Source organism: Theobroma cacao, chromosome 2 (assembly GCF_000208745.1).
Source record: "Theobroma cacao cultivar B97-61/B2 chromosome 2, Criollo_cocoa_genome_V2, whole genome shotgun sequence".
NCBI classification, from domain to species: domain Eukaryota; kingdom Viridiplantae; phylum Streptophyta; class Magnoliopsida; order Malvales; family Malvaceae; genus Theobroma; species Theobroma cacao.
The window spans coordinates 37,481,944-37,554,032 of NC_030851.1; the positions used below are offsets into that span (position 1 = coordinate 37,481,944).

Genomic DNA, 72,089 nt, shown 5'->3' on the forward strand with positions numbered 1-72,089 from the left:
CTTTCATTATTAAAAAATTAAAAAAATATATAATTTTTATTTATAAACAAATTCAAAAACTTTTTATATATTATCTCACTCACTTACTGTGTAATTTTAAAAATATTGTTAAACTCACTCTCTCTCCACTTAAAATAAAAATAGATTTATAAGTTGTTTTCTCTCTCAAGAACACTATTAAACTTCTAAAGTTTAAAGAATCATATTTATAACGAAAAATATAAACTTTAAAATAAAACAAAAGTAGAGGCTGGATATTGACTAAGAAATTTAAACTTGTTCAACTACACAATATTATACATAAATTATAATTTTAGTCAATTTTAGTCAAATATATTAGATCATGAATTGTGATCTAATCAGTACTTAACAAATTATGACCAAAATAGTTTATGTACGATCATTAATTCCATATTCTTTGCTTTGAATACATTTTCTTTTAAAATATGTTTGGGCTCCATAAATGTACGAAGGAAGAAACTGAGCAAGTTTGCAGTCATGCCTTGGGGGACAGAATGCTTTGATATGATTGTTTACAATAGGTCGGGTTTTCAGAGGCCAGCAAAGTGTTAGCCCTAGTTAAGTTCTCGATTGGATCAATAATTCTTTAAACGCAGTGGGTACGTTACACTATGAATGGTTTGTTATTCCACCAAGTTATAAAAGAAAAAATCAATGTAAATTTAATGCTGCGGCAAAAACTAACCAATTTGAACTGATTTGACCGTAGGCCAACGAGAAGATTTATATGTGCATAATCTAACTGTTTAAAGGTGTGTTTGGTTTGTAAGAAAGAATATAGTGAGAATGGAATAATCATTTCATAAGAATAGAATAAGAGATGAATAATTATTATATAGTTTAGTTCATGAGAATGAAAGATGATAGAAATTACTATTATAAATTATTCTAATGTTTAGTTAGTAGGAATAGTTTTAGGAATAATTAAAAAATAAGTGATAAATGACAAAAACATCATTTATTATAATAATAAATTTTTAAATTAAATATTTATAATTAAAATATTGATTTTATTACTTTATTATTTATTTTTAAAATATTAAAATACAAAAAAAATTATAATTTAAATTTATTTTAAGTTTAAAATATTAACTTTTATAATACATAATTAAAACTTAAACCTTTTTATTTTAAAATTTATTTTAATATTTTAAAATTTTAAATTTTAAATTCATTTTAATTTAGTGAAAGTAGGAGAGGTAGTTGGGTAGAGAGAGAAAGAAATTGCAAAAAATGAATAAAATGTATTTTATATAGTATAGTAATTTTTCACATTACTTAAGGATATTTTTGTCCATTAATGTTTTTACTCTATTCCTTACCTCTTGGAATAGCCAATATGAAGGGGTATTGGTATTTGTTATTCCCTCATCTCCCTTAATGGTTATTCTTCCAAATAGATAAAGTGCCAAAAAGAATGATTAGGAACAAGGGGAATGAATAATCCATTCCCTCAACTAATTGTAAATTTTAATATCGATAATTAAAAAAATTAAATAACTAAAAATATCTTAAATTATGAACAAAAATAAAGAAGAACCTTTTGATGTTAGGAAAATCTGGTATCATTAGTATGTGTTTTGGCTTATTGTTGCATATATAGGTAAAAGATTTACACCAAACCAATGTTGGTGTTAGCAAAATCTGATATCAATTTATATTAATTAAATTAACAAATCTTTATAGTTAGTAATTTTATATCTAGACATTATCTAATTTTGCAATGCACGACAGGTGCAAAAATTCCACTCAAAAGAATTAGTGAGAGTAAAGTGGATTGATGAGAACAATAGATTGAATGGGTTATGATATTGTTATGTTTAGATTGTTTTAAGTTAATTAAAAATAAACATATAAATATATTTTGTTTTTATGTTTTCTTAGTTTGTGGGCAATGCCCACGCTTGACCCTACTTTGTTGCCAACATGATTCAAGGCTTACAAGAAACCCCATTGGACCTTTGCCATATCACCACAAGAAATCCTCGGCTACTTGCTGCCTGTCGTTTTTATTTTTCAGCATCTTTGGTGGGGGAAATGATTATTTTATTTTTTTATGTTTATTTTTTCCCAGTTTGATTTGTACAAAGATTATTCTGAATAATGGTCAAGTTGAGAGAAACTGGGATAATTATTGTGGACCTTTCTCGATAATATAACTATTTGTGTGAGTGGGAATGGGATAAAAAAATTTGGAATAAAAATGTCTGTAATTATTTTTTAAAATTATTATCTTATAAATAATAAAATTTAATCCTAATATATAACAACTTTTTTATTTTCCTCTCTTCCTCATCCACCCCACTCTCTCTCTTTCTAAACTTTCACCACTATTGCTGTCCTTCGACTGTGTTGGTTGAGAGTGCGTCGTGGCTAGCGGCAGAAGAAAAAAAGAAGAGAATAAAATGAAATTAAAATTACAAATTATATTTTAAATAAATTATAAAATTTTTATTATAGAAAATGAAAAAAAAATTAAAGTTTTGTTAAAAAAATTATTATATTTTATTATAAATTATAAAAAAAATAATAATTCAAATTAAAAATCACAAATTATAATAAATAATATTTTTATCTTTTTTTCATATATTTTTTGTTATTGTAAAAATATTTTTATCTATCAAATATTAAAATAATATTAAAAAATAAAAAATTTTATTTCATAATCTAAATTATATAATAATTTTTTTTAATTTTATTTTTACAAAATAATTATTTTATTTCATGATCCAAACATTATCTTTTTCATGTTAGTACACGAAGATAGGAACACTATCACGCGTTACAATGTTAAAGCTGATTAATCGAATGAATGGGCTATGTGCACATGATGGATTCACGGGCTAAGTGGGGAAGAGTTGATGATAATTAAGATTAATGGATGTAGATAGATGCATAACCATCAAGACTTTGAACTCCTTCATGACCCTGCAAAACAACTCTTTTTCCATGCTTTTGACATTGAATAAACAACTTCTCTTGGGTTATTACAAGTAAAATATTAAAAATTAATCACACAAATCAGCATTATAAACCCCGCAATTAAAAAAAGAAATAACAAAGATTATTATAACCATGATGAACTTATAACAAAAACCCCATCATAGCTTAAGTTCTATAGAAAGAATGAATGCTTCCCATCTAGCCACTAGAGCCTCTTAAGTAAAACACACCCTTGCTGGCTCTTTGAGTGAGTATCAATTTAGATGCTCAAAGGCAATGGGATAGCATCTTAGAATTCTTACTATTGGTCAAATTTGACAAAACTCTTGTCCTTTTTTGGCTAATGAAATAATAGTAATAATAATAACCCAGCGGACGAGCAGAACAACATATGGGAGAACAAATTAGGACTAGTACCTTAAAACAGGGAACAGAGTATATTCTGCTGGAAACTTTATCCAGCAGTAGCAACTCTTGAGTCTGGCCTGAGAAATGATGACTGTATAGTGAAACCTCAAAAAAGTTATCCAAGTTCCTGGGGCAACTTATCAGGCTTTCAGAACTTGGAAAGGTAACCTGTTGGTATTAACAGATGGATTTTTATGCAACATGAATTGTCTCCAGACTGGAATCTATTCCATAATATTGTTAGACATGTTACTTGTTTGGACTTGAGTACAATATCTCCTGGAGTGAAATTTTGGCTACTCTCCTTTTGCAACTAGTATGTTCAACCCAGTGATTCCCATCTATAAGCTCTCAAATTTGCATAAGCCAGAAAGAAGGAAAGAGTTGCAAAATTAGATACATCAAAATTCTTAAAAAACTGAGCAATAAATATTACACAAACCTTATCTTCTTACATTAACCATAATCAAATAGACATTACCTTATTTTCAAGCACTGTTGCTGCTTCCAGTGCCAGATCCAGGCATCAACTCTCTTAGCAAGGCCACCACCTGCAACATATTAGGCCTTTTGGAAGGGAAGTCATCCACGCACTGCAATGTTATCTCCAAGTACCTCATCATCTCTTTAACTTCTTCTGCTTCTGCTTCATCAGTTCCTTTAGTCACCAACAGTATTTCTTGGTCTATCACTTCCTTATGTTTCTGTTCTCTGACCTTCATTTTTACCCACCCCACCAAGTTGGTGTCCCCAAAATCCTCTTTATCGGTTGGACGCTTTCCAGTCAAGAGTTCCAGGAGGACAACTCCAAACGAATAGACATCACCCTTTGCAGTGCATCGAAAACTTTGGTAGTATTCTGGTGGGACATAACCGGGTGTGCCTGCAAGAGTGCTTACACTTAAATGAGTATCAAGGGCACTTATGAGCCTTGCCATCCCAAAATCTGAAACCCTGGCTTCCAATTCATGGTCCAATAACACATTGCTTGACTTCATATCTCTATGTATAATATGTGGAATGCAATTGTGGTGGAGGAAACAGAGTCCTTTGGCTGCACCCCTGGCAATCTTTTTCCTCTCCTCCCATGTTAGAATCTGTCGATCTCTTGCCTTTGCTCTTCCATGGAGCATTTCTTCAAGACTGCCGTACTCCATGTACTCGTACACAAGCAGCCTTTCCTCCCCGACCATGCAATAGCCCAGTAGAGGTACAAGATTCCTGTGCTTTATCTTCCCTAAAGTTTCCATTTCTGCCATGAATTCTCGATCACCCTGGCAGCTCAATCGAATAAGCTTCTTGATTGCAACACTTGAACCGTCCTTTAATGTGGCTTTGAAAACCTCTCCAAACCCACCACAACCTATGAGGCTTGCTGCTGAGAAACCATTTGTGGCTTCAATGAGTGTGGAAAACTTGAGTTTCCTTAGCTGCCTCTGAAATGTTGCGACATTGATGCTCAACGGTTCTTTCTCTTTGTCAATCTTCCATGTGGTAGCTGCATGGGATGCTTGCAACCTATTAAGCATCTTGACTTCCTCTGCTTCCTTACGCCTTGCACGCATAGCAATTGCCCATACAATCAAAATGCATATAGATGCAATGGAAATAAGAATTCCAAGGATAATGCTATTAGCCCATGAGACAGCTGCAGGCTTCCGGCCTCCTTTGCCACCATTCAAATCTGAATTGGCAGCAGCTTGATTGTTTCCATTCCTGCATTCTTGCAATGGAACTCCACAAAGTCCTGGATTATTTGCATACTGGCTTGCTGGAAGTGTACTGAGCTGACCCCTTTGTGGAATTGGCCCCGTTAATTCATTATTCGACAAGTCAATCTGTACCAGGAAAGATAGGTTTGAGAATGACTCTGGTATTTGGCCCTGCAACCTGTTATGTGATGCATCAAACACACCTAAATTCCTGAGCTGGCCAAGTGACGGGGGAATCTCTCCAGAGAGCTGGTTATGTGCTAATTCAAGAACTTGCAAAGCCACCATTTCCCCTATTTCGTCTGGGATTTTTCCACGAAGCTCATTGTAAGAAATATCCAGATACTCCAATGTCTGGTATTGTGTAAAAAGACTCAACACCGCTCCAGAATACATTCTCGTAAAATCACAACTTTTCAAATTCGGGATCTGCAACAATCTTTCAGGCCTGATTCCAGCAAACTCTAACAGTCCTCCAACTCCTTTACAGGAATTTCCAACATTCCTTACAAACACCAGAGTGTTGCCCGCAAGAATTCCACTCAACGATTTTGCCCCAAGCTGCCGCCCAAGTCTCGGTGGGATTTCTCCTGTGAGCTTATTGCTGTTCAGATCTAACCACACCAAGCTGGTGCAATTTCCTAGTTCTCCCGGTATCTCACCACTCAAACTATTGTTAGCAAGCTGCAGAACAGCTAATCTTGATAAAAGGCCAAATTCCCGTGGGATTGAACCGGTGAGTTCATTGCTTGTGAGAGATATCCATTCGAGATTACTGCAGTTGAATAACTCCACAGGAATGTCGCCAGTAAGACGATTGTTATTAAGGATAAGATCTTTTAGGTTCCTGCATTTTCCCAAATCTTTTGGGATTTTTCCTTCCAAGTCATTAAACCATGCTATCAGCTGCTCAAGATTCTCAAGCTCCCCAAACTCTGTTGGAATTGAGCCATTGAGATAGTTCAAACTAAAATCAACTGTCCTCAGATGGGAACATTGTGACAGTTGAGGTGGGATTTGTCCTGAAATGAGATTGTCTGGTATCCTCAGCTCTTCAAGTGCAGCAGCTCCTGGGCATATATCAGGTGGGATGATTCCAGAGAATTTATTGGAACTCAAATCCACAATCCTCAAGCGCTTACAATATGAAATGGAAGAGGGAAATGATCCGGAGATGATGTTACTACTCAACTGCAAGGTATCTAATGCGCTAAGATTCTGAAGGATGGAATCCGGAAAGGGCCCGGTTAGGTTGTTATTCGATAAATCAAGAAGTTGCAGATAAGAACAGGAAGAGAATGAAATGGGAACTGGGCCTGAAAAGTTGTTGTAAGAGAGCTTAAGTTCTAAAAGTGAGTCGCATGCATTTCCCAACTCAGAAGGAATCCAACCGGTGAGATGATTATGAGAAAGATCCAATCTTTGTAAGCTAAGAAGCTCTCCAAAAGAGCTTGGGATCTCACCGGTGAGAGAATTGAATGAAAAATTCAATGTTGTGAGTTTTGTGCAATTGGAAAGATAAACAGGAATGGAATCCATAATATGGTTTCCTGACAAGTCAAGGAGCAACAAGGAATTGCAAGAATTCTCAATTTTCAAGCCTGAAATAGATCCTGTTATGTTGTTATAGGAGAGATCAAGACCCTGCAACTTATCAGGATTTGATAAAAGATTATCAGGTAAAGGCCCTGTAAAATTGTTATGGGATAAATTCACGTATTCCAAATTTGGAAGCTTGGAGAAAATATTGTCAGGGACTAGACCAACAAGTCCAGAGTTAGACAATTCAAGGCGCTTCAATCCATATGGGAGTAGAAGCAAAGTTGTCGAATTTACAGTAAACATATTTGAAGACAAACTCAAAACAGATAGCATGTCTAGAGAAGCCAAAGGATTAAAAAAGAGAGTCCCTGAAAGGCTACACTGACTAAGATCAAGTTGAATGACTCTTCCTGAAGAGCATGAAACTCCATACCAGGCGCATGGATTCCTTTCGGGCTTCCACCCTGACAAAACTCCATTTGGGTCCTTTTCAATCATCTTCTTGAACGCAAGAAGGGCTACTGCATCGGTTTTGATCGGTGGAACAACTACTTGTTCCGTTGCAGAGACTGAAAAACAAACTGTGAAGACTAGTGCTAGAGCCAGATGACATAAAAGCTGAACTGGGTTGCTCTCCATTGAAGAAACAGGCTTTCAGGAACACAGTTGAGAGAGAGAGAGATGAAGGTTACAAAGAGTGCAAAGCAAGAGATAGGGAAAGGGATAGTGCAATGTTTGGAGAGAGAGAGAGAAAGGGGTGGGGGGGGGGGGGGGGCGGAGTGGTGAAAATGATGAGAATTTGTTGTTGATGCAAAGCAGAAGAGAAGCTTTAGAAAAAGAAGTCGCTTTTAAAATGTGTTATTTTTTTATAAAATGGGAAAAAAGGAGGGAACATGGGAAAGTAATAAGAAAAGAAAGGGAATTCAGATGGACGTTGGTGGTGGACTGTGGATGTGCTGATGTGCATGGTACTAACACGGTTCATTTAGTCATAGTTATTGAGTACTAGAAATCGTAGAGCGAAGCAGTATATGGTATATAGAAAGACAGAATTTGCTGAAAGCATATCGATTTGACTTGTGGTCAAAAGGTAGAGGACCCACAGACAAGCTCTAACTAAGATCGGCTTCTTTAGAGAAAAAATCTTTAATTTGGACTCTGGGTTGTTGATCCAAGAGTCACTGTCTTCTGTCAGAGAGGCGTGAGAGAATGTTTCCTTCTTTCATATTTGAGAACATCAGATGCAGATACGGTGTAGGTGTGACTTTAACATTACACATCTCAGTCTCCCGTCTGGACCATTGTCTTTGTCTCTCATGTAAATGCAACCCACCTGACTATTGTTGCTTGTTTAGTCCAATACCATTGCCATTGCCTGGAAAAATTTCATTTCCGTCAACAGATTTTCAACTTTGATATATTTAACCTTGACACCAATAAGTATTGAAGATGGATATGAATATGAAAGTTAGACTTGTTAGATGTCAAATGGGTCAAACACATACGGATGTTGGATACAAACCCCCAGGTCTAAGTAAATTACCATACTTGTTGTTTTTGTGAAACTCAAATCAGAATATTTGACAGAAATGACATAACTGCAGCTTTTGCCTAGCTACTTTTATGTTATCCTAGTGTCACTTTCAGTGTAATTACAATCCCACCATACTATTTATGGATTTACTACAGTAAAAGTTTTTCACTTCTTTAATTCAATTGGAAATTTTAATTAATTCACCGACTTATGCCATGTAAAGTTTCCAACTATACAAGACACTCCAACAGCTGTTGAAGCTTTACGTTCTCGGATCTAATGCTCCACTGGGTTCTATTTGGTGTGTGTTGACAAAAATCGAGTGACAACCAGCATATTAATTTGCTGATATCTCAAAGGATAAGCATGGATCTCCATTTGCCATGATTGTATAGTAATCAAAAAATTATTATTATTGATAATTTTTGTTATTATATATAACCACCATCAATCCATTTGACTCATTGGTATTTGTCCCATTAGAAATTGATGTACTGGGATAACTAGAACCGAATAGCAGTAAACTAACCAAAAGTAAACTTTTACATAGAATAAAAAATAATATATATATATATATATATATATATATATATATTCTGAGATACTGCATTATCATAAATCAAACACTTAAGATTGATAATGCTTTTGATGTCCATCACATTAACCCATTTTATAGCATCTTATTGGTATTCCCCATTTGTTAACGAGTGGTCTATGCGATAATGGAATCAAATCCAGTAAAAGGATTTCTAAAACCAGATGGAATCAAATACAGTAAAATGGTTGAAAAGTTTATACCTCTGATGAACTTCATCAATAGTCAAGAACTTTTTAATCAAATAATCTTTCATCTCACTTCAAAATTTTATTGGAATTTATTCTAGAATACTTTTTAGAGATAATTTTTCTTCAACAATATAAATTATTTAAAATACCTGTTTATTACATCAATTTTGTCTTATTTATTACTCCAATATTAAGGTTGTTAACTTAAACATGTAAAAAACGAACATGCAATCTAATCTTTAATATGCTACAACACCATAAACATGAAAATTTTGTGCTTGAAAAAAATAATGAAAATTTTTTATCTTATGATTTTTCTTTAATTTATGCTTATTGTATTACATTACTGGATAAATGGTATATGGGCTCATTATTTAGCATAAAAAATATTAACCCTCAGTATTAAATACCCTTAAACTGAAAATCCTTGTTCTGTCTTCATAGATTGTTTTTTTTTTTTTATATTGTATTAAAAGATATTAATGAAGGAAATCATATCTGGTATGGGTCCCCATTCGATAAAAATTGAATGGAATCGATGATATTATATGTATATGGTCCAATTGGGAAGAGCATCAATTTGGAAAGTTTATTACCCACTGGCAAAAATTATTAAAACATTAATTAATTGTGGGGAGAATAGAAATGAGGCCCCACAAACACAACAACAATCAATTAGCTCTTGTGGTTAATGGCATATTGGCATGGGAAGTGATGATGCCCCCATTCGGTCCCTTTCTTACCAAGCGGTGCTAACTGGCTTAGCCCCTTTGTTTGATTCAAAATCCTGCTATTTCTCAACATTAAAGTTGAACCTTTTTAGCTGGTCAAGGGTCCACCTTTTTCTTTTGTTTTATCTTGTACAATCCTCTTACATATATAGAAATCCTTTTGCAATTCTTCATCTTATTAGTATTGAGTTACATGCTCAAATGCACTCTTCATTTTAACAAATATAAAACATTATTATTGTTGGAAAAATTATTACGAATTCCATTATCTAGCTTTCTTTTTTTCAACAAGTAAAATTACAACATCAGTCCATTATTTTGATATAAGTTCCGCTAAATTACTAAATTAACTTTTTAAGGAGAGTATATATAATGACTGAAATCCTTTTTTTTTTTGGTAGGAATGGCTAGAATAGTAAAATAGTTCTTATATTTTCTCAAATTTTTTAGATAATTTTTTATTTTTTATTGTATTCAAATGAATACATTAAAATATTATTTTTTAATTAAGTTCTGGATGAAAACTTATTAAAGTCACTGACTTTTATCATATGAATGTCTATGTGATCGTTATCTTTTCTATATTGTTCACATGGCAAAATATAAAATTTCTATGTTGAGTTGTACTTACATAGCATTTTAATGTCATATTAGCATCTACATACAGTAAAACCTCTATAAATTAATATTTGATAAATTAATAATCTCGATTAAATAATATTTTTGATCGGTCATGCTTAGGACTAATGTAGTAAATTAATAATTCGTTAAATTTATAAGATAATACATTTAAAAAAAAACATATAGATCCTACTTGATATATAAATTAATAATCTTCATATGCATCAAAATTATATTTATACATGACTCAATTAAGATATTTTTATAAAATATGATTTCAATGTTACTTGTTTCTTCTTGAAATTGATGTCACATTAGACTTCATCTCTAACTTTTCTTAATGTATTAAGAAGCTCTAGTATAGTATTCTCGTATTGTAAGAGCAAATTATACAATGTGATTGTTGCTTTGAGTGTATCTTGATAGTATTTGATATTATTGTTTGGCTCACTTACAAGTTAAACTTTTCTAACACTCACTGTTTCAATTGTTTTGGGTACAATTTAGGTTTTCTATATTATACTCACATAATACTTTACACATTTTATCTGTTATTGTTGATTATTTACAGTTCAAAAAATCACTATTTAGTTTTACTTTTTGTAATACTATATTTTTTTTATAGATGTTTTTGCTTCACATAATGTTCATAAAGTATATTAATTAAGTATATATTGAATGTAACTTTAGTTTGTTGTAAAAATGGATAGATTCATGACTTCTATTTAATAAAACTAATTACATTCATGAACTTGTATTGGTTAAACAAATATATAAAATAATGATAATTCATAATTCGGTAATTAGGTAATATTTGTATAATTATAATATATATTATATGTATTAAGTACAATATTTTAAAAAAATAAAAAAAAATACTCAATAAATTAATTTTTATTAATTAATGTATAAATTAATAAATTATTAATTTATCGATTAAATAATATCTCTATTAATTAATAAATTTTTATGATTTCAAGGGAATTAATTTATAAAGATTTTATTGTATATAGAGATTTTATTTTTCCACGAATGTGCCATGTAGGTACTTACGCGGCAAAGATAAACCCCAATCACCTTTGCTGAATTTCAAATTTGAAAAGCTTCATATGAAAAGACAAAAGCACGTAAAACAAAATGGTTGCTTTGAAGGGACTCAAACAGGGGTCACCAAAGTTGAGCTGATCTATAGAATCATGCGGTAAAATGTAAATGGTAGAAAGTATACATAGGAGAACAGTGTAAACCTAGGACGTACAAAAAGGTAACAAATAACACTGTACTTTGACTGCGACAACAATTATAATTCAATAGCATATATAGCTTCTCGATGTTAGCATCGTTAATGAAGAAACGATAGATAGTGTTTCACGTCAATCAATCATCGCATGCTTAATCATCGAATCTTAAATTTAGGGTACTATGCTGCCGGCAGCCGATTTGGGAGACAAGATTGATAGTCTCTCGCTACATATCCCGCATGCATAGTCATGGGTACACCATAGTCACTCGCGCAGACGCATATAAGCATACATATTAATGCATTTTCGCTTTTTTCTTCTTCTTCAGCCCTTACTTTCCTTGGCACGCCAATGGTAGTGGTATTTGAAATAAAGAAGGATTCCAGTCAATCCGAAGTATGGAGAGTAGAGACCTCTTCTTATGATAGTGGTAGATTGCATATTTTGACCGCTGAAAGAAGTTTGTGTAAGGTTTATTATTAGTGTTGAGTATATAGCCCTTTGCGTAATTATACTCCTTGGGGCCTTTTGGGAGAAAGTGTAGACTACTTAATTTGTTCTTCCAAAGTTTTTCTAATTCTTGCCATATATCCAAACTATTGCCCAAGCAGGTTGAGGATACAGTAGTGGTTTGACCAAAAAGGCTCTGGCCGCGAATTGCCATTATTTAATCCTCTTTTCGCCGTCCTTTTAGAAGCTTTTTCTCCAGGAAAGACAGCAGATTTCATCGCAGCCACTAAGAACAATATGATAAACAAAGATCGCCCTTGAGCAGCCAAATAGCTAGCTAGTCTACCCCCCGAAATTAAGGACAATTAATCAGCATATGGCACTGCTGCCACAAGCCCTATAAACAATTTAAAAGAAACAAGTGGAGATGTTGTTGTTATTATATTGGTACACTAAGAATATTCCAAATTTTGGTGATGGTATAGTTAGGGACAAGGAAACGAACTGGATACAATGGGCTATCACCTGTACTCTACTAATTTCCACTTGGAATAAGATTGAGCAATTGCAAAAGTTGGAAATAAGACAAGTCGATTGCTAAAATACCATATAATGATCCATCACTCTTTTTCTTTTCTTTCCAATTATTTCACAAATGTTTTATTTAATTATGTATTTTTGACAGGATAAAGTTTTGTGTGTTTCAATCACAATGTGAGCTTATTGCATTTAAATGTGGTTGTCCATGGCATGCAACTTTATTAATTATTTGTGGATGATTAAAAATATTTAATTAATTAATGTTGAATATTATTTTGATATTAATAATTTAAAAAAACGTTTCAGATAAGATATAAATTTAAATTTAATTTATTTAAATTTAAATAAAGATTACTTACATTTAAATTTAATTTGTTTAAATTTAAAAGTAATATCTTATCTATATATGTCTAATAAGTCTATAAATGGTGAACGATTTTTTCACACAACCAAAAGTGAACATGAGTTGTTATGTAACTTAGAAAAACTAAAAACTTTTTTCTTTTTTTCATTCTTGAGACATCATCAAATGTCAAAGGGTTTTGAAATGTGTAATTTCTTGTGGAGGAACAACGAGAGTGAAGAGATTATTATGTGTGCAAAGAAAGATTTGTAAGGTAAACTTCTTTGATCAGAAAAGAAATGAAATATTTAGAGAAAATTGTGGAAAATGACTTTTCTTGATAAAAATATTTTAAAAGATAACTATCAAAATAAATTTCACTGTTTTTAACCATATTTAGTCATGACTTGACGGAAATACTCTTTAAACTATTTCAAATAAATTAAACAATTTATCACAATTTCTCCTCATTTCTCCCCATTTGTGCTTCAGATTTCTCTCTCACTATCCCAGTCTCTCAAATTTATCGATTTCTCTGTTCGACATTGGTCTGCTATGCTTCCGATTTCTCTCTCTCACATTTTCAGATTTATCTTTTTTACGCTTTTAAAACACCAAGCAATGGTTTTGATATGCTTGGATGGGTGGCTGTTTGGAAAATTCGATTTTTAAGTATTTTGAATAAAACTAAAACGGTAGAAATAATCACAAATGTATGAAATAGCTTTTAATTGAATCAATTCAGGATCTAAATATCAATAAACTCAAAATTTTGAAATTTATAAATCTAGGTTTTCAAAGAATTTTTTTTTATTTTTAATCAAAATAGGTGTTTTAGATAAAAAAATATTTATATTTTGATTTATGAAAATATGTTAGAAATACTTTAATCTATACCAAATTGTCAAAAAAAAAAAAGTAAAAAGTTGAGAGGATTTGAAGTTTCACAGGTTTTTGTACATGGCTTGTCACAGGTTTTTGTATATGGCGTGTCACACGCTAACCATGGCTTGTCATAGGCTTTTGTACATGGCGTGCCACAAGCTAATCATGACTTGTCACAGATTTTTGTACATGATGTGTCACATGTTTTTGTACATAACATGTTACACGCTAACCATGGCTTGTCACAGATTTTTATACATGACGTGTCACATGTTTTTGTACATGACGTGTCACACGCTAATCATGGCTTATCAGAGATTTTTGTAAATGACGTGTGATAGATTTTTGTACATGACGTGTCATAGATTTTTATACATGACGTGTAACATGCTAACTATAGTTTGTTATATATTTTTGTACATAGTGTGTAACATCATAGTGTGTAGTTTTATTAAAAGTAATTTTGTCCAACTTGATTAAAAATAGTTAAAATTATAAAAATAATCATTTTTAAAAATATCTTATCTTTAAAGATTACTTTTTAAAATATCTTAAATATTTATTAGAAAAGGTAAACCTACCTCCCTACAGCTCCTAAAAACTTTGGATGAAAATCATCAGCCGCAACCTAGCTCGGGGATGGAGGCTAGTGATCCTTGTGGCTTGTGCCCTGTTAGTATATGTTTTTTTCCGCTACCCTTTCTTCTAGTTTCGAGTATGAATCTTAACTGACTTACCTTTTCTTTCTTACCCAACCACTTCATCAGAATTAAGAACGAAAGCAAGTCATGGCATTAATTTCCCGCAGTGCAGATTGATCATTGTTCTTTTCCTTCGCTTTTGATAATTGATCGCACACGCATGGATTATATGTCTAGGTTGGCATTCAAATTTCAAAGTATATATAGTTTGACCGGCTTAATCCTTCAATTAACTATTAACTCTCACAAGTAATATGATTTTATAATAATTAAGCAACTATTAAGCCTTGTATCTATCTTGTTCGAAGTGTCGAGTTTGATTTTTTCTTTTAAAAAAATTAATTGATAAGAAGAATTATTTTTTGTTTCATTCCAATTGAACAATGTCTGATAATTAATAACTTTTTTTAAAAATAAAAAAAGTGATTAGCTGAAAATTTAAATTTTAAACCTTTGCAACCTTCTCATGCATATTTTACTTAAAAGTCATAAACATTGTCTAATTTTATCGTTTAAAATGTTTAAAGTTTCAACTCATGAATGTGCTCAAAATTTATCATTGAATTGGTCCTACCTAGATATTATTGGGAAGGCAATCCCAATTAAAACTTTTTTATTTTTGGCCCAGCTATCTCCTAAGCTTACCCTCGACGGTTCTTCACATTTTAAACTACCAGTCAAAAAGTCAATAAAAATGGGCAAAATCAGACGGTCATAATAATAAAAAAGCAAATTCAACTATTAGCCAAATGATAAAATGTGCTTTTCAATAATTCAGAGGAAAAAGACTTTGGATCATTTACTTTAGACTTTATAGATTTTATTCTATTTTTTCCCATAATTTTGGGGGGAGATATAAATAAAAGGTGTGTGTGACATGTGGGTTGTGACTTTTTATGCGAATGAAGGTTAGAAAATAGAAGGGGAGTAAGACCAGATTGTCGTCGATAGCACGCCAAAGGGACCAAAAAAGCCTTTATATCACTTCCCACTTATCTGATTTTTATCGCAGAATCCAAATGATGGCGATGACCCAAAAAACCACATTCCTTTTAATATTTATTTTCCTTTTTCTAAGGTGTGAATCTTTTTGAGAAGAAAATTTGAGCATCATGGGTCTTTTCAAATGATGAAAGATGATTCTCTTGGCGTGCCAATCCTTCTTGGACTAGGGTTACGATTTTACCATTGCTTTTAAGTTCATTTTTTTGAGTAAAAAATGTTAATACAAATATTATTATTCTACAACATTGCAAATGTTTATTATGGGATTATCACATATTTGTTTAATAATTAAATATTTTATATGACATTACTTTTATTTGTGGTTTATGTATTATTCAAAATTTAGTTGCAACTTACTGATTATCAAAATTATTGGAAAAATATATTATTAGTTGTAAAAATATTTATAGGGTTAATTTAATTTCTCTTATTCTCTCTCAAAAATTATATATATAAATATATATATTTGTTTATTTGAAAAAAAAAATTCAAACTCTACTCATTTTGAAAAAAAAATTATATACTAATTAATAAATTAAATATTCAAATACATATTCTTTTTCAAAAATTAACCCAATAAAAGTAAAAATTATCCTCCTCACTGCAAAAGAAACATTCAGCATCTTCGTGTAAAGCTAAGAAACTATTGCCTTTATACAGTTACAAAAGGTGGGGACAACTGAGTGGGGGTGAACCCATATGATGGCATGTCCACATGCCACACTCCCACTGCTTAAAGTAAAGTAGAAAAAAGCATCATTAACTTGATTTAATTGCAGTAAATTAAATTTTAAGAATACCCCGCGGGCCACCTTGGGAAAAAGGTAGATGGCCATTTTTCCTTTGGGGGGGGGGGGGGGGGTTTAAAGATAAATGGCTGATATTTACCACTGACCATCCACTGCAAGGAAAATCTTTCAGGCACTGGTATTTGTTTTGCAGGGAAAACCAATGTTGATTCAAATTTTGTTCTGTTTTTTGTTTTGGTGGAAAAGCCTAATTAAAGATTTGATTCAATTCTAATTATTTAATTTTTCCCAGTTTGATGAGCCTCCAATTCAAAATGGTTAACTTGATCTGAGAGGTTTCAGATCAATAAGACAATAACAAGAGTTGCCAACAATTAAGAAGGCGATATGTCTTTTAGCGATTCACGGATTGGGGTAGGGATCCAGATCCAGTGACCATATTTATCAATAATCTGCCTCCAAGTGGGGTGGAAGTGGCTTCAAAAGATTAGAGAGAATTTCGGTGTGGAGGGGGATGCATTTATTCCTAGGAAAAGATCGAACAGGGGGAGAAAATTTGGCTTCTTGTGGAAGAAGCAGCAAAGGCTATTTGGGAGCTTAATGGAGTGTGGCTAATTGATTATACAATCGGGCAAATATTGCCCGATTCAAACCAAAGACATCGTGGGAAAATTTACTTTCCATCAAGAGCAACACTGGTGGAAATCGATGCTGTGTGGGTGATTTCAACATAGTCCATAGTATTAAAGAGGAAAAATGATGTCAAGGAGAGGGAGTGGACATCGTGGATTTCAATGAATTTATCGACAACTGTGAGCTGATTGAGCTCCCTTTAATAGGGAAAAAATTCACTTGGTTTGGGTCAAGGACAAAAAGGAGCAGACAGGATTGCTTCTTAGTTTCGACTGAGTGGCTTTCGGCTTTTAATAATTTGAGCCAAATAGGCTTGAAATGCTCGGTATGGGACCATTGCCCGCTGATTCTTCTTTCCGAACTCCGAAGATACGGATTTGGGTCATGGCCCTTTTAAGTTCCTTGACTGTTGGCTAAGTGACAGCTCTTTCGTTAATGCTGTTACGGAGAAGTAGAACTCAGTGAATGTCCAAGGCATACCGGGGTTTCGTCTCAAAGTTAAGTTGAACCAGTTGAAAATTTGTTTGAAGTAGTTGAATGAGGAGACTTTTGGCAACATTGATAACAATATAACCAAATTGGAAGAGAAGATTGAAGAGTTGAATAGAATTGGAGATTCTAGAGATATCTCCAATGAGGAAATCTCCTTAAGACTTGACATGGTGAATGAACTTTGGAAAGCAGCTAGACACAGGGAGTCAATCTGAAGATAAAAATCATGGATCCAGTGGGTAAAGGAAGGCAATAAAAACACTCATTTTTTCCAATCCAAAGCCAAATCTTTGTGCCCGCATTAATCATGTGGACGGTATTTTTAGAAACAAGTCATGAATCTCCAATCTGAAGGAGGTAAGGGAGGCCACTATTGCATATTTTTGAGAGCTTTTTCATAGTGAGAATGGGTGAGGCTAATTTTTCAAGGTCTCAATTTCACAAAGTGCGTCCAGGCATGACCTTGAATTTGGAGGCTGCGGTCACACTTGAAGAATTATAGGGTGCAATATGAGATTGCGATGGGTCCAAAACCTTGGGTTCATATGAATTTAATTTTAATTTCTTCAAAAAATCATGATCCTGGGTAGGCAATGAAATCTTGGAACTTGTTGTGATTTTATGGCATCAGGCAGATTGGAAAAAGGTATCAACTCCCATTGATTCCAAAAACTTCAAACCCCAACTCTTTTGAAAGAATTCTGGCCAATCAATCTTACCAACACTCTTTCTATAAGATCCTTGCCAAAATCTTAGCCAACTGGTTGAAAAAGATGGTGAATCAAGTTGTGAGCCACAAACAAATGCCTTCATCAGTTGTTTCCAAATCATGGATGACATCTTTCTTGCTAATGAGGCGATTCACAGTATGAACAAAAATCACTACAACAATGGTGGGGTGGTTCTCAAACTAAACTTCGAGAAGGCATTGCTTTTTCCTTTGAAAAGCGGTATTTATTGAGATCTCACAAGCTAGTATGTCATCATAAGTCTTCAACCATTAGAAGACTTCTAATGACATAAGAAGACTAGCTTTGAGTCTGAGAGTCCTCTACAATTACAAAGGTTTTCAGTAATTCAATAAGTTGTATTAGAAATTATGCCTTGTATAGTCTAAAAATTCCTTTGTTTTTTTTGCCAATTTTTAAGTTATAAAATAACTTTCTTCCTTTTTCGATCATTTAAACACCTACTTATTCATATCTAGCAGTTTATTAAAAAACTGAAAAGCTAAACATACATTTACATGAATCCATGTAGTTATTTGTCACTGAAATGTTTTTCTCAAATACATATATATATATATATATATATATTTCAATGAATAGGGCATCAAAATCAATTGTTTAGTACAAATAGTATTACCTTTATTTTCAATTAATTATCTATATATGACTCTTTCTTGTCTAATTAAACTATGTATCTTTTTGACCATTATTTTTAACAACCCAAGAGTTTATCTAAAAATATTTTACAATATTTTTAATTTAATTTTAAAAATGGATAAAGAATGCTAATAATCATATGCAAATGCCATGAATGAATAATAATAACTTATAAAAGACTTCACTCAAGTCTTTCTCTTCTGTCCGCATTTACTTTTCTAAATATAATTATTTAATTGTTTCAATATTTTAATAATTTAGAGATTTTCATTTTAAAGAAAGGTTCTAGACCTTAATTGTTTAAAATTTTGTAATACTGGCGATGATGCAATGTGATAGATATATTATTATGTGAAAGATGAACAACATGTTGCACTAATCATAATTTCTGAGTTATGGGCATGAGGAATTCAGCTACGTAACAAGGGCTATAGTAGGGCCTCAGTATGGAGAGATAAGCCTTTGGGTTGGACACATATGGAGGAATTCTCAATGGACAAATATAGCATTAATTCTATGCATTTCCTGTCCAGGCTCATTTCTTAGCCATTTGATCTTTTGCAAGTTGAGAGTCTACCAAGTTTAATGTCTGCAATAGCATCAGCAAGTGCCTTGCTTGTTGTAACCTCTTTAATATTTGTATTATTTTCAGCCATGAAGTACTTCATTTCCGGAGCCCTGATAGGCCTCTTAATTCCTCAAGCTTAGTCAGCCTCGAGAACAAACATTGCTCGGAGCTTACAAGATTCTACCTTAGTCACTTTGAGGATAATAATCTTAAGTCCTTTAAAGAAAAACTTGAATCTTTTCTGAGTTGATGATTTCGCAATGAAAACAAGTTGCTGTTGCATCCATCACAAAGACAACCTTGTTCTCTTCGTTTCAAGCAGAATCAACTGTATTCATAGTTATTTTTTTGCAGCTTCTGAACTCACTTGATGAACGTCAGCGTAGACTGCATGAAATCCCCGAAATACACTGTGATTCAAATATGAATCTCAAGACTGAGGAAGTTGCAAGAGAATTGGACGAGAAGAAAAAAGAGAGCAACATGAAACCAAGAAATTCTTTTTTTTTTTGAAAATTAAGAATCATTCGTTCTAAAGAGGGAATCCACATACAATCCCAGGAGAGTAAAAGACTTATTTGAGATCAGTCTGGACCCTCTCTTCACAAACTGGTAACAAAAAACACGGGTATCCCCTCCCTGTCCTACAAAAACATAAAGACCATCTCTTCCGCCATTTACAATTGAACCCAATAAACCTGTGCTAACTAGAGAAATAGAACCAGAACCAGAGACATCAGAATAGATAGAATTAAGACATGAGAACATAGTCACTGTTCCCAACTCTTGCTAATTCTGAGCATCAAAATAGAAATCCAGAAAAGAGTCAAGATCCATCTAGGTGACAGTGCATCATCATCAATCCAGCAAAAATTCATCGTCCGTACTCTTGCAAACAAGAGTCGAAAACAAAGCACCTACAGACACAAAAAGAGTCGTGGACCAACCATAAACAGTAGCCATCCTTTGAAAATTAGTGTAGGACTTGCAGCAGGTCATTGACTCTTTCAACCCCCAACTTGGTGAAATTATACGCCATCTCATTTCTTGACCTCGGTATATGAAGAATCTGCCATCTAGGGACCTTCCAAAGCATTGCCTTACTCTTATGTACCTGATTTCCAAAACCAAGAAATTCTGACTTTGGTAAAATGGAAAAGCAGCCTGACTCTCCATTGAAGGGAGGTGATGTCTTGAGTTTGGGAGCAAAGAAAATAGCATATCTAATTCTAAAGGACTTGAGCCATCTGTAAATAATGTGGAGACAGATAAAACATAGCACTTCCGAGACCCACTTGGCAAAATTCAAGGGCCATTTGCTATGACAATGTTACCTAGATGAAGCATAAGTGGTCAATTTCCTTCTGAGTTGAGAATATGGAAAGCAAGTGAAAAGCAAGATGACTCCATCCTCTCAGTTGATGCTTTGTATGGGTGGTGCAACCAAGAGCAATAATTGTTTCATAATAGCTGCTTACCCAATAAGGACAAAAGGATAGCCTCTGATGATAAAGTAAGAATAGGAATGGAGATGTTAGGTGTAGACACCTCATTTTGTTTGAAAGAACTTATTTTTTATTCATATAGTTTGTTTTATTTTATCCTCACTTATGAAATCATGCTCAAAAGAGAAAGCATGATTTCACTCTCTAATTGTCCAAAAACTTGGACAATCAAGTTCTAAAAAAACTCCAAAATCAGCTAAGAAAAAGGGAGAGGGGGCTGGAGATTCTTTAACGAAGAAACCCTAGAAATTTTCCTAGTATCAGTAGCCAAAGAACCTTGGGAAACCTTATAGAAAACCTTAGAAAACCCTAGAACAAAAAACCACAAAAACCTAATTTTTAGACTAGCAACTAGGCCACAATTAAAAGCTAAACTAAGAAATCACCAAAAAAAGAAATAAAAAAACCACAAAAAATATAGTAAGGGTTGACAGTAGGGTGGATGTTGGTTTTTTTATTTTTTTGGGTTAGGATAGTTAGGGTTCAATCGACGTTTGAGAAAGGGACTTAGAGAGATCAAAAGTTTAAGGTTTTTCGATCGTTTGTTGGGAGAGAGAGAAAAGAGAAAGGTGGTTTCGAAAGTCGAGAGAGGAAAAGAGACGAGAGTGTTAGGGTAGAGAGAGGGCAACAAGTTTAGTCGCTAGAGAGAAAGCAGAAAGGGAAAGTGAAGAGGGAAAAAGAAAAAGGGGTTTATATACCTAGGTATAAGATGGGCAAAACAGCGTCGTTTTGTTAATGGTGGTTTGGTGTTGAAAGGGAAGCTTGGAACAACGACGTTTTCGGAGGAGCAAGTTCTTTTCCCTGGGCACCTAAACGGTGTGTTTCACAAGAAGGAGTTGGGCCTCTTGAAGTAGGTTTGCAAGCTTTCTTGTGGTTGGATCTATTTTGGGTTTAGAGTTTGGGTATGTTTTGGACCTTTAATTATTTGGATTGGTATATTGATGTTAGTGTTAATTTTATGAGCATTTTCGTATGGTTTTGCAATGATATAAATATATTTATAAAATAATAAATAGGGGAAAATATGTTTGTAGTATGAATATTAGAAATAGAGTTAGGAAATTAAAATAAACAGAAAACTATAAAAATACTAATAATAATAACAAAAATAATAAAAATGTTTTAAATATGGTTAGTTATAAAAAGAACATAAACTTAGATGAATATTTAGTTATAAGAAAATATATAGTTATGGGTAAGTTGAATATATATATAGATAGAAAGTAAATGTCTAAATAAAAAATATATTTATGGTGATAGATTTAGTTAAAGTAAAAATATAGAAAATAAATAAACGTTTAGTAGAAAAAAGAGATTTAAATAGAAAAATGGAAAATACCTAGTTATGAAGAAATAGACTTTTACAAATGAAAGAAAAGATAAGGAAAATAAATATATTTAATCATAAATAAGAATAAGTTAGGAAGGTCATAGAAATGAAATATTTAGCCATACAAATTTATACATATAGGTGTATATATATATATAAATAGAAAAAGAAAATATGATATAATATAAAATTATAAATATAAAAATATAATGATTGTTTTGGATTAATTCCGATGACGGAATTTCACCTAGAAGGGCAAGGAGTCACTATTTTTGGGATGACTTTCCTAGAAATGGAATTAATTAAGGTTTTCTCTGAAGTGTCGGGATAAATCTTAATTTTATATTCCAATATTCCGTTAATTCAAGCAATCACCTTAAAATTCATAAAGAAATAAATTCATATAATATTCTATCCAAAATTAAAATTGAAATAGTTATTAATTAATTCAAACAATCATTGCAAATAAAAGATTAGTTGTCTATTCAATATAAAAAATAGTTCAAAAATAAAATAATAATAACCTATAAAATTAATTATAAAATATCAATTTAAATAGAACGTTTCTTTATAAGATATATAATAAAGATAAATAAGGTAGTAAATTACATTAAATTTTTAAATATATTATTATATAAATTGTAATGAATAAAATTATATTCATATGCATTCATGCGACATGATTCATAATTTTATTTTGGCATAGCATATGACATGTTTATTTTGTTAATGGGACGAAAACTCTAATGATGGGATTTTCTTGAAGGACTTGTAAAGATGCGTTCTTTTGGGGACATCCCTAGGTGAGGAAAACTTCTAGACTTCACCAAAGCATTGAGATAGTTTATGAATGATTTTCTTATACAAGGCTTTCGTTTTCCATTATTTAAAATTGATAAATCATGACATCATTTTATAATTGCATTATATGCACTCGTAAAACCAAATAAAATGCTTAAATTTGCTAATGAAATAAATAAACAAAGATTAGGGAAATATAAGAATAAAATCAAAGTTAAGGTTAATATAGGGTAGCATATGATTAAATAGTATCGTTCACGAAAGGGACGTTAGTGGGGTGCTTATTGTTCCTCATGTGTAACCATACTCTTGAACCCACACTAAAATTCACAAACCAATTTATCGATGGAGCTAAAATCAATTTAAGACCTCGTTGACTAGAATGAAATCAATAAGTGGTCAATCGCAACTAAACAAAAAAGATTGATGACGACTCTCAACATTTCCCATGTTTAGCAATCGGGTTCTCAAACCCGCACTTTACGGCAGCTGGCCGACTCCATTGGGGATTTCGAGAGTCGAGTCAATAATTAATTATGTATTATCCTAAGCCTTAATTAATTATGATTCAATATCCAACCTTTGCCTTTATTTTAAGAAAAATAAAAAAAAATGGCATTCCCTTTGTTCACTTGGTTTGTTTATCTTTATTATTTTATTTACTTTCTATATTTTAATAATTATGGGGCATTTAGGATAGGGGAATGAGATTAATGGTCAAGGTCGGAATGTTTCTTCACACGCATGGCATGTTTGCATTCATGAATGAGCCTTCTACTTGAGCTTTGTCCTCATTAGAAGTTGATTAAGTAGCTATGCTTTCGTGAGGTGATAACCTTCGCATGGGCTAGTGAAACACTCTCACTCAAGTTGAACCTAGTCCGTTTGAAGCCTATGATGGGTAAGGACCAGGGTGCCTTGCTAGTCCATGTGAGATGATAGCAAGGAACAATTTGGGAACCTTTAGCTTTGAGTGAACTGAGCTCGACATATAGAAGGCTCTGAGGAGCCATCCCATAGGTAAAGTCGTAACAAACCGTCATGAAAAGTAACACTGTCTTAACAACCTCATTTTTGATATAACAAAAGTAACACATGCCAAAGTGATCCTTTTTTTAAAAACAACAAAAAAAAATTATCTCCTTTCCTTTTCCATCTTTTTTAAAGAAAAGAAAAGAACAAGATTTTTGACATTCATTATTTTTCTATTTTTTTACTTTAAAAATATCAAAAGAATAGTTTTCTTTCTTTCTTCTAAAAATAAAAAAGAATAAACATGAAAATGAGAGCGGATTTTTTTCTTTCGTGAAAAAAAAAACAAAACAAATATAAAGAAAGGAAACAAAAAAGAGAGAAAGGTTTTTCCTTTGAGTGAGGTCTTCTAAAAAAAGAAAGGGGGCTGTAGTTACTTTTGTCCATAAAAAAGAGAAAAAAGAAAAAAAGAAAAGCTTCCTCTCTTAACAAAAAAAAAAAAGGAGAGAAAAGGAGAAAATCATGTTTCTTGACTAAAAAAAAAGGGGTTTTTTTTTTTTTTCATTTAGGCAACAAAAAGGTTCTTTCATTTCTTCCATTTTATACAAAAACAACAAAAGAGAGGGATTTCAATTTAAATTTTTTTTTTCAACTTCCCACTATACATGATTTTCAATAATGTGGTTTTCCATTTCACTTCATATCATCTATACATCAAGGCATCATTGCATTTTAGCATTTCATGCATGCATGTATATATATGATATTTTCATTTACATGCAACCATCTCATGTTTTTTCAAATAAAGAAGAACCTTACTATGTTGTTAGTTTTGTAAGAAAAGGAATAAATCTATTTTTTTAAAAGGAAAAAATCCAAAAATTTTAGTAAAGTTTCAATTTGCTTTCCTAATTTATTTTGGTTTGGGTCAAAAAGGATTGAAAGATATGGAACACTAATTGGAAGTAAAGATAAGTGCACTAGAACGCAATCAAGAAGAATTTGGGAGTGACCTTCGAGAGATAAAATGATAGGTTGCCAAATTGATAGGAAGGGTTGAACGTCTTAATAAAGCTAATGGAATTCATTTGCAAGAATCCCCATCGCTTCAAATCAAACTACGTCAAAAGCAATCACTAAATAAAAGTCAATTTGTCCTTGATAGATCCATTACATTGCTCAATGGCCCAAGTAAGGATCAAGGTTTGGAAAAAATTGTAAAAGATATGGATGAGTTGAATACGCAAATGATTGAGTTGAAAAGTTTCTTGACTAAGATGGGGTCTTCAGATGTTACACAACTCCCGAACAATGGGTTTGAACCAAGTGCATATTCTCAACCCACCACTTTTCATCCCATAAGTATCAATTTGTGGCCAAATTTATACCTTTGTGCAAGCACTTTTCGACCACCCTTTCAACAAGCCTTTCAAACCCAACCATAGGCACCATTATTAACTACCCCTACTCTTAACCTAAGCACCCCTCAAAAACAATCCAGAAAAAAAAAACAATATGAATGTATTCTCATTGCCTACAAAGAACTCTTTTATCAATTGGTTCATGATCATCTTATTGTCTTGGTGCCTTTGGAACCCTTGCCACCTCCATACCTAAATTGGTTCAATTCAAATGCAAGATGTGATTATCATGGTGGAGCTATGGGACATTCCATTGAAGATTGAGATGCTCTCAAGTATCAAGTGCAAACATTAATAGATTCCAAGTGGTTCGATCCAGCAAAGATGATCGGGCATGGTTATGGGAAGCACAATTCGGTGTCAGGATGAAAGAAGGATTGATTGTGCTAATTTTTTTTAGAAAAGTTTTTTTTAGACCTTAAGACATTTTAATCTTTAACTTGTTTTGAATCTTCTAAGAATGGGTTTATGTTTGTTGTCGTGAACATATCAATGCTGACTTTTGACGTCTTGTTCAACATTTTTCTAAATTTTGTTTCATAATAACAAAAAAAAAAACTAAAAAAATGTAAAAAGAGAGTTTGTTTGAAATGTAAACATATTGGTGCACTATTAATAATCAAGTGTCTTTGTATTTCAAAGCACGCGTTATACATTTAATCATTCCATCATGCATTCAAACATCCATTGATTTTGACACACATGCACTCATCATTCATCCTCCTTTGTTGCAACTAGCATCACTTGACCTTACTATATTCCATGGAAAAAGAAGCAAGATTATTATTGATTCTCGAGAATAAAAGATCTCTTTCTAATTATGTATTAAAGAAGCAAGATATCTAGAAAGATCTTTGGTATAATTTGTTTTTCTGTCTAATTTATTTCTATCTTGTGAAAAGAGAAAAAGTCGAGGGAGCTCACTTACAATTGGCACAATACAGGGGCTCAAGCTAGAATTATGGGAGATGACCAATCAAATTTTATAGACAAGATGGAGAAGACTCAAGAAAAGATGAGAAAATAGCTGGAAAAGCTAATGGAGATAGTTAATGCTAATGAAAAAAGAGGGGAATATTGAATAGTCATTAAATTTTCAAGGATTAAGCCAATTGTCATACAAAGGCAAACTATGGCAATTCTAGAAACAAATTTTTCTAACCAGGTTCCTACACTTGACTTGAATGACCTTAAAGAACAAGGAAAATTGAAAGCGGACTTATCAAGACTGAGAGAAAAATCGAGAATGCAACAAAAGTAAGAATTTTTAGAAGAACACTTCGAAGCCATAGAGGGAATGGATCTCTATGATTCCGTTAAGGCAAGGGAATTAGGTGTGGTGCCTAATGTGGTTATCCCACCCAAGTTTAAAGTCTCGGAGTTCGAAAATTATGATGGAACGAAATGCCCTAAGGCACATTTGATCATGTATTGCAACAAGATGGCTCCATATGCCCATGATGAGAAATTGCTCATTCATTTTTTCCAAAACAGTTTGAAGTGAGCTACGACTAAATGGTACTTCAAGTTCGAAAAAAATTGTATTCGTACATGGAGAGATTTAGCTCGAACATTTTTGAGACAATACATGCACAGGCTAGAAGCAATTTTAGATTGAATGACCCTTCAAAACATGGAAAAAAGCCTTTTTGAAAGTTTCAAAGAATATGCTTATATGTGAAAGGAAATAGCATCACAAGTCCAACCACCCCTTATTAGTAGAGAATTAAATTCTTTATTTGTGGATACTCTCCCTCCTCCATATTATAACAGATTAATGGGCAATGCTTTTTTAGATTTTGTAGATTTGGTGTTCTTCATGGGAAGCATTCAAGATGGGATAAAAAAGAGAAAGATCATAGACACTCAAACAAATAATCTCGTCAAATGAAAATATGATGCTCTTGAGAAAAGAGTTCAAGCAATGACTTTTCAAAGAAGAAAAAGGAAATTGTGTGACATACAAAGAGATCCTATGGGCACTCATTCACACCCATCACCATATGTCCATAATCTACCTTGACCTTTCGTTTCTTACTTTCAATCAACATTTACACAAGCCCCTCTACCCCACATGTCCATTTCAAGTAATCAAGAAATTAATCTAGATTACCTTCAAAGCAATAAGAGAAAGAAGGCTAAAGTGTACCATTCATTACCAATGTCTTATGTAGAGCTTTTTCCTTTATCGGTGCAAAACTATAAGATTTCCATTATTCCTGCCAAGCCTAGGAAACCTCCTTACACAAGATGGTATGACCCAAATGCTAAATGTGATTACCATTCTAGGGTTGAAGGTCATTTCATGGAGAATTGCACTGCATTCAAGAACAAACTTCAAGCTTTAATCAATGCAGACTCAACTAAATTCAAAGAACTTGTTAACAACTATAGAAATCAAAGGTGATGGATGCAACGCTTGGGTTTTGGAGCAATTGAGTGGCATGCCAATTCGAAGGCAATCCTTGATCACCTTCTAGTCGTGTACAGGTTTATGTTTTGAGAGCATAAACGCAGGGGAATATGGACTTTTGTCTTTCATGCATGATCATATAATTTGAGATGAGTGTATGTTTAGTTTTTATCATCATAACATGTTGTCATGAGTTGAATCAAGTTTGTAAATATGAGTTTGAAAATTGCTCAAATTTCTTTGGTTCTTGTTTATTTATTTTTCTTTCTTTTCAAAAAAAAAAAGAGGAGTTTCTAGAATGTTGACAAATTAAAATCAATTGAAAATAAAAGCCCCATGTTGCTTGTTTCCAAAACAAAAAAAGAAAAAGAAAAAGGTTCTTATAAAATAAATGGTGAAAAGAATATCGAAAGAATTGGTAGTTGCTATTTGCAAATTAACCTATCTTCCTAAACATTCTCAAACCATATCTTCAAACACTCTCAATGCCTTAACCAAGTGAATAGAGGCAATGCAATGGCTCGAATCCAAAAAAAAGCAAAAGCTTTGAAACTCCATCAATCTTATCATTTGGCATCCAAGGATGATGGTCTTCGTCTAAGTAATGATCAATATTGTGACAAGGTAAAATTCATATTTTCTGAAAAATAGGCAAATCTTGCACTGTTGGATAGAATCTGAATTTGGTAATTTGATAAGTGTCAAGACTAGCCAGAATTTCAAATACATCAAAACCATTCAACCTTTTTCGATTGGATCCAAAATGTGAGCTTCTCCACCCATTGCCTAAAGTTGTCCTTCATCTATACTCTTGGACAAGATGATCAAAAGAAGAAAACTTCTCAATACCTTAAAGACACCCGACTTGTAAAATAACCTTTGTCTCTCCCTCATTTGGAAATGTTGACAAGAGCAATTTGTGAAATTAAGGTTTGAAATAAGATCTTGGAAAGTTCTGAAAAGGTCATAATTGCTCAAAGTTGTTGCTTAAGCCTTCGTTTGAGTAGTTGATCGAGAAATGGCATCCTCAATTAATATTTCATTTTGGAAATTTTGAGTCAAGCTTTGAGTTGTGTAGGTATGAAAAAAAAGAGAGAAAAAAAAGTTGATAATAACATCATGTACTTGAGACATTCAAATGATGCCAAACCTAGAAAAGAAAGAAAAAAAAAAGAAAAATAAACTTTTACTCTAAAATTTATCCCTTTTAGGGATTATTCTTCAAGGTAAGTAACCATATTTGATATGAGAAATGGCCATGTTTCATTCTCCCATTCGCAAATGAGAAATTATCTGCTTGTTACCCCTTTGAGCCTATCAAATTTTTTCTAAATGCACCTTAATCAAGGATCACCTCTCATATTGGAAGGGCAAATATTTATGAGAATCTTGTCTAGGAACAAGGAAAATAAGATCTCATTTTGAGAAGAGAACACCTTGTATAAAAGGACAAATGCAAAAGAATTTGAGTTTTAAAGGTTTCTTGGACTCAACCCATCAAAAAGAAAAATAAAAAAAAGATGATCAAAAAGTGATGAAAAAAAAAGAAAAGGAAAATTGATGGAATGACATGTTTTGAAAAATCAAAAAGACAAATGTCTTAAAAGATTTTCACATGAATGATCCTTGGTTGATCACCTTTAAATACATGATTTGGGCCATTTTTGCTAGGAACGACATGATTAGAGCATCAACGCCGCGAAAAAAAGTTGAAATAAAATAAAAACCATGCCTTCTATTTTTGGATCACCTTGGTTGTTTAATGCAAAGTTAAGCACCACATAAAATCAATAAAAAATTTTTTTACCTTTGCAAATGATATCGTAATCAAATAGATTCCTTTTGGTGACAAAATGTGAACACTTTTTGTGTAAAAGAATCCCAGTCACTCAATCGCTTGGCCTTCAATGATGCACACACGATTGCAACGGATCCTTCTCAAGGAGAGAGCTTTATGCCACAGGCTTGTGCTAGCAAGTGGACAACGATTTGTCCTCTTTTCTTTTTTGATTTTCAGCAAAGAATCAAAGGAGAAGTTTTTTTTTTAAAATAAACTTCTCAAGAGTGGCAACACTCAAGAGAAAATCTTTTTTTTTCTTTGTTTCCTTCTCCTTAAAAAAAAGAGTGGCTATAATGTGATATTTATATCTAGGTTTAACTTATTGAAATTTACAAAATAAGTCCTTAATATTATAACAATTATAATATTTAATCAATAATTAATTAAACTCTTTTAATTAGGTCCTTAGTAGTTAAAATCTAAAATTTGATTTAAGTCTAACTTAAATCATCACACTCTTAATTTAATCCAAATTGCAACCTTTGTGTATGACCCATTAGGTTCCTTACATGTTGGCAATGGAATTGAATTATAATATTATTAATTAATTAATTTAAATGAATTATATTCAATTTTAAATTAACTAATTCAATTTTAAATTAACTAATTCAATTTCATAGACCATGATTGGCATCTAGCAATGCATCATGGCCACCCAATTGTTAGGAGAGTCAAAAAATTCTTTGACAACCTTTTAATGTACAGTTTTTCAGTGTAATTAATTCCCTCGTCATATACCCCGAAGATGATAAGAGCTTGGTGCAGTGCCTATTCTTATTGATCTCCATATTTGTTCTTACAGTTAGATCATTAGTTTTATGGAGACTTATGAAACTCATTTCATAATCTCCTAATCACCTTGACCAAGGATTTGATTAAGCTAATATCAACCAAGAACTAATGATATGTTTCCCCTTGAATCACTTGTGGTGATGATTCCTATCTTGACCACTCATTTGCCTTCATATGCTTCATGCTATACCCAAAAGCATCCTGTTTTGGCATCCTTGGTTAGACACCCATAGGGATGAAATTAAAGTATAGCACTCCACACATAAGACAACCTGATGTTTCAAGTCTAGGGAGTATTTACACAACTGACACATGAGAAGTATTGTATAGACATTGGAGTGAAATACCAAATGTACTTCTCATGGTCATGTTCAGTGAACTCGCTCTCCCATGACAAGCACCCACATGCTAGTTCCAAGTATCTCTATTCTTCAACCTATGAAAACGATTGCTTACTTCACAAGTAAGGCACATAACATGTGCCAATCTTTGAGCATTATTGATGCCTTGTCTCAATAATACAATGATCAGGAACTTTTAGGAACAATACTTTAATGCATAAGGATCTCATAATTATATCCCAATACAATTCCTTTGCAAGGCATATATAGTTCCATGGGCTTTATCTACATAAGTACAAAAAGTAATTAAATCACAAACTTATGGATAAAGAACTACCTCAATGTTATTATGAATAACAAAATGTCATACATGAATATCTCAAAATTGTAATTCCCATACAACCACAGATTGGCTTGTAGGGCTTATACTAACACTTTTATCTATTCTGTCCAAACCCCTAACCTTAACCTACATTACATGCTTTTAAAGTCCAGTTTGATTAAGTGTGGATGCTTAAATTAAAGAGCTTTCTTCTAGGAGAAAAAATTCATCATATAACCAATGAGGCTTGGCTTCTTTTTCATTACCAAGATTATCCATTTGAATCCATCAATCCATTTTGGGTAGAGTTTGAATTTTTTTGAGTGGATGATGGAATGATCAATAAAGAAACAAAAGAAAAAGAGATAAAAAAGGGATGAAGAAAAAAGAAAAGAAAAGAGAGCAATGCGCTTTAAGGTGAAAACCTAAAAGGCAGTCTAGAGCAAAAATGGGAACTTACAAAGCTATTCATGAATTTTACCGAGGCTATAACAAGAAGCATGATAGATAGATCATTTCAAAGCAACTAGAGTGCATTGGAGACCCTCAAAATGTCTAAGAATGTATGATTTAAGATCTGTCAGAAAATCAATGTTGAACTTTGAACCTTTCTTTTCCAAAATAACTTTGCAAAAAATAAGTATCTAAAGCTGGTCTTGACATCTATCAAAATGCCACAGATCATGAGACTAGGAGAGTGTCAAAATTGATTGTGATTTGGAATGAGTCTTCTTGTGAAGAGTTTGATTTTCAAAGAGTATAAATTTGGAAAATCATGCAACATTTGTGAGCTTAGACGAAGAAACATTGATCCTTCCTTTTCCCATAAAATAGTGAGACCTTTTTGTTACGCTAGACTTTAATTTTTTGAACCTTTCAATCCATTTGAAAGATCCAATTATGATTTGACCCACCTTAGGGTCATTTTAAATAGGAATCACTAATTCTTAAGAGATTCAAATATCACGTGTTTCTCCAGACTTGGATATTTTATCACTTTAACAATAAAAGTGTAGAATTGATACATTCTTGCTCCGAAAATTAAACCATCATTGATCATGAAAATAATTGTGTGGGGTAATTTTGTTATGATTTTGTCAAAATCAAGATGTTTTTGAAAGCAAAAGAAAAAGAAAAAGAAAGAGAGTCCTTATGATCTTTGTGGGGAAAATCCTTCAATCATTGTGAGATAAGACAAACACTTTTGAAAAAGACAAATTCATATATCAAGAAAAGTGAGAAAAAGCAATGTTAGGAAGAGCTGTCATGATCAAAAGGCATGGAAACATTGAAACCCAATTTGAACTGGTGATCTTTTGTTGACATCTATGGTGGAAAAGTGATTCAAGAATCCAAATCAATATGATGAGATTAGCAAGAAGGTTCTTTAAAGGCAAAGAAATTGGCAATTGTAAAAGATCATCGCTAAAAGACGCATAACTAAGAAAAATGGCCTTTCAAGTGAGGAATATATGGTGCAAAACAAAGGGAAGCAATGCATTATTTTTCCATCATTCAATCGTGCATACATGTCCAATCACACACATGACAATGCATCATCAAAATTGAAAATTTTCAAACAAATGTCAAGACTAATGTGTGGTTTTCAAGCCTTAGGAGTGAAATTCACTAAATGCAATGTTTTCAAGGTTGCGAAACCTTGATGAAGTGAGGAAAGACTTTAGTTTTTCATTGAAAAAGGAAAAAAGGAAAATCAAACAGCAAATGATTTTAAGGCCAATCAATCTGGCATCCAAGATGTATAAGTCCAATTACGTTAGCACAAAAAGAGTTTAAGCCCAATTTACATGGCATCCAAGATATATAAGTCTAGTTATATTGGCATGAAAAGAGTTTAAGCCCAATTTACTTGGTATCCAAGATGTATAAGTCTAGTTATACTAGCACAAAAGAATTTAAGCCTAAGTTACGTTGGCATCCAAGATGTATAAGCCCAAGTTACGTTGGCATCCAAGATGTATAAGTCCAATCACATTGGCACAAAAAGAGTTTAATATCAATTTAGCATCCAAGATGTATAAGCCCAGTTATGTTGGCATGAAATGATTTTAAGTCCAATTTAACTGGCATATAAGATATTTATGTCTAGTTATGTTAGCACAAAAAGAGTTTAAGCCTAATCAAACTAGCATCCAAGATGTATAAGTCTAGTTATGTTGGCACAAAATGATTTTAAGTCTAATTTAACTGGCATCCAAGATGTTTAAGTCCAGTTATGTTGGCACAAAAAGAGTTTAAACCCAATCAAACTGGCATCCAAGATGTTTAAGTCCAGTTATATTGGCACAAAAAGAGTTTAAGCCCAATCATACTGCCATCCAAGATGTATAAGTCCAATTATGTTGGCACAAAAAGAGTTTAAGCCAAATCTAATTGACATCCAAGATGTATAAGTTCAGCTACGTTGGCACAAAAGAGTTTAAGCCCAATCAAACTGGCATCCAAGATGTTTAAGTCTAGTTATATTGGCACGAAATAATTTTAAGCCCAAATTTAACTAGTATCCAAGACGTTTAAGCCCAGTTATCTTGGCATGAAAGAATTTAAGTTACATAGCCTCGTTTTGAGATGAGGAGCTTTAATGATTTTTTTTAAAAAAATTACATAGCTAAGGAACGTTTTTCAATCTTGTTCGAGTAAGGTGTCTATATCTTAACTTAATTCTTGATTCTTAGAAATACGTAAAGAGGGGCAGCTATAAACATCTCATTTTGTCCGGATAATTTTATTTTTTATCCACATAGTTTATTTTATTTTATTATGCTATTGGGTCAAATTAGTTCTAAGTCCAATTAAAATTAACCCATTTTAAACTTTTTAAGCCCAAAACCAATTTGGGTTTGATTTTAAACTGGACCCTTTTGACTTTAAGTCCCAAAGGCCCACAAACCAAAAATCAATATTTTGAAAAAAAAATAAAATAAAAAAAAGAGAAACCAGCTGATAGACTGTCGTGGTAGCTTGCTAGGCGGTTCTGCCCCATTTTTGCCTATAGCCCCTCACCTGTGAAATCATGCTTAGGAGATAGCATGATTTCACTTCCTGATTGTCCAAAAACTTGGACAATCGAATTCTATAAGAACTCCAAAATCAGGGGAAAAAAAAGGAAAGGTGGCCAAAGATTCTTTAATGAAGAAACCCTAGAAATTTCCCTAGTATCAGTAGCCAAAGAACCTCAAGAAATCTTATAGAAAACCTTAGAAATCCCTAGAACAAAAAACCAAAGAAACGTAATTTTTAGTCTAGCAACCAAATAACAATCCACAATAAAAAACTAAACCAAGAAATCACCAAAAAAAGAAATAAAAAAACCATGAAAAATATAGTAAAGGTCGATAGTAGGGTGGATATTGTTTGTTTTTTTTTTGGGTTAGGATAGTTAGGGTTCAGTCGGTGTTTGAGAGAGGGAGTTAGAGAGATCGAAAGTTTAAGGCTTTTTGATCATTCATGGGGAGAGAGAAAAAGGAGAAAGGAGAAAGATGCATTTCATAGGAAGGAGTTGAGCCTCTTAAAGTAGGTTTGCAGGCTCTCTTATGGTTGGATTTGTTTTGGGCTTAGAGTCTGAGTTTGTTCTAGACCTTTAATTATTTGGGCTGGCATATTGATGTTAGTGTTAATTTATGAGCATTTTAGTATAGTTTTCCAATGATATAAATATATTTATAAAATAATAAATAGGGAAAAATATGTTTGTAGTACGAATATTAGAAATAGAGTTAGGAAATTAAAATAAATAGAAAAATATAAAAATAATAATAACAACAAAAATAAAAAAAATGTTTTAAATATGATTAGTTATAAAAAGAACATAAACTTAGATGAATATTTAGTTGTAAAAAAATATATAGTTTTAGGTAAGTTGAATATATATAGATAGAAAGTAAATGTCTAAATAAAAAATATATTTACGGTGATAGATTTAGTTAAAGTAAAAATATAGAAAATAAATAAACATTTAGTAGAAAAAAGAGATTTCAATAGAAAAATGGAAAATACCTGGTTATAAAGAAATAGACTTTTATAAATGAAAGAAAATATAAGCAAAATAATTATATTTAATCATAAATAAGAAAAATTTAGGAAGGTAATAGAAATGAAATATTTAGCTATACAAATTTATATGATATGAAATATAAAATATAATGGTTGTTTTGGATTAATTTTGATGACGAAATTTCACCTAGAAGGGCAAAGAGTTGTTATTCTCGAAATGACTTTCCTAGGAATGGAATTCAATTAGGGTTTTCTTCAAAGTGTTAGGATAAATCCTAATTTTAGATTCCAATATTCCGTTAATTCAAGCAATTACCTTAAAATTCATGAAGAAATAAATTCATATAATATTCTATCTAAAATTAAAATTGAAATAGTTATTAATTAATTCAAACAATCATCACCAAAAAAAAGATTAGTTGTCTATTCAATAAAAAAATAGTTCAAAAAATAAAATAATAATAACCTATAAAATTAATTAAAAATTATTGATTTAAATAGAACGTTTCTTTAAAAGATACATAATAAAGATAAATAAGGTAGTAAATTACATTAAACCATTAAATATATTATTATGTAAATTGTAATGAACAAAATTATGTTCATAAACACGCTTATGCGACATCATTCATAATTTTATTTTGGCATAGCATATGACACGTTTATTTTGTTAATGAGATGAGAACTCCAATGATGGGATTGCCTTGAAAGACTTGTAAAGATGAGTTCTTCCTAAGACTTTCTTAGGTGAGAAAAGCTTCTAGACTTTACCAAAGTGTTGGGATGGTTTATGAATAACTTTTCGATACAAGGCTTTTGTTTCCCATTATTTAAAATTGATAAATCATGACATCATTTCATAATTGCATCATGTGCACTTGTAAAATCAAATAAAATACTTAAATTGCTAATTAAATAAAGAATAAAATAAATAAACAAAAATTAGAGAAACATAAGAATAAAATGAAAGCTAAGGTTAATATAGGGTAACATATGATTAAATAGTACCGTTCGTGGAACGGACGTCATGGGGATGTTAATTGTTCCCCGTATGTAATTGTACTCCCGAACCCACACAAAAATTTATAGACCAATTTATTATTCTTTCGATGGATCTGAAATCAATTTAGGACCTTGTTGACAAGAACAAAATCAATAGGTGGCCAATCGTACCTAAACAAAAAAGATTAGTGACGACTTCTAATATTTCTCACATCTAATGGTCGGGTTCTCAGACCTGTACGTTACAACATTAGAGACCTGTACGTTACAACATTAGAGAGAACGGGGATATGAAAGTGAGTAAGATGCAAAGTAAAAGGGTTGAAAAGAGCTTGAAGTCAATGCAGAATGACACAAGTGATTATTGTTGTGGAAACAATGAAACTACAAAGAGCAAAGAATTCGGCTCTCAATCTTCTCCTTGTACTATTCTTGTAGATGTTGTCAATTCCAATGCAGCACGGACAGGAAGCTCCTTACCACATTGAGACTCTATGAAGGGTGATAATAACTTCCCTGGCCAGCTCCAAGTGAGCAGTTCACTTCCCTCATCTACATTATCTAATTAAGGAGCCATGTGAAACTCAGTCTCGTCAACTGAGTGAAGGTCATGGGGTTGAAAGATGGGATTGTGGTTCGATTAACATGAATAAGAATTTGAACCAAACCTCTGAAGGTCAAATTATTGCTGGAAATGTCAAGCAAGATGACAGTGAGGGAAAATCAGGAAAATCTTGTGGGCAAAGCTTGCGATCTCCACCTTTAGATGATTCTTCAAATGGATGGGACCCCAATTCTGGTCTTATTTCTCTAGTTAAGGCTCTTGAAGCATCAGAACCCAATCAGGGTATTTATTTCCCAGATTTCCTACCTTGACATCAAAGTTGAGCCATGACTCAAAAGGTAATGGGGTGGGTATTCCTCCATTCCAGCAAAACCTTCTGTGAAGGAATGAAGCTCAGATCTTGTGCTTGAATCTTCTTTGAAACCAACTGACTTGGCAAGTGATCATGCTGTATTCCAACTTCAGGAAGTGGCCAATTGATACATTCTTCTCCCCCAGATCTTGCAAATAATCCATCTGGTTTGGATTTCATTGTTCCCAAACACAACGAGTATTCTTTGGGTGATGAATCAGTTTCAGATCTCTTGGCTGAGATCGAAGCAATGGAGTCTCTTAATGGCTTGGCTTCACTTACATCGATATTGCGTTGTGATGGACATTTGGCTCAAGGTTCTGAACTTGATTGTCTTAGTCGTATAGGAGGATTGAGCCCTGCACTTAATCTAGGACAAAGCGATGCTTTGAGCTCAACAAATGATCTACAAAAGCCTTCTCAGTCAACTGTCACCAACGAACCATTTTGGGTCTCACAGTCTGAAGTAGTCGATACTCAGAAGAGTTCTGACGGGCATTCTTCCACAGGTGTTGACATGGATGAAGATCTAAGGCCTAGTGACGTCTCTGTTAACCAATATGAAGCTGGTTCAAAAATGTAGCCTACTGCACCACATGTAACAATTAAGGGCATGGCTACTATAGATAATGCTTGGAGATCAGGACCGAAAACTACAAGCACCAATTGGGGAGCAGTTCAAGGAAATGCAAATTTTAATTGGGGAGGTTTAGGTAAAGGATCCTCGAATGTTAACTGGGGAACAGGTCAGGAAACATTCCAGGAGAACGGCAGAATCAATTCAGGCACTTCTGTAGGGAATCCGCCATATTTGGGGTAGCCAACAAAGGGACTTTGGTCCAAGGGACCGTGATTTTCAAGGCAGAGATTCAAGTTTGGATAGGGGCAGGTCCTTATGGAATGTTGAAGGTTAGTCCCTGGTTCAATACTCTGCTGGGAGCGAAGACATCAAATTGGGATTGAAAAAGAAGACCTTATCTGCTACTTACATAGTTATTTAAAAAACCTTTTGGTTATTTTAACTTTTTCTGTAATTTTGCTTTTTAGTCAGGCAACGTGTTAGCCTTTGCACAATTGCAACAAAGGACAGCTGACAACCTTGGTGGTGCTGCACCATTTGTTAAGCTGCTTTTCCTTTTTTGTAATATTTTGTCTGTTGCTTTTATATTGTAAGCTGATATGGGACTTCATGTGTTAATACAAGAAAGCCTTCTTTATTTTCTTTGCTGAGTTTCTTTCACTGGTAATAGATGAGCCTTCTTTCTTGATCAAGATCTTACCTACAGGACTTTCTTTATACTTTTTATGAATCTTTTCATGGAATAGGCAGTTATCGTTGTACGGTAATCCACATGGAGTAGGTTCTTTCAGACCTCTGCCCAAAGGGCAGCGAGTTTGTAAATTTTACGAATGCGGATATTGCAAGGAGGGAGAATCATGTAGTTATTGGCACCCTTGAATCTTGATTAGGATTTTTGCTAGTAAGAACCCCAGCAATTGTGTGCATCTAATTCTGCATTCATTATTGGTATATTAGGGAATTTGGTAAAAAAAAATCTTAGACATAAAACTATGATTTTGTTGACTACAATTAGTCTTTTACTTATTACTTTAAAATTTAGGCAGATATAATAAAAATAATGAAGACAATAAAGATGATTGACTGTAATTATTTATTTTTTGAAAAAGTGAAGTACGAATTATGCAAAAAATTTACCTATTGGATGCAATCTTTTCGCTCTTTTGACTTCTAGTTGTTACTTTCTCTTTTCCAAGCTCTGCAACAAATATTTGGAAACAACATATAACACTCTCTAATGCTATGAATTGTGTACATACTCAAAGGTAAGAAAATCAATAGGAGTTATGAACAAATCCAAGGAAAATGAATTGACCTAAACTTTAATCATTCAAGAACACTAAGACATATAGATCTATAATATTAGTTTTCTCACCTGTTGTGTATACACGAATTGCGAAACAAGTCAATCAAGTGGTAATGGCCGATCTGATGGAAGAAGTTGGAGAGATATTTGTTACCGAGTCTGACTATACTTGTAGAATTAGGGGGCTATTGGGCTCTAGAGACGAAGATCTACTTCAAATGTTGATGAGGCTGCAAAAAACAACAGGTTCACTGATGCTATCAAAGAGATTAAGATCACCACTCCAAAGCTGTTGGATTCTCAACTTCAAAACATACGACGCCCAAGGTATGGGGTTGATGGGAAATACATGGAAGTAGATGCACGAGAAATACGGCAAAAAAGATAAGGATACATGGAAGGAGGAAGAGTTGAAGAAAAGTCTAGAAAGAAGGGGTGAATTTCTGATGAGGAACAAAGAATTTCTCTTCTATATAAAATTAGTTTTCTGTCCTACATGCATATTGCACATGATTTAATACTTTAATTGCTCTTCTATATTTTAAAATTTTGATCATAAATTGAATAATTTATAGAACAGTAATGATAAATAAAAATAAATGATTTTAAATTATTGAAGAACTTTCAACATTATTTTTTTTTCTCTCCATATTCTCATAATGATCTAATTAAATTCATAGCGAAATAAGAATTTCCAAATTAGTTAAGGAGTTATGTTTAAGATTATCGTGATATATGCTTCCCAAGATAATTTTGTAAAAAATCATTGCCAAATCATTACATGATGCTACCAGAACCTACCAAATATATTTGATTCTATTACCAAGAAATATACATCTCATATCAAACAAATGCATAATGTATAATTAATTATATACCATGTGCATAGTTACACTTGTGAAATTTCTAAGAAATCTAAGAAAGGAAGATTTAGATATTTGTTGTCATCAGAATGCATAGATTATAGTATTCTCTATTGAAACTGTTGATAAATAGTAAGGCCTAACTATCTATTTTAATTTTGTAGGAACTAAATTTTTTCTTCTTGCTATTCATCATTTCAAAAAATAATAATCCTTGTTTGCCTTGTACATCTTGTTGGAGTGTCCATCTTCCATCTATCTTTTTGCTTTGTCAGATTTTTCTAATTTTTGTTGGCTTCACTGCTCTAATCTTTTCCACATCATATACAAAGTCTATACTCCGCTAATTAATATTGTCGATTTTTTTTTGTCAGCTCAAACTTTTAACTTTTTGTGCAAAGGTTGTGAAATTAGAATGATGAATATTTGCCTTGGATAATAAAGACTGCTTCTAAAAATTACTTTCCTACGCAGTCAATGGTCAAATATTATTAAAAAAGGTAAGGGCAAATGTGATTAAAATCGTATTAACCGTCTTAAGTCAGTTAATCGATTAATTCGATTAATGGATAAAATCAGTTAATTTGGTTAAAATATGTATGCAAGTCGTTATCAATTAATAGTATTTTTTAACCAACTTAACCGATTCTTCATATAAACCCTAAATGAAAGTCTTACATTTTTAAGAGATAAATAAACACTACTACAATTTTGCAAATGGAGATAACCACTCTTAATTAAATTTAATATAAATAGAATAGGAGAATATATAAACCGTTCTCTTATTCGAACCATGCATAGAACATAAAAATTGTTTATTATAAAAAGAAATGTCTGTAGAATTTATATCCCAAAAGATAACTTATATATTAATTAGAGAAATCCTCCATTTCCTACTTTAGAAAGTCACCCACTATTTCGAGACTTTTCTTCAACACCACATCCTTCCAAGTATCCTCAGCATCTTTCCCATGTTTCTCATGCACAGATGTGGCGTCAATTCTGTGCATTTTCCATCCAAGCTCGTCCCTCAGCCGTTGGATCTTTCGGAGCTGAGAATCTACCAATTTTCTGGTGTTGATTTTAATCTCTTCAAAAGCATTAGCGAGGATCTTTGTCTTGGTAGCCTCATCAACCTTGATGTTGTTCTCAACTAAAAAGTAGTTCTCCATTTCTGGAGCCCCAATTGCTCGCTTAATTCCCCGGGTATAGTCAGCTCCGGGAACAAATACCGCTCGAACTTCCTCCACTAGGCCATTCATTACCATCTCGTCCACTCGTTTTCCTACCCGTTCGTACAAAACAGGTAAGGAAGCATCCACCCAAATAAAGCAGCAATCAAAATACTCTCGAAACTTAATACTTGGATCCTCAACAAGCTTCTCTAAGTAGGAATTTGATCCACCGGCAATGATGGGGATATGACCATTCTTCAAAATTGTATCAATGGCTTTCAGCACATGATGGCAGAAGTCACCAACAGTAAAATCTTCTTCAGGATCCACAATCCCTATCAAGTGATGTGGCACACCACGAGACTCTTCCTCGGTGACTTTGTTTGTTATAATATCTAGCCCTTTGAAAACTTGGATCTTGTCCGAGTTAATGACTTCCCCATGGAACTTAGTTGCAAGGTCAATTGAGAGTTTGGATTTTCCTGTTGCTGTTGCACCCATTACAAAGATAACCTTATTCTTCACATTTTGGTGTTGAGCAGAAGTAGAACCAATGGTGTTCATAGTTATTTGGCTGACATAAGAGTTGAAGAAGGCTATATTTAACAAACAATAAATTTTGTATAAAATGTAAATACAAATGATCACACAACATGTAACTTGCATATAAAACTATGAATGTTTGTGTACTTCAATTAGTCTTTTAAGTACTTAAGATAAAAATATTGTAAATTTTTTTTTGCTCAGCAAAAATATTGTAAATTTGTTCATACATTAGTTCAAAATTTTTAAGTAGTTATGATAAAAATGACAATAATTAAAGAAACTTAATGGCGAATAATTAATTATTATTGTTTCAAAAAGTCTAGGGAAAAACACTATGAAAAATCAACAGTTTTGAGATGCAATATATAATACAAGCTATAACACTCAATTAAATACGTGCAACTTGTAAAATGTTTAAACTGTATAAGAGATATATAAAGTTTAAGATTGAATTTACTTTGAATTTACGATTAACTTAAAATCATTCAATTTGCTTTGTATAATATTAAAATGCTAAGAGAACCAGCATAATAACCATCAGACTTTTAATCACCAAAACATTGAAACAATGAGTAGAACCACCCAATACCAATGTTAAACTCAACATAAGCCACAATAATCATCTTCAACCAAGCAAGCACAAAAGTAAACACTACCTACAGCCATTCATGCTTCTCTAATTTTGTTTTCTTCATCGACAATCATGCTACAAGAATTTTCCTTATAAAATCTTGTTCTTAGTCCAAAAAATTTATGTGTAATTAAAATTAATCTTAAACAGAAAAAAGAAGAGAACTGAAAAAAAATATACTCAATCTCAAATTGCCAGGCACTCAGACTGACGATTTTCATGTAGTGATTTGAAAGTTTTCTAGTCAATAAATCATAGCTGATTTTGAATGATTACACAAGAAGTTTAGGCATGAATTATGCATTCAAACTAACCTGCTAGATTCAAACTTTCACCTTTCGCTTTTTGACTTGTTGTCTTTTCTTCTCCTTCCCGAGCTCTGCACCAATTATTTGAATAACCATATTATACCTTTCATTCTATGCATTTACAAATTCAAAGGTAAACAAATCAATGGAATGGTGAACAAATCCAAGGAAATCAATTTGTATACTGATCCTAAAAACAAAAATTTTGTAGGAGAATGGGAACAAAATCATCCCTTACGTAAAACTGAGAGTGATCACATGGACATGACATTTTTTTAAAAAATTACTAAAGGAGTTGAGATAATAAAATGAAGGATCTAATCATCCTCCTTGAAGCAATTCAAACATATCTAGAGTAAAATGGAAGGAATGATTCATGTTATTTGTGAATTTGTGAAGCTATTCTATCATATTCAAACACTAACAAACCTGAAGAAGCAAGTTTCAGTACAGGAGAGACTGACCTGAACTGTGAACAATCAAGAATACGAAGAGATATAGATCTATAGTGTGAATATGTATATATAGGCCTACAAACCATTTCTCTACATTCTTGCCAACAAATTACCATAAAAGCAAAGAGCTCTAGAAGGAACCCTCATCAAAAAATAAATAAAAGTGATTTTTACATTTTCCTCTTTCTTCCAAATGTAATAGTTTTTTATTTTTTTTAAATTTTGAAGAGCAAAAAACTCCCTTCAAAGTTCATGTTTCTTGAAACAAAAGTGAGAATTTTATTGAGAATCATAATTCCAGATCATCTTTTATATATACATTAATGCTAGCCATTCTAAGTTAATTTCCAATTCGTAATATGTGCTTCCCAAGATAATCAAGCCAAATCTTTGCCACATCATTACATAACGTTGGCAGAACCTACCAAATATGTTGATTCTATCACCAACAAATATACACCTCATATCAAATAAATATGTAACGTATACCATATTTTTCCTCTAATTTGCAGTCTTGATACATGAATGTTAATCTTGTGAAAAAAGAAATATGGGATATTGGATTTTGTGAGAAATAGAAGAGATTTTTATTTTTGGATTTTACAATTTCATCATTTTAGAAACTCACCCACTATTTCTAAACTTTTCTTCAGCTCCTCCTTCCTTGTATGCTTAACATCTTTCCTGCATTTTTTATGCACAAATGTAGCATCAATTTTGTGAACTTTCCATCCAAGTTCATCTCTAAACTGTTGAATCTTTTGAAGTTAAGAGTTTACCAACTTCCGAGTGTTGGTTTTGATCTCTTCAATAACATTTTTGAGGATGTTGCTTTTCGTAGCCTCGCCAAACACTTAGTTTTTTCTCAATCAAAAAATAGTTCTCCATCTTTGGATCCCTAATCGACGTGCTTTCCTACCCATTCGTAACAGGTAAAGAGGCATCCATCCAAATAAAGCAACAATCAAGATTTTCATGGAACTTAACATTTGGATCCTCCATGGGCTTCTCTAAATAGGAATTTCAGCCGCAAACAATGATTACGATGTTGCCATTTCTAGTTAAAAAAATTTAGAAAGAGAGAGGGAGAGAGAGAGTTAAAGAGAGATAGGAGGCAGAGAAGGAAAAGAAGACAAGGATTTGAATTTTTGGTGTTGTAGCTCGAGAACTTAGCTGGTTGTCCTCTTGTTTAAATAGGTTACAAAATCTGTTATACAAGGAAACTTTATGCAACGGTAGGGAGAGTGACTATAGGGTCAAAGTTGTGACTGAATGGTGTATCAATTCTTAGTGAGACTGTTTGCTACTTTTAGTTTTGAAGGAATGAACTTGCCTTTGAGAGATCCTTTAAGGCCACCTTTTTACGAACAAAGTGATAGCCAACCTCTGTCTGTTTTGTTCAAGTATGAAACATAGGATTAATAGTGATTTGAGTAGGAAATATGTTGTCTCATAAGAATAAGGCTTGGTGAGCCATATAGAGACGAAGATCACGCAATAGGTAGGTTAGCCATATGAGTTTTGTTGCAATTGAGGCTAAAGCTTGATATTCAACTTCAGGACTAGATCGAATTATTATGAATTACTTCTTAGAACTCCAAGAAATACAATTACTACCAAGAAATGTGCAAAAGCCAATTCTAGATCGTTGTGTGGAAGGACATCCAGCCCAACCTGCATCCGAATAAACTCAAATAAGTAATGGATTTTGAGATATTAGTTGAATATCAAATTATACAGTGCTCTTAACATATCTAAAAATTCTTTGAATAAGTTGAAAGTAATATTTAAAGGGTGAATGCATAAATTGAGAGACATAATTAGCACTAAAAGTAATATATGATCTGGTTAATATTAACTATAGTAAGCTATCAATAATGCTTCAATAGAGATGTTGATCTTCAAAAGGTTCAGTGGTGGGGAAAAGATTTTTGGATGGTAATGAGGTAGAAATTTGGTTTACCATCGAGCACTTGAACTTTGTCAAGAAGTTCAGTAGCATATTTGGTTTGACTGAGAAAAAAATCCTTGGGAAACTTATGAACTTTGATACCAAGAAAGTAATGAATGAATCCAAGATCTTTCGTAGAAAAGTCTTTGGTTAATGTTTGAATAAGAGTTTAAAAAGGCTTTTCTTATTTTCGCTGCTTCAAGATGGGTTACTACTCATGGTCTGATTATTGAAAGTGATTCAACCACTGCTATTAAATGGATAAAGGATCCTGCTTCGGCTCCTTGGAGGCTGAGAAATCAGGTTCTTCATTTACTTTCTCTGGCTAGCAAAGTTAATCAATGGGATATTCAACACATTCTTAGATCTGAGAATTCTATTGCTGATTCCCTTGCCAAAGCTGGAGTTGAAAGAGTTGATGATCTGCTGAATGTTCATCCTGTTGAAAATAATTTTGAGTTGTCTACTTTTTGATCTTGTTGGCTTCGTTTCTTCGGACTTTTGTGGATGATTGCTGATTTTTGTTGCCTTGAGTTTTGTTTTCTGCTGCTTACTCCTTTGGGCTGCTTTTTGTGTTGGAGCTGTTGTCTCTTTTTTCCCGACTGAGTTTTTTGTTTCTTTTGTTATGTTGTGCCTTCTCTCATCAGCTTTTCCTTAGGTTGTCCTGTTCATGGTCATTTGTTCTCATTCGGGGTTGGGTAGTTTTACAGAGTGTCTTTGTAATTTGGACTTGCTCTTCATGTGGGACCTTGTCTTCTTATCTTTGGAAGAGTGGTCCTGCATGTTTATGGTTTCTATTCAATAATATTTTCTTATCTTTCAAAAAAAAAATGTTTGAATAAGAGCATGCAAGGACTTTGTATCCCCACCTATGAGAAGCGTCTCATCGGCATATACAAATAGATAGATGATGTTGTGTTTATTGTGTTTAATATACATAGTAGCATGTTTAATGGTAGGAAAAAAAGGTCTTTGAAAAGTCTAAGTCCTGCACTTGGGAGTATGCTTTTGCTACCAACCGAGCCTTCAATTTTTTTAAAGTGCCATCTGACTTGAGTTTTGTTTTGTAAACTCATTTACTTCCAATGACATTCATATCGGATGTTCATGAAACAAGCTCCAAAGTGTCATTGGCATGAAGTGCTCCAATGTCTTTTTGGATTATAGCTAGTCATCTTGCATGTTGAAGTGCAGTTTTGAGTGTTTTAGGTTCATGGGGTATGTGAGTTGTGAATGTGTATGCTAGATATGCATATTTGGGGTTTGGTTTGACATTGTCGCTCCTAGATCTAGTAGTTATAATATGTGAATTTATTTGAGTTGATGCTGAAAGCTAAGTTATAAGTGATAAAGGTGCACTAGCCTTTGACAATGCAAGGAGAACATTAGTTTGTGTTGTTGAGGAAGATGGTAGTGGATTTAATGATCTTGTTGTCGTTAATAAATTGTGAGCAAATGGTGGGAACGTTGATGCTGGAATGAAAGTTGCTGAAATTCAGGATTAAGTCGATCTAAGTGACTGTAAGGGTAGAAAAATGTTGTTGTATATGATATAATTACTTTTATTTAAAAATTAAGTATATTCAAAGTTTTGAAACATATTAAGAATTTTTTTAAAAAAAGTTTTACTTTTATTTAAAAATTAAGTATATTCAAAGTTTTGAAACATATTAAGAATTTTTTTAAAAAAAGTTTAAAATTTTTTATGTATATTAGAAATTATTCCTCATATAGTCTAAACAAGACAGTTCCTTTATTGTTTGTTATTGTTCCCATTTTTGCTGCGTTTTTAAGTTGTAGAATAGTTGTTCTTCCTTTCTCAATTGTTTAAACACCTATTTATTCACATCTAATAGTTTGTTAGAACATTGAAAAGCTAAATATATGTGTGCATGCATCCATGTAGTTCTTAGTCACAAAAATATTGATCCCAAATACATACATGCGTATGTATTATCACTATATATATAGTTTATTACAAATAGTAGTACCTCTACCTTGAATAATTATCCGTATATATGAATTTTTTTATCTAATTAAACTGTATACCTTTGACCATTCAAGTTTATATTTAAAAATATTTTAATTTAATTGTAAAAATCGACCAAAAATAGTAATAATCAGGTGCAATGCCATATACGAATAATAATATCTTAAAAAAGGCTTCACTCAGCTTTTTTTTTTCTGTCAACATTTATTTTCATAAATATCATTATTTAATTGTTTGAATATTTCAGTAATTTTCAAATTTTCATTTTTAAGAAGGGTGGTTCTAGACCTTAATTATTTAAAATCATGTAATAATAGTGATGATTCAATGTGATAGCTGTATAATTATGTGAAAGATGAACAACGTCTAGCACTAATCACAATTAGAAGTTACACCAAAAAAGAAAAGGAAAAGAAAAGCTCAAGTTTTATGGGCTAGACAAATTCTGCTAAGTAATTAAGGTTGCAATTGGGCCTCAATGCGGAGAGATAAGTCTTTGGGTCGGACACATGCGATGGAATTCTCAATGGAATTGCCATGTGAACATTTATTTCCTTGAACAAGTTTATTAATCTCACAACCGTTATGTCAAAACAAATCAGTGGTCTTGTGGGCTTGAGACTCCCTGCGGCATACAGAATCAGTTTTGGTGTAAGAAATTTGTACAATTGCTACGAGCAGTCACTCAAAAAGCAATTAGTGGCTTCTTAATTTAGAAGGACACAAAAAACTAAGGCATAATATACAAAAAAAATCTTTAAATTATTCAAAAAAATTAAATAAGTATTTATACTTTTATAACGTTCAATAAAATTTTTATCTTTTTATTTTAAACAAAATAAATCTTTATACTTTTTATTTTGAATTAAATAAACTCTTATGATTAACACTTGATTTAATCAAAATATTATTTATTATTATATGTCATGTGTGTTGATGTGGTATGCTAAAATATCATAATCGATTATGATGTAACTTGTTGATATATCATAATTGATGATGACATGACATACTAATTTGATATAATAATATGATCATATATTTTTCACTATTTACATCAATTTTAACCTAAAATAAAAGTGTAAAAGTTTGATTAAATATTTCTAGACTATTTTTAGACTTATCTTCAGCACCTCTTCTTTCCATGTAACGTCAGCATTTTTTTGGCATTCCTCATGCACAGATATAACATTAATTCTATGCATTTCTCGTCCAAGCTCATTTCTTAACCATTAGATCTTTTGTAAGTTGAGAATCTACCGATTTTAATCTCTCCGATAGCATCAGTGAGTGTCTTGCTTTTTGTAGGCTCATCAACATTTGTATTATTTTCAGCCACGAAGTAGTTCTTCATTTCCGGAGCCCGATAACCCTCCTAAATCCCCAAGCATAGTCTGCCTCGGGGATAAACATTGCTTGAAGCTTACAAGAGTTTTCCTTAGTCACTTTGAGGATAATTATCTCCAGCCCTTTAAAGAAAAACTTGAATATTTTCTGAGTTGATGATTTTGCCATGAAAATGAGTTGTACGGTCCATCAAAAGTTTGGATTTTTCCTGTTGCTGTTGCATCCATCACAAAGAGAACCTTATTCTTGTGTAGTTTAAGTGATTACACAAGAGGTTGAAGTATGAATTAATTATGATAAGGAAATGGTTGCTTCTCAAAAGTCAGTGAAGCCAAACAAAAACGATTCTCGCATGGAGAAGACCCTTAAGACAAATTCCAAGAGAAAGCATACCCAAAGTAAAGAAAAAGCATTTGATTCTATAGACTATGGTGAGAATCTGGTTGGCTTGAAGGTGAAGGTCTGGTGGGTCAAAGGTCGTGCTTTCTATAAAGGTGTTATTCATACATTTGATCCTGTTTAAACGAAGCACAAGGTGCACTATAATGATGGTGATGAAGAAATTTTAAATCTTAAAAGAGAAAACTGGGAGATTATTGAAGATGAGTCTGGGTCAGATGAGGAAGAAGCAGCTGATCATCCAAGTCTTGATGGTTCATCTAAATGCCTCAAAAAAAGAAAGCACAATCATCTGGTCAACCAACAAGGAAAATTAAGATGGATGATTCAACAAAAAAGGGTGAAGGAGCTTCGTTTGGAAAACCCAAGGGTGCTGCCACAAAGTGTCGTTGCAAAACAAAGGAAGATAGTAAAGTGGATGGCAAATCCAAAGATGGCTCCAAGAGTGTCTGTAAATCAGAGAATGACATTGCTACTAAAGCCAAGGATCCTACCCCCAAAAGTGGTAGACCATTAGGTGACATTGCTTTAAAAGTAGGCAACGAATCCAAGAATGAGAACAATGATGACGCACCCAAGTCTACCAAAATCCAAAGATAATGGTAGTGTTACACCAAAGGCTCCACCAAGTCAAAGCAAGGCACTTCAAAGGCAACCAAGTCCAAGCAAGAAACCCCTAAGATTTCCTCTAATTCTAAGGGTAAACTTCTGAAAAGTGGTGGCAAATCTAATAATCATAATGGTCATGGTAAGTCAAAATTTGGTTCATCAAAGGTGAAATACTGTGAAATCATGAAAAAGAACTCGACTGATTCAGCAAAGGCTTTGAAAAGTTGACACGATGGAAGAAGTTGGAAAGATATTTGTTACCGACGCTGACTATACTCGACGAATTAGGGGGGCTATTGAGGCTCTGGAGACGAAGACCTACTTTAAATGTTGATGAGGCTACAAAAAGCAAGAGGCTCACTGATGCTTTTAAAGAGATTAATATCACCACTCCAAAGTTGGTGAATTCTCAACTTAAAATATCTGACACCTAATGTATGGGGTTGATGGGAAATGCATGGAAGTAGATGCTACATCTATGCACGAGAAATACGGGGAGGAAGATGAGGATACATGGAAGGAGGAAATGTTGAAGAAAAGTCTAGAAATAAGGGGTGATCTGATGAGAAACGAAGAATTTCTCCTCTATATATAACTAGTTTTTTGTCTTTGATGCATACTCCACGTGATTTAATACTTTAATTACTCTTTTATATTTTAAAAATTTGATTATAAAATCAAATAATTTATTGGACATTAAATATAGAACAGTAATCATAAATATAAATAAATAACTTTAATTTATTGAAGAAATTTCAACATTAAATTTTTTTCTCTCCATATTCTCGTAACGATCCAATTAAACTCATTACCTAAATAAGAATTTCCAATTTAGTAAAAGAGTTATGTTTAAGATTATTGAGAATCAATATTGAAGATCATCTTTTATATATACAACAATGCTAGCCATTGTAAATTAGTTTCAATTTTGTGATATATGCTTCCCATGATAATCTTGCGAAATATCATTCAAATATATTTGATTCAATCAACAAGAAATACACACCTCATATCAAACAGAACGTAACGTATAGTTAATTAAATACCATATTTTTCTCTAATTATATACCATATGTAATGGAAAAATCTCTCTCCTAATTTGCATTTTTTAATACTTGCCATATCTACACTTGTACAATTTCTAATATAGACTCTTCAATTTGCCATAGCAATTTTTTATCAATGTAGTTTACTTTATTTTATTTTTATTTACATTATATTATTAGATCAAGCTAGATCTAAACCCAATTAAAATTGAGCCATTTTGAACTTTTGAAACTCAAAATCAATCTGGTTTGATTTTAAATTGGACTCATTTTTTAACCTTTAAAGCTTAAATGCCCTTAAACTCAAAAAATCAAAATTTTTTAAAAAATAAAAAATAAAAAATTGAATTAAAAAAATCAGAAAAAAAGGTGTCTGGCATACTACCATGGCAAATCGCTAGGTGGCTAGTGTCACTTTTTGTTTTTTTTGGTACATGGCAGGTTTACACTTGTAGAATTTATAAGAAATCTAATTAAGGTAGATTTAGCTATTAAAAATTTGTAACTTCTTGTCATCATAATGCATAGATATAGTATTCTTTTATATTGTAACTGTTGATAAATAGTATTCCTTAATTATCTAGTTTAATTTTGTAGGAAATATATTTTTTCTCCTTTCTATTCACCATTTTAAAAATAATAATACATGTTTGCATTATACATCTTGCTGGAGTTTGTCCACTTATCTAATCATCCTCCTTGAAGCAATTCAAACATAACTAGAGTAAAATGGAAGGAATGATTCATTTTATTTTTGACTTTGTGGAGCTATTCTTTCATATACAAACACCTTAAAAACCTTGAAGAAGCAAGTTTCAGTATATGGTGATATTGACCTGAACTGTGAACAATCAAAAATAGGAAGCGATATAGATCTACAGTCTGAATAGAGATCTACATACCATTTCTATGCATTCTTGACGACAAATTACAACAAAGAGCTCTAGAAGGAAGCCTTATCAAAGAAATAAATAATCGTGATTTTTACATTACCCTCTTTCTGCCAAGTGTAATAGTTCTTTCTTTCAAAATTTTGAAGAGCAAAAAACTCCCTTCAAAGTTCATGTTTTGGAAACAAAAGTGAGATTTTTATTGAGAATCATGATTCTAGATCATCTTTTATATATACATTAATGCTAGCCATTCTAAGTTAATTTCAATTCTTATTATATGCTTCCCAAAATAATATAGTAAAATCATTGCCACATCATTACATAATGTTCCTAGAACCTACCAAATATGTTGATTCTATTACTAAAACATATACACCTCATATCAAACATATATGTAACGTATACCATATTTTGCCTCTAATTTACACTCTTGATACATGAATGTTAATCTTGTAAAAAAAGCAATATGGGATATTGGATTTTGTGAGAACTTTAAGAGATTTCTATTTTTGGATTTTACAATTACATCATTTTAGAAACTCACCCACTATATCTAAACTGTTCTTCATCTCCTCCTTCCTTGTATCCTCAATAACTTTCCCACATTTTTCATGCACAAATGTTGCATCTATTTTGTGCATTTTCCATCCAAGTTTTATATTTTAATATAACAAATATGTTGTCACAAAAAAATAAGGTTGGCTTAGCCATATAGAGACGAAGATCACGCAATAGGTGGGATAGCCGGGTGAGTTTGCTACTAGTAAGGATAAGGCTTGATATTTAGCTTCAGCACTAACTCGAGCTATTATGGATTGCTTTTTGGAAGTCCAAGAATGAAATTACCACCAATAAATGTGCAAAAGCCAATTTTGGATCGTTGTGTGGAAGGGCGTCCAGGCCAACCTACATCTGAATAAACACAAATAACGAAGGGATTTTGAGATATTAGTCGAATATCAAATGATATAGTTGATGGGTTTAGCTATGGATGGCATACTCAAAATACGTAGCGGAAAGAAAATTAAAACCTTTATAACTAAACAACAAAACATGCCTCCACCCATGGATCACTTTGGTGATATTTAACACATAAAAACACAAAATAAATTATTGTTTAGAAAGTTACCTTGCCATGTAATTTCGTAATCATGATGGCACTTTCCGAAGTAATCCCATGAACACCACAAAGAACAAAAACCCTAGCCAATCAAGTGCTTGGCCTCCAATGGTAGTACACACGATTGCACTTGAACCTTCAATAAAGGAAGGAGTTTTTAACTATACTTTGTGCTAGCAAAGAAGACAACAATTGTCATTTTCTTCTTTTTCACAATCTTAGCTGAACCTTTCTCGAAAATTGCTTCATAAGCAATTTTCGATTTCACACAAAGGGAGTGGTGGCAAAGAAAGAAAACGTTTCTCTTTTTCTGACAAAAACTACATTTTCTTCAATTGTGAAAAACTCTCATAAGAAAAAATAGTTAAAATGTGACTTATATAGTTAGATTAAAATAACTTCAAATTTACAATTAAGTCCTCAATATTATAACACATTATAATATTGGGCCTATTACTTAATTAAACTCTTTTAATTAAGTCCTTGGAAATTAAAATCAAAATTAATTTCCTTTATATTTTGCAATCAAGGCCTTATAGTTATAACTATTTATAATTAGGCCAAAAACTTAATTAAACTCTTTTAATTAAGTTTATAGAAGTTAATTACCTAGCATGTGATTTAAGTCTAACTTAAATCGTCACTTTTCCAATTTAATTCAAATGCAATCATTGTGTGGGACCCATTAGGTTCCCAACATGTTGGCAATGGAGTTAATGAATGACTTAATTGATTAATATAAATTTCAATCAATTAGTTTATAATCAATTCCATAGACCAAGATTGACATCTAGTAATGCATCATGGCCACCCAATTGTTGGGAAAGTCAAAAAGTTTTTCGACAACCTTTTAGTGTATAGTCTATCAGTGTAATTCATTCCCTCATCATATATCCTGGAGATGATAAGAGCTTGGTACAGTGTCTACTCTTATTGACCTCTATATTTGTTCTTGTAATTATAGCATTAGCTTTATAGAGAGTTATGAAACCTTTTTCATAATCTCCATGTTGCCTTGGCCAAAGACTTCAATAAGCTAATGTTAACCAAGAACTGATACGATATGTCCTCTAAAACACTTGAGGTAATGATTCCTATCTTGACCACTCATTTGCCTTCACATGCTTCATACTATAACCAAAAGCATCTTGTTTTGGCATCCTTGGTTAATCACCAATAGGGATGAAATCAAAGCATAGCACTCCACACATAAGATAACCTGGTGTCTCAAGTTTAGGGAGTATTTACACAACTGACACATGAAAAGTGTTGCATAGACACTAGAGTGTATTACCAAATGCACTTCTCATGGCAGGTCATGTTCAGTGAACTTGCTCTCCTAGGCAAGCACCTATATTCTAGTTTCGAGTATCTGTATACTTCAATCTATGAGATCGATTGCATACTTCCAAAGTAAGGAACATAGAATATACCAGTCTCTAAGCATCATTGATATCCAGTTTCAATGATTCATTGACCAGGAACATTTTGAGATTATGCTTTGATGCATAGGAATCTCATAACTGTAATCCATTACAGTTTCCTTACAAGGCATATTAATCTCATGGACTTCATCCAATTAGACTTATAACTCATTATAATTAATGTCTTACTGATGAAGGAAAACCTCTAATTATTGAACATGAATGATACTGTTGCATGATTATAATCAAGCCTCAGCTAATCCCAATTGGCTGCAGGGCTCATCCCAACAATAGTTATCTTAACATATCTAACAATTCTTTTAACAAATTAAAAGTGATGTGGGGTGAATGCATAACTTTTTTATTTTTTGCTTAACAGGTTAATGCATAAATCATAATTAATACTAAATGTAATATTTGGTTTAATTAATGGTAAATATTGTAAGCTATCAACAATGCTTCAATATAGATGGTTATCTTCAAAAGATTTAGTGGTGGGAAAGAGATTTTTGGATGTCAGTGATGTAGAGATTTGTTAACAATCAAGCACTTAAACTTTGTCAAAAAGTTCTTTAGCATATTTGGTTTGATTGAGAAAAAGATCATAATGAAACTTATAAACTTATTTACCATGAAAGTAATGAATGAATCCAAGATCATTCATAAAAAATTTTTTGTTTAATGTTTGAATAAGATCATGCAAGGACTTTGTATCATTGCCTATGAAAAGAATCTCATCAACATATACAAGTAGATAGATGATGTTGTGTGTGCTGTGTTTAATAAAAAGTGAGGGGTTTACAATACTGTAAGAAAAAACAATTAAAATAAGGAGTAAGCTAAAACGATCAAACCAAGTGTTGGTCCAATTTAAGTGCTAGAGGGGAGTGAATAGCACTAAAAAAAATTAAAAATCAGCCTTTTTTGAGTGATAGAGCTTTTAACCGATTATAAGAAAATAGATATAAAGCTTGTGGTAGTTAAAAGACACCAAGTAAGGAAGGGTAGAGAAAAGTGGACAATGTAAAGCTATTTATAATGGTTCGGTCCCCTTAACCTACATCCACTACTTTAATCTTCCCAATCAAGGATTTTCAACCCAACTTCACTATATCAATGGAATTAACAGCTTTCATCAAGCTTTTACAACGTGAGCTTCTAACCCAAGCTCTAATCCTTTACAACAAGCTTTAGAGTGCTTCCCACACTTTAATTTCCCAAGATAGAGAAGAAAAAGAAGTCCAACTATGACACTTTACAAATTTGAAAATATTACATCTAAACTTAAACACTTTTTCTGGATTTAGAATGAAGAACAAGTGTTTTTGGTGAAAAATGTTTGGCTTTTTACTCAAAATGGCTCTTTTCTCTTCCAATCTACTTTTTTTTTACTGTTGGAGCTTCTTTTTATGCTTGGGGAGTCAGATTTTTCTGTTAAAGATTGTCTCTAGCCATTAAAAAAAACTCTGATGCACTTGTAGCCATTATTTTGTCCTCTAATGCATAAATTCAAAAAGGGAGACAAAGTTCGGCTAATTGGTTATAGGCAGCTCTAACCGATTACAGCTTCTTTGTTTTGCACTGTCTTGCTACTGTGTTCTCTACTCTAACCAATTATAGAAGGCTCTAACTGATTAAGAGATCTCTATCTTCAACAAACTTCTTCTAATTGGTTACGGCATGCTCTAACTTATTAGAAACTTTTTGTTTTCATTTTTTTCTACACAGTAGTCTTTCTTTAATTAGTCAACTCTTCCCTTAACTGATTGAAGCTTTACTTCATTCAATCATAACTGATTAAAATCAACTAGAAATACTTTGAATTTTGAAGTTCTCCATTTTGGCTCCCTTCAACAGTCAATTATCTTTTCAAACTTGATTTTGGCGCTTTAAGGTACTAGGTTTCAGCACCTAGGTATCCCTTAACCAATTACAGCTCTTTGTTAATCAGTTACTAAAGTTCTATCTTTTACAATCACCTTGATCTTTCTTTTTATTAACTAATTAATTCTTTATTAAATTTAGCAAGCTTCTTAACTTGCCTTTAACAACTTTGTTAAGGGTATTAAATTTAAATCCTGCACACTTAAATAAGAGGATTAGACATTTAATAAATGAGGAATGTTTTGTTATCATCAAAAGCATATGGAGTCAACATTCTCTCCTTTTTTTTATGATGACAAAACACTTCTAGATTAAAAGTGTAATGTTTGTAAAAAGAATTTATGTACAGATTTGGGATTGCTCCCCTTGAGTATGTGCTCCCCCTACATGTGTGCCTTAATAAAATTTTCAATATACAGGTATGAAAATAAAGACATGAAATCATCCAACCATGAAAACAAAAGCCACATAAGCATAAACACAATTCAATTAAAACATCCACATTCAACCATTGTTCATACCACAACATGAACATTGTTCAAAACACACCATAAAACATTAGCATAACCATTGTTCAAAACACACCTTAAAACATACCAAAGTAAAGACAATAAAAACATAACATAAGGACTAAGTTTGTCTTTCCTATCTTTCCTACTTTTCCTTATACTTTTCTCCCCCTTTTTGTCATCATTTAAAAAAAAGATATGAATCTATAAACCACTTAATCTGATTCAAAGGATTCATCAGTACCTAGGTTGATGTTAAAAGGGTTAATGCGGATGGAATGAAAGGATTCAGGTTCTAAGGAAGAGGAAGATGTAAAAGAAATAACTTGAGGTGATGTAGATTTAGGAATTGGTTTGGCAATGGCTTTAGCTATTTTGGCAGATTTTCTTCTTTTGAACACTTTGGTTTTGGTTGCTATTGTTTTTCTTCCCCTACTAGTAGGTTTCTTTGCAATAATATCAATGCCAATTCCTTTTCCCTTGTCCTAATGTGCTTGCATTGTAGTGGGTTCTTCACTTTATGGAACTGACTGTGTTTCCTGCTCTATGTCTTCCTTTTGTTTAGTCTGCTTAGCTTCAGCTTCCTTGATAATTTCCTTAATAAAGTTTGAGAGAATAATACCTTTAGACTCTTGAATGGAGTTCTCGTCAGTTTTACCACCAGCTGAGTATTCTTCATTCAAGTTTTCTTCCTTACCTTGAGATTCTTTCTCCATTTCTTCTTGCACATTTTTTCCCTTTTTAGTTTCTATAGCTTATTCTTTTGTAGAAATTCCTTTCTTAGCCTGATTCAAGTCTTCATTTTTAGCTTCATCTTTTCTGATTTCTCCTTAATGTTTAGATTCATGTGGTTTAAACTGTTATGTGGCAGTTCTTTCACTAGATTCACTTGAGGCTGTTGGTTGTTTTTTAGATGCAGGGGTTTTGGTTCTTTTCTCTTGAAGCGGCAGATTTTCAAGATGTTCAAGTTTTTCTCTAATCTTGTTTATCTTCTCAGCCTGGTTTATTAGTTTACCATCTATCCTCATGAGAAGATTAGATATCATCTCACTTTGAAGAGGGGGTTGACTGACCCTAGTGAAGGGTGTTGCAAGACTTCTAGTTCGATGGAGCAGAGGTATACTTTTTGTTGTTTTAATGCATTCATTCCTCTTTATCTTGTAACTCATTTTAAGCACACTTCTTAGAAATATCCCCTGATCCTTGTTCCTTGTAAGATCATATTGAAATCTTACAGTCCAAATTCTTTTTTTTTTCACAAGAGTTGTAAGAATGTTGCGATAAAGCAAGTTTGCTTTATCCCCCAGTAAGGTTGCTGTTGTTCAATTTTCTACCCAAGTAAGTATATGTATTGTAAAGATAATATAGTGATGAGTAGAGTGTTGATCCTATAAAGAATTGAATTAATTCTTACTGTTAACTACTAAAATTAACACACCTTAATTTTATCTAAACAATTAAATTTAAAGTTAAAACTAATAAACTAATAACTAAAACTAATCTAAAATATATCAGTAAAATTATTTTATTAACTTCTAATGATTACCAAACCTAAGATTATGATATCCCTCAATACTTCATCTGAATATTGTCCTTTTCTCTTAACTCAATTTAATTGTCATGACTCGGAACTCCTATCGGGCTCATAACAACTGCCGCGACATCCCGATAGGCACTCATTACTCGGAATGTCGATCGGAACCTCGCAAGGCTTAGCATTAGCTTCCGCATCTCCTCGGTGAGTGACAGTTATTAAATCTAGCATTTCAAGAAATCATAAGTCCTTTCCAAATCAAAATAATATAATATTATTTTTTGGCTCATAGGGGCATTTTCATCCATACTTAATTTTTGTAAAGAAATTAATTTTTGTAGTGTAAAAGCTAAATATATTCATACGTACTTTAAATCAAATAATTGAAGTATAAAATTACTTTTACAGTGACACGTGGGCCCCCAACTAACCAATAAGGTGCGAGTCTGTGAACCTATAATTTATCGATGCAAGGCTAACTGAAGTCTTTGATGCAATCGACTATTTTCCTGCTATCTCGAGCCTGAAATGTGAGAGATTGAGGGTGGTAAGATTATAAAATCCCAGTGAGTAAATATATACCATCTAAACCATCTAAAGTCAAGTAAATAGAGACAAGTAAGATATTCGATTCCAGTACGTTTTTCATAACATCAATAATCAATTTACTCAAATAATCAACTTGGCTTATGTATTTCACAAAACTTGGCTCCTACCAAGATCATTCCCGAGGATGCCTTGGCCTAGGCATCTGATCGAGACCGCCAAGACTGTTCAGTGTAGTACACACGTGAACATATTTTTACATTTGAAAATCTAGCCACGCCTTGGCGTTGGCTGAGTCTCACTCTCACGCGGTGATCCACGTGAAGTGCACTCAAATCTTTACCTTCAGAGACACCCTCCACACGGCTCTCCGATCGAGGTAAGGTATATCTAATTCTGTGCCCCCTCTTTTAGGCTGGTCCACAGAACCTCCTCTGCAGGAATTATGGATTATTTTATCTACCACATGATTTATAAAATCTTTATCTGCATGACATGGCAATTTATCACAACTTAGCTTCTCAAGGCTGAATACACAGTACAAATAATTCTAACACCAAAAATCAGTTTAGCCATTCATGCTCATATATTGTCCTAAGCCATTCAATGTAAAACTATAAATTTACAACACATCAAGTGGTCTCCAATTACTCTATTTCAAAACCATAATTCAATTTCAAAACAATTAATAAAATCATTTTATTTAAACACATTTTACTTATAAAACATAAGGATTTACCATTTAACTCATTTTCCATAAAATCACAAAAATGAATAAAAACTACTTTAGATAATTAAGACGATAGTAAGGTTACTCACAGTATCAGGAGTAAAAATACTCCTATTCCCAGTCTTTGGTGTAATCTCTTTATCTTTATCAAATAGCTCACCACTTATACATCACACATGACACAAAATTCAATAATTTGTGTCAATTTGTCATAAACTATTTCAGGCCCTTTAAATCTAAATGAATGCATGGAATGCTCGGTCAACCGTTTAAACGCGATGTTGACCTAATTCGGCCTATCACTCGATTAAATTACTAACGCGTCCAATTTAATCTCAAATTACTCCATTTCTTTTCTAATACCTCAATTCACCAAATATTATTGAAATAACACCAATTTCAGCATCAAAACCCTCCCATTTCTTCATGAAAAAATTCGGCCATTACAGTGCACTAACACCATGAGTTTTCTTACTTAATTTTCTCACCATTATTCATCATTTTCTAAGCCATTTCTCTTGAAATAATAACAATCCATCATCCACACACATTAAGGTAGAATCGGCCAATGAAGATTCACGAGAAAAATGGATTCTTTTCTTTTTGTTTTGCTTCTAAATATGCTAAACTAACCTTAATCACTAACATAACTTAAAATCAAACAATTCTAACATCATTTCTCTCACCATAACCATTCGGCCTACTACTTATTAACTATGAAATCATGCTTCTCAACCATAGAAATAAGCAAATAAAGCATGGGTATTGTAAATCTCAAGTAAAAATAAAGAATTTTCACTTTACCTTGCTTAATTCCTTGGATTTTCACACTTTCTCTTGAATTTTCCTTGGCTAGGGTTTGTTTTCCTTATTTTCTTTCTTTCCTCTCTTGTTTTCTTGCTTGGCCGACCCTTATGGTGAGAATGGGCTGATTCTATACTGATTTTTCTAGCTTAATAATAAGAAAATAAAGCTTGACACGTGGCACTTTGTGATTGGTCCACACTTTAAATATTTGTCTTCCAATTCTTTAATTCTCCACCTCACATTTTCTCATATTTATCCATTTCTATGATGAATAAAATCTCTTGGTCTTGACAAGTGTCGGGGGTGAAAATTTACCGATTTGCCCATAGGGTGGCAAAATGATCATTTTGCCCCTAGATAGTGAAAATTTTGGTTTGACTCCGAATTGATCCTTGAACCTGAATCACCATTTTAAGTCATTCCTGAACTATAAAATTTTGAATTTCACCTTAAAATCCCTATTTGACCTAGTTCGAGGCTTAGATCAACTTTATTGTACCTCTAGGTACAATACCGACTTTTGTCGATTTTTCGAGGCTCTCTTAGTATGTAAACATGCTATCCATCACATGTATATCATGACAAGTATTTTATAAGATCGAGCTTTACATTAATGGATTAAGTTGCTAACTTAGAGTCTTAAATTATTTACGAGTCTCTATCAAGTTTCTCATATCAATAGCTCTCTCAATTAATTTATTGTATGTCTATTCAAATTATATTGAAGAAAAATTCATTAAGTTTGTACTCTAATTTAGGCTACGCATGGCTTATAGGTGTATATCTACCCTATATGCAAATCAAACCGCCTAATTAACTAAGTGTATTCAATCATATGCTATTCTATTCAAGGTGTACTTAAATCTCTTTCGTCAAGGTTTAACCAAATTTTCCAATTTAATCTAATTGGTGATTAGACAATTAGAAGTATTAAGAACAAAATAAAATAAACAACTTAAATCCATCAAACATAGCAAAAGAGAGATAAATAAATCAGACTACATATTGAGTTCAATCATAATCTTAAATAAAAAGTTTAGTTCCCTATCGAGTCACACATCATCATCAAATAAAATTTAAATATTAAAAACAAAACCAAGAGAATAAGAGAATAAAACATAAATAGAAAAACTCAAAAATTGTATTCTTGATCTCCAAATCTCTTTGAATCCTTCAAATTCTTCTTAGCTTCAATGACTTTGTGGCTTGACTTTCAACTGTTAACTTGGTGTTTCGTTCCCTCTCGAAGGTTGTTTTTATAAGGCTTTGAAGTTAGGCCAAGTTGGATGAAGAAAGAAGTCAATTCCAGCTGGGATTTCCTCAGCAAACTATGTGGGCTGCAGCCTTACCCAATTAATTAACAGAAATCGTAATTGCTCTCAGACTACTATAGTGTTTCAACTTCAACAAGATTTTTGACCACCTTCCAAGCCGAACTGGGTGAACTGGTAAACATGATAGTTGTATCTTTTTCTCTTATCTTTCCAATGGTCTAAAAACCATCTCTTTTGGAGCTCTGTAGTGAGAGTTACTACTGAAATACCAAAACATGTGCAGTAGAAGTTTGAACCTTGAAATTGCTCTTCTTCTTCCACTAAAATTCTTGTTTCATCAAACACCTACAAAAACATAAATAAATCAATAACAACCTATCTTAACCACATTAACATCACATTAACACTAAATTAAGCATAAAATTAACTAAAATTAGATTGACTCACTTAAATTAACTAATTTAAAATAATTAAATAAAATCTACTAATTTCTATGCATTACTATAAGAACTAAGCTAAATTACTATCAAAATTAAGCCCAAATAACTATATATCATAGAATTATCAGTTACCCTTATTCTTTGTACCATATTCCTTCCCACATTCAGCGGATATCATTGAATATAGCTTCCATCATCCACAAGTCTTGTCCACTAACATAGCTAAAGCTACTACTTCTTCCATGCAGAGTGGTTGCTATGAAATGATGTAGAATCTTAAGCTAACCATTCTTAATCTAACTATCATAGCTTCTAAGAGGAAACTTTTTCCTTTGTCCAGTTACAATCTCCCAAAGATGACTTAGATCATATTTCTCAAGCATCTTGTACTATCCTACTTCAAATTCAGTTTTGAGAAATTCTTCTAAATCTTGGGCACTGATTTGAAAGTCTATATCATTTAGAAACACATTCAAGCTATCCTCTGCAAACCTTTCTTGGTCTTTGAATTCATTTTTGTCTATAGCAATGCTAGAATATAATTCCATTAACCAAGGAGGGGCTAAACATTCTATCCCCAAATGTACTCATATTCTTTAGTTTCAATATTCCAAAATACCCTTTTAAGTCTTTTTTTTACTATCGGCGCATCACTAAAACTAGCTCAGTCAAAAAACATCCCACAAGAGATTGTGGCATTCTTAATTTTTCTAAACCTATCAGCATGCAAGTGATTTCAAAATCAAGATGAGAAACCCGTACCTTTGCTTATGGTGTTTCTTACATCTACCGATCCTTTCCCTTTCTCTATCATTTTCTTTTTTCTTTCTTTCATCTTCTCGGCTGAAGGTTCTTTGATTTTTCCTTTCTTCTTAGGGGAAAGTGTGGGAGAATCATCAGCTATCCTTTTTCCTTTTGATTTTTTAGCTATTTTGTGGGTAAGAGAAGATTTTGCTATTGGACTTCCTTTTTTGGGTTTCTTGGGTTTTAGAGGAAAAAGAAGAGAAAAGAATTTGGAATTTTTTGCCATTTTCATATCTCAAGGTATGGTTTTTAATAAGTGGAGGGTCTTTTATGAAGGGTTATTAATTAGTTACCCACGTTTTGAGTGGGTGGTTTCCCATACCTCCTACCTAGTGTTTTTTTTTTTAAAAATTCTCGCGCCACAGTCTTTTTACTATTAAAGGTTTCTAATCGATTAACTTAAGTCTTAATTGGTTACTATGTTTCTGACTTAAGGTTTTCTAAAGGGTTAGATTTTCATTAACCAATTAAGATCACCTTTAATCGATTATGAATTCACTGACTTGCCTAGCTAACTTAGGATAGAAATGTTCTAATCGATTAGAAGGGGTTTGAATTGATTATGCTGAACCTTATTTCTCTTTTATCATTCATCAAAACATTTTATAATCAATTATGTCAAGATAAGAACATGATTATCATGAGGCATATCATCAAAAACATGACTAATTCAACATAACTTAGACATCATCAATATCAATCATTCCTAAATCTCTCTTACTTTTACAAAATTGTTTGTCGCTCAATGGTTTTGTGAAAATATTAGCCAATTGATGAAAGGTGCCTACAAAATCTATTTTAATATCTACTTTAAGCACATGATCTCTAATAAAATGATGTCTAATTTCAATGTGCTTTGTTCTTAAATGTTGAACAGGGTTTTTGGAGATATTAATGGCACTCATATTATCACAATGTGTGGGAACTTTATGCATAGTCATTCCAAAATCCATTAGTTGTTGCCTAATCTATAGTATTTGTGCACAACAATTACCTAGTGATATATATTTAGCTTCAACAGTTGATAAAGTAATAGAAATTTATTTTTTGCAAGACCAAAACACAAGCATGTTTCCAAGGAATTGACAACTATTACTAGTGCTTTCCTGATCAGTTTTGCTACTAGCAAAATTAACATCAAAATATCCAAAAAGATTAAAAGATGAACTTTTTGGATATCATAGGCCCAAGTTTTGAGTATCCAAGAGATATCTAAAAATCATTTTCACAGTAGTCAAATGTGATTCCTTGAAACATGATTGGAATCTTGCACATAGGCATACACTAAATAAGATATTAGGCCTACTTGCAGTCAAATAAAAAAGTGAGCAGTCATACCTCTATAAAGTTTTTGGTCCACTTCTTTTCCTTTCTAATCCTTGTCAAGCTTTGTGGAAGGACCCATTGGAGTTCTAATTGACTTCATATTCATCCCACCAAACTTTGTTAGCATTTTCGTGGTGTATTCCTCTTGGTTGATGAATATCTCATCTTCACATTGCTTGATTTGTAAACCAAGGAAGAACTTTAACTCTCCCATCATGCTCATTTCAATTCTCCCTGCATTTTCTTAGCAAAATTCTCACACAACTATTCATTAGTAGCATCAAATACTATATCATTAACATAAATTTGAACTATTATCAAATCATTCTCATTTTTCTTAATAAAAGTATTATCTATACTCCTTCTAGTATATCCCTTTTCAATTAAAAATTTTGATAGTCTTTTATTCTAAGCTCTAGGAGCTTTTTTCAACTAATATAATGCTTTATGTAATTTATAAACATGGTCAATTTTATCAAAAACTTCAAATCTAAGTGGTTGTTTTATATAAATCTCTTCTTGTATAAAGCCATTTATAAATGCACTTTTAACATCCATTTGAAACAATTTAAAGTTCATAAAGCATGCATAGGCAAGTAAAAGTCTAATAGCTTCTAATCTAGCTATTGGGGCAAAGGTTTCATCACAATCAATACCTTTTTCTTGATTGTAGCCTTGAGCAACAAACCTTGCCTTGTTTTTACCACATTTCCCAACTTATCCATCTTGTTCTTAAATACCTTTTTTGTACCAACAATTGGATGGTTGGTTGACCTTGGAACTAAGGTCCAAACCTTGTTCTTTTCAAATTGGCCAAACTCTTCTTGCATAGCTACCATCTAACTCTTTTCCTTTTCAGCTTCCTCAAAGTTTTTTGGTTCCTCTTGTGACATAAATGCTAGATACTCACAAGTTTCTCTTAATTCCCTTCTAGTTTTAATGCCTTTTGAGGGATCACCAATGATAAGTTCTTGAGGATGATTCTTTACAAATCTCTAGCTTCTAAGAAGATCATTGTGTTGTTCTTCAGCTTTTTGCAAGTCTTCTAATAGTGGTTCATCATCATCTTTCTCTTTCAAGCTTTCTTTATCATTTTCTTTGCTATTTAAACTCATCTTCTCCATTTTCTTCTTAATGTCATCAATGGTTTCGATTCCTTGGATAACACCTTTGGAGTCATCACCAAAGGAAACGGTATCACTTTTGTTTCTATCAAGCTTGGCAAACAAGTTCTCTTTGCCGATCATGTACCTTGAGCAGCCACTGTTTAAGAACTAAAGCTGCCTTTTCTTTGGTTAAGCTTCAAAACATTGATCATTTTGTCCTTGTTCAACCTTAATTTCTTCTTTTTTTTGCCATCAAGCAGAAATTGGCTATTTCTTCCAATTCTTTTTTTTCTTATTTTGAACTTGATGAATCACTATCAGACCATTTTGCTGCCACCATTGCTCTTTTTGGTTTCTTCATTTTCTTTGAGGTTTCTTTTTTAAGTAATGAGCATTCTAATATAAAGTGTCTTGGGATTTCTATTCAAAATAGACCACCTCTTCCTTCTTGATGAAATCACCCTTATGCTTGTTTTTTCAAAAAAAACCTCGATCCCTCTTTTAATTTTTCCTTCCAAACTTTCCGCCTTTTTATCTTATTAACTTTCTAAATCTTCTAGCCATCATGGTTGATTCTTCTTCATCATCACTTTACAGCTTTTCTAATTCCTTTTCAAGTAAGCTAATCTTGAGTGCTAAATTTTTCTTCTTTTCTTCAGCTTTTTCTTTTCCTTATCTTCTTCTTCTTTCATTTCATGTTCATGTGTGAGGAGTGAGTTACAAATTTCATCAAGTGTGACCACATTGAGATCTTTGGCTTCTCGAATAGTTGTGACTTTAGGTTTCCAACTCTTAGAAAGACATCTAAGTAATCTTTTTGCAAACTCATGTTCAAGGATGGTTTTTCTAAGTTGATAATGCTTGTTTGTAATATTGGTAAATTTATCGAACATGGTAGTGATATCTTCACCCAATTCCATTTTAAACATTTTATAATTATGAGTGAGGAAGACAATTTTGAACTCCTTGACTTGTGAGGTTCCCTCATGAATGACTTTAAGTTTTTCTCAAATCTCTGTAGTTATAGTACAACTAGAGATTTTATCAAATTCTAAAAGAGTAAGCGCACAATGAAGGGTGTTGATGGCTTTAAAATTTGTTTGGACCTTTTTAACTTCAACTTCAGTCCACTCAACTCTAAGCTTCAATCCACTCGCTCTAGGTTTAGGCATTTTCTCACTAGTGACAAAACTAGGTAAGGTGGGAATATAAAGCCCTTCTCTAATAACATCCCACATTTCATAGTCAAAGGCTCTAACATATATGGACATCCTAGTGCTCCAATAAACATAATTTAATCCATCAAACAGAAGAGGCGTATTTGTGGATTGACCCTTAACAATAATTGACTTTTGCAAAGCCATGTAGATATTCCTTAAGGATGTTAAGGCTTAATTTTGAAAGTATGGCTCACATGCCACTTGTTGGTCCCTGTTTTAGTACTAGAGAGAGGTGAACAACACTAAAAAAATTTAAAGATTAGTGTTTTTAAGTGATAGAGCTTGTAACTGATTAGAGGAAAATAAATATAAAGCTTGTGGTAGTTAAAAGACACCATGTAAGGAAGGGCAGAGAGAAGTGGATAATACAAAGCTATTTATAGTGGCTCGGTCCTCTTGGCTTCCATCCATTATCTTGATCTTCCCAATCAAAGATTTTTCAATCTAACTTCACTATACCATTGGATAATACAAAGCTTTTACAAGGTGAGTTTCCAACCCAAGCTCTAATCCCTTACAACAAGCTCCAGAGTGCTTCTCACACTCTAATTTCTTAAGAAAAACAAGCAAATAAATACAACTATGACACTTTACAAATATGAAAATATTACAACTAAGCTCAAAAACTTTTTCTGGATTTAGAATAAAAAACAAGAGTTTTTGGTGAAGAATGTTTAGCTTTTTGCTTAAAATGGCTTTTTTCTCATCCAATATACTTTCTTTGACCGTTAAAGCTTCCTTTTATACTTGAGGAGTCAGATTTTTCTGTTGAAGATTGTTTTTAGCCATTAGAAATAACTCTGATGTACTTATAGCTGTTATTTTATCTTCTAGTGCATAAATTCAAAAAAGGAAACAAAGTTCGACTAACTAGTTACAAGTAGCTCTAATCAATTACAACTTGTTTGCTTTACACTGTCTTGCTACTGTGTTCTTCGCTCTAACCAATTACAATAGGCTCTAACCAATTAAGAGATGTTTAGCTTCATGCTTTTCTTCTTCAACAGATTTTCTTTAACTGGTTACGGCAAGCTCTAATTGATTACAAATTTTATGTTTTCATTTTTCTCTACATAATAGCCTTTCTTTAATTAGTCAGCTTTTCCCTTAACTAATTGAAGCTTTACTTTATTCAATCATAACCAATTAAAATCAACTAGAAAAGCTTCAAATTTTGAACTTCTCCATTTTGGCTCTTTTCAATGGTCAACTATTTTTCAAACTTGATTTTAACGCTTGAAGGTATTAGGTTTCAGCATTTAGGTATCCCTTAACCGATTATAGCTCTTTGTTAATTGTTTACTAAACTTCTATCTTTTATAATCACCTTGATTTTTCTTTCTCTTAATTGATTAATTTTTTATTAAATTTAGAAAGCTTATTGACTTGCCTTTAACAACTTTGTTAAGGGTATTAAATATAAATCCTGTACACTTAAATAACAAGATTAGAAATTTAATGAATGAGGAATGTTTTGTTATCATAAAAAAGATATGGAGTCAACAACAAACGTGTGGAGCTTGGTAAAGACCATATAATGCCTTTTTTATTTTGCAGACATTGAGTCTACTAGTTTCTTGAAATACAGGTTGTTGCTTAAGGTAGAGAGGTTCAGAGATGATGCCATGGACAAAGGCATTCTTTACATCATAATTGTTTGATACCCCAATTATGTGTTAGAGCAATAGTAAAAGCAACCTTCATAGTAGCTTGTTTAATTATAAGAAAAAGGGTCTTTGAAAAGTTTAAGCCCTGCACTTGGGAATATCTTTTTGCCACCTATCGAGCCTTCAACATTTCTAAAGTGTAATCAGACTTGATTTTTTTATTGTAAACCCACTTACTTCCAATGACATTCATATAAAGCGTTCATGGAACAAGTTCCCAAGTGTCATTGGCATGGAGTGCTGCAATCTCTTCTTGCATTGCAACTAGCCATCCTAAATGTTGAATGAAAGTTTTGAGTGTTTTAGGTTCATGGGGTATGTGAGCTGGAATGTGTATGTTAGATATGCATATTTAGGGTTGGGTTTGACAATGCTAATATTGGATTTAGTGGTCATAGGATGCGATTTTGTTTGAGTGAATGATGGAATCTAAGTTATTAGTGTAAGCCCTACAAGTCAATTGGTTTTAAGCTTGTAAAACACTATATTAATTTGCCATATTTCCTGTTAAATACATTATGGATATTTTATATAATGTATGAGGTATTTCTTTATCCATGAGTTTATTTATAAAGAGTTATGAGAGACTTATGTAGATAAAATCTTTAGAACAGAATGGCCTTGCAAAGAAAATATAAATGTTATAATTATGAGATTCTTATGCATCAAAACCTTGTTCCTAAATATGTTCTTGCTCATTGTATTGTCAAGAATAAAGACACTGATAATGCTCAAAGACTATTACAAGCTAAGCCTCTTTACTTTAAAAGTAAGTAACCGATCTCATAGGTTAAAATATGTGAGATACTTGGGGATAGTATGTGGGTGCTTGTTAAGAAACAAGTTCACTAAACATGACCAGCTATGAGGGTTTCATTTGGTATTTCACTCAAGTATCTATGAAAATGCTCGCATGTGTCAATAGTGTAAGTAATCTTTAGACTTGCAATACCAAGTCATCTTGTATGTGAATTGTCATATTTTGATTTCATTTCTACGGGTTTGGAGGCAATCAGATGCTTAAACAAGGTGCTTTTAAGTGTGGTATGAAGCATACATAGATGAATGAGTAGTCTAGAGAGGATTTATCACCCCAATTGATTTGAAGGGGTCATATCTCACTTACTCTTAGGTTATATTGACTGAAAGTTCTTGGCTAAGGCAATCTTGATAGGTCAATATAAAAGCTACAAGACTAATATAGATAACTTAGAAAGTAAACATCGAGTTAGGCTTTCTATTTATTTGGGATATATGATGAAAGAATCAAATTCCATTAAGATACTGTACGCTAAAAGGTTAGTCAAACCCTATTAAGGTTAGTCAAATCATATTTACTCTCTTGACATTTGGTTAGTCATGATGTATTCCTAAATGCTGCTCATGATCTATAATATAAATATAAATTTTTATTTGAATTAATTTATATTTATTATCAACATATTGGGTACCTAATAGGTCACACACATAAGATGAATTGTCAAAATTAATTTGAGCTCAATTAGATGTGATCTAATCGATTTTGTAGAGGCTTAATCCAATTAAGTATTGGGCTAAATCCAATTGGATTGAGCATTAAATAAAGGCCCAATTAGCCCAAGACATTGTCTAATCCTTTTTGAACGTACAGAAGAGTTCTGTTTTTATTTTCTCATGTGTTGAGATAGAATCATAGCAAAGAAAAAAAAGAGAAATACAAAGGAGCTCAAAGTTGAGAGATTGCTAGTACAAACTTTGACTTAGGGATTAACACACTTTTAGTGAATAGATTTATACAAATCACTATACGGATCAACATTAGAGGTAGAACAATTGTGCTGCTATGGTTTGATAAGTCTTAGTTGGTGTGCAAAAGTTAAAAATGAAAAGCTAAAGAGGATTCCGCCAAAGAAAGCAGACATCAAACTTTCATATATGGTTCGTTTTAGTATGATTTAAATCCCCTTCAACTAAGTTATAGGTGAGAAAGATGCACTAGCCATTGATATTGAAGGTAGAACATTGGTTTGCGTTGTCGATGAAGATGGTAGTGGATTTAAAGATCTTGTTGTGGTTAACAGGTTGTGAGTAGATGGTGGGAAGGTTGATGATAGAATGATAATTCATGAGAATTTAGAATTAAGTCGGTCTAAATGACCGTCATGGGAAAAAAAGTGTTGTTGTGAATAAAATTTGGTTGTACACGATATAATTACTTTTATTTAATTATTAAGTATATTTTGAAGTTTTGAAACATATTAAAAAAAAGTAAAAAAAAGTTTAAAAGTTTTAATGTATATTAGAAAATATGCCTCATATAGTCTAAAAAAGGCAATTCCTTTGTTTTTGTTTTTTTAGCCACATTTTTAAGTTATAAAATAGCTTTCCTTCCTTTCTCGATTGTTTAAACAGCTACTTATTCATATTTAGCAGTTTATTAAAAAACTGAAAAGTTAAACATACATTTACATGAATCCATGTAGTTATTTGTCACTTAAATATTTATGTCAAATACGAACATTCATACATATATATATATTTGTTAATGAATAGGGCAATAAAATCAATTGTTTAGTACAAATAGTATTACCTTTATTTCCAACTAATTATCTATATATGACTCTTTCTTGTCTAATTAAGCTATGTATCTCTCTTACCATTATTTTTAACAACCCAAGAGTTTATCTAAAAATATTTTGCAACATTTTTAATTTAATTTTAAAATTTGATAAAGAATTCTAATAATCATGTGCAAATGCCATGAATGACTAATAATAACTTATAAAAGGCTTCACTTTAGTCTTTCTCTTCTGTCCGCATTTATTTTTATAAATATAATTATTTAAATGTTTCAATATTTCAATAATTTTGACAGTTTCTTTATAAAGAAAGGTTCTAGACCTTAATTGTTTAAAATTTTGTAATACTAGTGATGATGTAATGTGATAGCTATATTATACTGAGAAAGATGAACAATATGTTGCCCTAATCATAATTTATAAGTTACCACGAAAAAGGAAAAAGAAAAGAAAAACTCAAGTTTTATGGGCATGAGGAATTCAGCTAAGTAACAAGGGCTGTAGTTGGGCCTTAGTATGGAGAGATAAGCCTTTGGGTTTGGCACATTTGGAGGAATTCTTAATAGACAGATATAGCATTAATTCTATGCATTTTCCATTCAGGCTCATTTCTTTGCCAATCTTTTGTAAGTTGAGAGTATAGCACTTTTAATGCCTGCAATAGCATCAGCGAGTGCCTTGCTTGTTGTAACCTCATTAATATTTGTTTTATTTTCAGCCATGAAGTACTTCATTTCCCGAGCCCCGATGGGCCTCCTAATTCCTCAAGCATAGTCAGCCTCGAGAACAAACATTGCTCGGAGCTTACAAGGTTCTTTCTTAGTCATTTTGAGAATAATAATCTCAAGTCTTTTAAAGAAAAACTTGAATCTTTTCTGAGTTGATGATTTCGCCATGAAAAAAAGTTGCAAAGTCGCTTGAAAGTTAGAATTTTCTCGTTGTCGTTGCATCCATCACAAAGACAACCTTGGTCTTTTCGTTTCAAGCAGAATCAATGGTATTCATAGTTATTTTATTGCAGCTTCTGAACTCAGCTGATGCACGCCAGCGTAGATTGTGTGAAATCCCTGAAATACACAATGATTCCAATATGAATCTCAAGTCTGAGGAAGTTGTTGGAGAATTGGATGAGATGAAAAAAGAGAGCAACATGAAACCAAGAAATTCTTTTTTCTTTTTTTTTTGAAAATTAAGAATCATTCATTCGAAAGAGGGAATCCACATACATTCCAAGGAGAGTAAAAGACTTATGGGAGATTAGTTCGGACCAATATGCTAAAGATTATATTTGAAAAAATCATTGTGTTTAATTTGCTTCTATTTTATTTGAAAATTCATTGTGGACCAATACAATCCACATACAATATGCTTAATTTTATTTGAAAATTAAGAATTTCCAAATCAGTAAAGGAGTTATGTTCAAGATTATTGTGATATATGCTTCCCAAGATAATCTTGTAAAAAATCATTGCCACATCATTACATGATGTTACCAAAACCTACCAATTATATTTGCTTCTATTACCAAGAAATATACATCTCATATCAAACAAATGCATAATGTATAATTAATTATATACCATATGCATATTTACACCAGTGAAATTTCTAAGAAATCTAATTAAGGTAGATTTAGATATTTGTTGTCATCAGAATGCATAGATTATAGTATTCTCTATTGAAACTGTTGATAAATAGTAAGGCCTAATTATCTATTTTAATTTCGTAGGAACTATATATATTTTGTCTCGTTGCCATTCATCATTTCAAAATATAATAATCCTTGTTTGCCTTATACATCTTGTTGGAGTGTCCATCTTGCATTTATCTTTTTGTTTTTTTTTTTTTTGAAAATTAGAATTTATTAGCCATAAACCGAAATACCATTGAAAGTCTGCCATAGACTCTCATTGGTATGAAAGAAAACCGGCATGGCAAGAAAAGCCAGAACAAAGAAGGTTCAAACTGCATACAAGAAACCAGCAGCATGCCCCCAACAGGACAGAGACCTCACAAAAGCTCAAGCCTGCCAAAGAACAAAACAACGGCAGGAAACAAGGAGACAAAACAACAAGGACAAA

At 32.4% G+C, this 72,089-nt stretch overlaps 2 protein-coding genes and 1 pseudogene across 2 annotated transcripts; 1 reads left to right on the top strand and 2 right to left on the bottom strand.

Moving 5' to 3' along the window:
• LOC18609971 (serine/threonine-protein kinase BRI1-like 2) lies at window positions 3,692-7,377 on the bottom strand. The gene has a single exon (XM_007045355.2). It carries the CDS (start codon window positions 7,263-7,265, stop codon window positions 3,861-3,863), a length of 3,405 nt encoding a protein of 1,134 aa, XP_007045417.2. The 5' UTR covers window positions 7,266-7,377; the 3' UTR covers window positions 3,692-3,860.
• LOC18609973 lies at window positions 17,173-39,234 on the top strand (annotated as a pseudogene).
• Window positions 40,579-41,448, bottom strand: LOC18609974 (adenylate isopentenyltransferase 5, chloroplastic). The gene has a single exon (XM_018115008.1). The coding sequence runs from the start codon at window positions 41,446-41,448 to the stop codon at window positions 40,603-40,605; it is 846 nt and encodes a 281-aa protein (XP_017970497.1). The 3' UTR covers window positions 40,579-40,602.

Excerpts from the sequence above, each read along its gene's own strand:
- LOC18609974 (XM_018115008.1), bottom strand. The coding sequence starts at position 41,448 with ATGAACACCATTGGTTCTACTTCTGCTCAACACCAAAATGTGAAGAAT.
- LOC18609971 (XM_007045355.2), bottom strand. The coding sequence starts at position 7,265 with ATGGAGAGCAACCCAGTTCAGCTTTTATGTCATCTGGCTCTAGCACTA.